This window comes from Dunckerocampus dactyliophorus, chromosome 2 (assembly GCF_027744805.1).
Source record: "Dunckerocampus dactyliophorus isolate RoL2022-P2 chromosome 2, RoL_Ddac_1.1, whole genome shotgun sequence".
Lineage (NCBI taxonomy): Eukaryota > Metazoa > Chordata > Actinopteri > Syngnathiformes > Syngnathidae > Dunckerocampus > Dunckerocampus dactyliophorus.
In genome coordinates, this window is record NC_072820.1 from 3,334,383 (window position 1) to 3,395,754 (window position 61,372).

The window sequence follows — 61,372 nt, forward strand, 5'->3', positions numbered from 1 at the left end:
TTCTGTTGACGGATAAATTACGCCCTTGGCACGCAATGACCACGCTCCCGCATGTCTTATTTACACCTTGTCAAGTACTGTTTACGTCTAGTGCATGACAATAGTACGCGCGATGCGCATTGTTCTCGCATGGGCATGCGTTGTCACCGCCACTGCCCGCATCCGTGAAGCAGCCGTGGCATTATCTGGTCCCGCTGTGTCCCGCGTGATGCCACGCAACAGCAGGCATCACCCTTAAAGCTTCATAAATTCCCCTATTTGTAAGATGTTGAACTCCAGAGAAAAAGCTCAGCAAAGAAATGTAAGTCTATATTTTGTCACAGCTGCAGGTAAAGAATGTGCAAAGAGCAGGAAGGAGGCAATAAACTTAAAAAAAAAGATACACAGACAGTGTGGGAGAGGGAATTTCTGACGAGAAGACGTGGCTTTGGGCATTATGATTAGTTATTAACCCAAAATGACAAAGAAGATCCAAGACACGACAGAAGAGCACCGATAGATTGCTCTAATGCACCACCAGGATGCAGAATACAATGTGCGTTCATATGCTGTAAAAAAAATATATACATTTTTATGGGTGTAACCTTGCTGAAAAGCGGCCATCTACTGGATATGTTTCTATAAAAGGTCAACTATCTGCAGAAAAATCTGTATTTTCAAGTACACATTAATGGAAGACGCTACCGATAAGAATCTGCATGTTAGCAGTTTCATTATGGCCCTTCTGGGGTCATCGGTTTCCTGAATGCAGCATCAAGATGAAGCAGCTGCTGCTACTATGTGCCCTTGACTTGCTTGAGTGATATGATCCATAATCATTGATGTGCCCTTGATGCAACATCCTCCTCAGAGGTAAAACTCCCCGAAAATACCTCAGACTGAATGTCACACGTACCTATTGTACACAGAGATGAAACTGTAAATATGAGTTTATGGCATGTTTTATGGTGATGACTTCTCGTGCTCAGGTGTCAACTGGAAATGGATGTTTACATTTAAGACGACATATTGTTCACTCCTGGTGTTTGCATCATGTCAATAATATGTGTATATTTTTGTGTAAATGTGGTGTACTGTACAGTATATGGAATTAAGATGTTATTACATACTGTACCTGTGCAAGACGAATAAAACCATGCGCACTTTGGGTGGACGCTTCCACGTCATCACTTAATGAAACATAACAACAGACGGGTGTATAAAGCAACTTTTTATCAAATATATTTGGCATTTTATTATTCATTTATGTCCCCGTTTAAACGAGGACATCATTGTTGCACTTTTGTTATAACTTGTTGAAGCGTAGAGTGTTGAGACGCACTGGAACAATGGTGGCTCCCTCTGCGTAGCTGATCTCACGTAGAATCCCGCTCCAACATTTCTTTGTCTCATCATACCTGTGGGAAGATTTTGTTTAATTGCAGTAAAGTATACCTGTGGTTCTCAGTTATTTCTTTGATGCCTCCTGTAGGGGACAGGATTTTTTTCAGCCCGCTTCAATACTCCCATCTTTGTGACGAAAAGCGTCACTCTCAGCTTCATCTCTTTGAACGACTGCACTCTTTGCGGATGACACTGACAGCAGTGCTCGTGTGTTTACGTTTGTTGTGACTGTGCATGAAAAAGGTTGACACCTCTGGGAGTTTTGATTTAAAAAACTGTTTTCTTCTCGCCTTCTCCTCTTCTGCACTCCACTTGGGTAACTCCGCTTTATTTTTCTCCAAACGGTGCCAACAGGTTTGTTTTTTCTACCGTCCTCCTGAATCAATCTGCACATGCAAAGTAACATGGAATAGTCCATTGCATGTGAAGGGAAGGGGTGCAGATGATAGTTTATGTATTTTGATGTCGTTTTAAGCACGCGAATTAAGACTAAAACAGTAGTATGTACTTTCAATTGAAGAAAAAAAAACAATAATCAGTTTTTATGAGATGTTTGGGGGCCCCTGAAAATCTTGGGGCCCTAGGCAATTGCCTGTGTTTGGCTAATGCAGTGGTTCTCAGTTATTTTCTGTCATGCCCCCACTGGGGTTTTATTCATAATTCATAATTCATCCACCTCACAGGTCGCAGGTCAAGATGCTGATAAGACAGCATGATTATGTGGCTGGCCACAATAAAAGGCCACTAGAAAATGTGAATTGTGACTATATGAGGCCCTTGATAGACACCCCTGCCTTAAAAACCGTGACCTCCTGCAGTGGGGCCTTCTTACCTCCAGATGTCAGTCATCTCTGTTGGGACTGGCTCCTCACTGCTTTCACCCAGCATCATTGCAAAGCCCCCCACGGCATACAGGAATCCCCCCATGGACATCAGACTAAGAGAACTACGCTCCTGGGGAAACTCTGTGAACTCAGACCACCTTGATAACACACACACACACACACACACGCTGGGGTTAAATCATGTGCTATATTATTATACGACACACTGAGCAGCAACCATGAGAGCTATTTTATGAGGTGATCTTCTGCTACTATTCCCACTTCATGAGTCATTTCACATGTGGGAGCAGATGCTTCACCTCTTAATGATGGCAGAGAGCAGTCATATAAAAGCTGTTGTCTTACTTGTTACCGGCTATGTCATAGACCTCCGCAGAACTGGTGAGACCTGTGTCCGTAACCCCCGTCATAACAAAGATCCGGTCCTGGTGGACAGCGATACCAAACAGGGAGCGGGCCGTCTTCAGGGGGGCCAAGTCCTTCCACTCAAATTTAGTGGGGTTGTAGACACAGACTCTCCTCATGCACTTCCTGCGTGAGAACAGGAAAGATGTAGAACTGGTCTTCCGCCATTGATACATGTGGGAATACTAGCACTCACTTGCTGTCCGATTTCCCTCCAATAACATAGACAAGGCCTTTGTGTGATACAGTTCCATGACCGTACACAACGTATGGCAGAGGGTCCGACTCGCCCCATTTGAATGAACTGAAAGAAGAGGTCAGAACACGACTTTAGGTGCTTTAGATCAGAACATACCTGTCAATCCTCCCAGGAAACTACCGTATTTTGCCTTTCTTTCCCGGCCACCCTCCTGTTTTCACAGTTTGCCGTATTTTAACTTCCTTGAAAAAAAAAAAATCCTCTCCGGTACTGCCGGAGCAACATTTGGGCAACGTCGGTGTAGCCAATAAAGCCTTTAAAATAAAAGCAGACCAGTGAACTAGCACGGGAGTTAGTCAGTTTTTCCCACCAGCACCCAGCACACACCCACCCAAGACTGAAAAATATCAATCTTCTCACGCTCGTATCGATCCAATACTGATACTATCAATGTTTGGATCGATGCGTCCAGAAAACTTGTTGCAAACTTCAGTAGAAAGACCACTGGTATCGTATTGATACCATACCTGTCAAGCCTCCCGTTTTCACCGGTAAACTTCCTGTATTTTGCCCTTCTTTTACGGTACCCTGACGCTATTACACTTTCCCGTAATTTTCACATATTTTAACTTTCATTTTAAAATATCCTCTCCAGTTTTCCCAGTCCGTGCAATACATCCTGTAGCCGGTTAATTTGGGGGGGTGTGATGGTGGAAAATCTGGCAGAAGAGCAGAATTTCCCATATTTTCTCCAATTTTCCTGATAAGGTCTCTCATTTTCAAATGCAAATGTTGACAGGTGTGATTTATACCAAAATTTGTTGTCAAGCAGGAACACACTTCTTGCAAAGTGTTTCTCAGCATACATTAGTGGCTGCTGTGTTGTTATTATATTGTAATATTATAGTAGGAGGCCTACTAACTAAATCAGGGGTGCCCAAAGTGCGGCAAGGAGGGCCATTTTTGGACCACATCTTGTTCTTTATTGGCCCCTAAAAACAGGATTCATTCAATATTACTGAGATATCCATCCGGCAGTCTCAATAAAGAGATCCAGACTTCCACATCTCTGGCCACCTCTTCCAGTTCCACCAGGGGGACACCAAGGCGTTCCCAGGCCAGCTGTGAGACATAAACCTTCCAGCATGGACTAGGTCTGCCCCGGGGCCTCCTCCCGGCTGGGAATGCCCGAAACACCTCACCAGGGAGGCGTCCAGGAGGCATCTGGACTAGATGCCCGAGCCACCTCAACTGGATCCTCTCGATGTGAAGGAGCAGCGGGTCTACTCTGAGCTCCTCTTGGATGACCGAACTCCTCACCCCAAATGTCTTCACCTTATATAGAGTATCTACAGTATATATTTCTTACCTTACTGAGATATATTACTAGATATTACACCAATTTGCTTTCTCACCTACTTTGGATGGATTTTAGGATCTTTAATGCACAAAATGTACGTCTATTTGACCATTGGTGGACACCCCAACCTAAATAGGAGGTAATTGCCATCATTTTTCAAAAATGAAAACATCACTGACTGTCTGCGATTGACTGGCGCCCAGTCCACAGTGTACCCCGCCTCTTGTCCAAAGACAGCTGGGGTAGGCTCAGCATACCCGCGAGCCTAGTGAGGACAAGTAGTATGGAAAACGGACGGATGGATCACTGTCTGTACTTACTGTCGGTCATAAATCATGACGGAGTCCAGGGCGTGCTCTCCTTCCTTCAGTTCCTTGCCTCCAACAACAAAGATGGAGTTCTCCACTTCGGTCAGCCCGAACAAGCAGCGAGGGTTGGGTTGTGAGGGCATCCCTAACCATTCTGAACTTACTGGGTCAAACTGGGAACGATATTAAAGACAGGTAAGTGGGGATGTATTATTCATTGGAAATCTGCACACAATCTTCAGACTTTAGGTCATAAAGAAATGTTACATCACCTTTGCTTAAATATGTCACATATTGTTTGTAATTATGTTCAACATTGTCCCATTTTTGAAAGCAAACGGTAAATTCACAAAAATAACATTTATAGTTGATGGCGCCAGCCATGACAAACTAGCTGTCGCTGTTCAGTCTCGGGGTGACACCTCCCAGCTAAAGCAGAGTAAACAAACGCTTCTCGAGGTAGATGGTCAGCTTGGTTCAGTATATTTTTCATCAAAATAGTAGTCATGCCAAAATGTTGTGTTGCTGCTGGATGTTAATAGTATCCGAGCGATATCGTATGTTTGTTTTATTTCCAAAAGAGGAAGGTTTAAGACAACAATGGACAAAGCAAGTGCAGAGAACGTGAGACAGATAGACGCCCACCTCGAGTTCTATTCTTTGCAGTGATCATTTCACTGTTAACTGCTATGAAGGAACATCTTTACAAGAAGCATTTGGCTTGAAAGTGCGGTATAAACACATTTTGAAAAAGTACAAGACAAGAAGAATGACATCACAGTTGCCACAGAACAAAGTAAGTCATGTCTTGTTTACATAATGTCTTCTGAACACTATTCCATGATAGCGACAAGGCTGTAAAGCATTATAAGCATTATACGGTTGCGACGAAATCCAAAATCAGGCTACAAAGACCCCTTTTATGCTCATTAAGAAGCCGATTTAAAACAATAATTGAAGGATAAGCAACTCCAGAGTCATTTACACTTACGTTTCTGTCTTTTGAAGGCGACCAATCTTCATCTCCACGTCTTAAGGGTTTAAGTCCATGTTCTATTTCGACTCCAAATGTTTCTCCCTTCTTTTATCCTCCAAAACTATCCACACTATACACATCGCTCAAATCTTGTCTATAATCACTATAAACATCCTCTGTCCATCCACTGCTATGTTTGTGTTCCTGAGTAATAGTACTCCAATGGCGTCACTTACAGAAATGAGACTGAACAGCGAGAGCTTGTTCGTCATGGGTGGCGACATCAACTACAAATGTCATTACGTTTGCTTTCAAAAATGGAACAATGTAGAACATAATTACAAACAAGATATAACATTTAAGCAAAGTTAATGAATCATGTCAGGGACCCTTAAATGGACTTCAGTTATAAATCCTACCTGTAAGAAGTAAGAACTGAAGGGTTCGTCTTGGTTTTCCTCGTTGTAGAGCATCCCGCCCACAACAAACACCTGGTTCTGTTTGGTCACCAAGCTACAGTGGTTCTTTGGTATTTCTGCCGAGTCTGACACCACAAAGCACTCATTTCCTACCGGTTCATAGGCCACAGTCCCTGTTTCACTGATCATCAGTATCAAGTCCTGCTCAAACATCCCAAAGCGGGGGTTGTTGTTGAGAATTCCTGGGAGATAACACTCCTCATCTTCCTCATCTTCCTCACTTCCTTCACCCTCCGAGGCCCTTTCTTTCCTGGGCTTTGGGAGGCGACCTCTGTGAGCATCCTTGACCAGATCCAGCTCTTTCTTGATGTCCTGGTTGAACCGGATGAACTGATGACATTCCACTTTTTCTTGAAAGTAGTCCAAAGGCATCAGCCTGAAGCGGATACAGTGCAGCAATTTTGGCAGTTCCTGTCCTCGAGTTTTCTCATCATGTCTCACCCAGTCCATCAGAGATTCAAAGACCACTTCTTCGCGCTCCACATTAAGGGCATCGGCGCTGATGATGAGGGCCAGTTCTGTTGCAACGAGCTGCAGGAAGTCCTGGTCTCTGATGACAACCTGGTAGCGTTCGCAGATGAACTCCTGAGCAGTCAAGGCGAGCCTGGGACAATCCAGCAGCAACCCCAGTCTGAAGATTGCCAAGCAGTTGCCCAGCACCAGCTTTTCTTGGAGGTAGGACACACAAACAGAGAAAATGGACGGGATCTGGTACATATTGGCCACCATGAAGATGTCCTGGACGTTCTGTTCTGTTAGACTGATGTCAGACGTGTAGAGATAGCGTAGGATCATCCCCATCGTGCCAGGCTCCACATCTTTGAGGACTATTTCTCGCTTTTTGCTCTCCTCCAGGTCAGACAGGAACATGGCCTTGAAGAAAGGACTGCTGGCTGCCAAAACCAAGCGGTGGCAGGGGAACTCCCTCCCCTGGATTTTGAGGATGCAATCCACAAACTTGTCATTCTCCAAGAGGTCGCACAGTCCGTCTTGAAGGAGGGTTTGCTGGTACATCCGAGGCTGCTCTGTCGGGTCTATAGCCAGAGCAGCCATTTTGTTCTGTCACCTTATCCTGGTTGTGCAGGAAGAGGGTCTGCTCACGCCCCACACCAGAGCAAGACTGCCACTGACGCGCGACCATCCCAGATCATTCTAGTAAGCGTCAACTGGTTGGCTGCAGCTGTCATTGGCTGTCAGCCCTCGTGGGTATTTATAGACAGGACACGCTCACGGCTGAGGAATCCATTTTTGTGGATCGGAAAGAGGACCACACCACCCTGCAAACAGCTGAATGACTCAACATGTTATATCCAGTAGGCAACTAAGATGGGAAATGACTTTGATGTTACATGACAGACTTTTTTACTTGATGCAATTCTACATTAAATATTAAAAGACACCGACTACACTGGCCATGGGGAAAGCAGTCATTATGGTACTTGTGAAAGTCGAGGTGCAGTGTGTACCGTCTACACTGCTCAATCTATTAAAATATTCAATCGTGATTAATCACATTTTGGTAGACATTTGCATTTGTTAGTTAGAAATCACACAGATTCTGCATGTTTAATGCAATGTTTTTGGCTCACTTTGTTTGACGGTCCTTGAACGAACCATCTGACTTTGTCCTACACTGCACAGATACACTACTATACTGTTTCTACCCTTTTTCTTTCATCCCATATTTTCTCCCAAATGCTGATACTACGTGGGAATGCATAAAGGTGAGATTTGATGACCTTATTGAGTGCTAATATGTATATTTGTGGTACACAACCTCTCTGAAAAACAAAGTTCAGGCTTGTACTGGTGGATGGTGGCTCTGTATTCATTTTGTGCTTTTAATTTGATGTTGTTCCTGTCATAGTTTTACACAATACATAATAAATAAGATCAATTAAATTGCTATAATGTACTGTAGGTTTTTTTTGCTGATGTGTTGAAAATCTTTCCCGGTGACTAGCTAATGTGCCGCTAATGCTAGCACTGCTAAAGCTATTTACATCCATTCTCATCTTCAGCCATGGTCACATTGACGCCAGCCCCCAAATAGCTGTCCTAGGCTCTGCCTGCCAGTAAATAGGCAGCTTGTATCCAAAATTTTAGCTCACAGTTCAAAGCAAAAAATCAGCCGAGAGACGTCTCTCATCTACAGGTATAAAGCACTTGTTAGTTGGGACACTCGTATGGCAAGGTACCACTGTATAAATGACAATAAAAAATACCGGCAGTGCTCCAGTAACTTGTTGCTTTTCTCTCTGGCAGACAACATAGTCCGTCACAACTCAGATCACAGCGACAGTAAATACTAATAACTTTGGTCTCGTTGCGAGAGCTATCTGCCAGGGCTTTCAAGCTAAATTTACCAGTGAATACCCTTTTCTTTCTCCATTTCCGCTCGATATTTGCTCTCGCTTTTAGCTCCACAGTCACCGCTGCGTTCCCTCAAACTACAATGTGGGTTGAGGGACAAACAGTCGCTGTGTGATGATCTGAAGATCAGTGTGTACACTGATCTGGAAGACCTGGGGTTAAAGGTCTGCTTGAGGTGGAGTTTGCATGTTCTACCCGTGCGTATGTGGGTTTTCTCTGGGTACTCCGGTTTCCCCCCACATTCCAAAAACATGCCTATCCATCCATCTATCCAAGAAAAAAACAATATATTGTAAATCAAACCACCAACTGATCTATAACCATATCAAATGACTAGTCCTACCCTAAAAGTATTGTGCACTCCAATTTTTTCAAATTTTATCTTTTATTGGATTTTATTTGAATTTTTAACATTAAAAAAATCGAACATTTTGTTTAATAGCTTCCAGGTCATGTGACCTTGACACTCCAAATCAGTTAATATTAGTACTATCACGCACACCTCTTTGTTTCAAACTTTAAGTTTAATATCATTTTATGTTCATTAATATTAAAAAATATAATATTAAAAAAATCAAGGATTTTGTTCTACAGCATAGCTTCCAGGTCATGTGGCCGAGGTAGTTGAAACCATTTTATATAACTACTGCTAGTCTAATAGTATACGACAGGGTATGATGGCCACATTGAAAAAAAAAACAATCGGAGATTTCGAGAATAAAGTTGTAAATTTACGGGAAAAAAATAACATTACCTTCGCCCAAGGCACCGTATTTTATGAACAAAAAGATGAACGACAGGACACAACTTTATATATTTGTATGCATCAACAGCTCCAAATGAAGTGAAAATTTAAATTAAGCAAAAACATAGCACATTTGTCTGAACATCGATTTGCCTCACTCTAGTCGCTTTAATCAAACTTTAACTGTGTTGTTATGAGCCATGCCGTGTTGCGTTCAAAGACACCAGATATTTCTTTAAATTGAATTTACTGTTTTGAGTGTAGACTGATTTTCTGAGATTTCCGAACATACTTTGCAGAAAACTGTACTTTCGCATAAAGAATTACGTTAGTGAGATAAGAATATCCATGTTACACATCCATGCATAATATAAATGTTTTGTAATCTTCGGAGTGCCCCTGAATGCATCTCGCTGTGTTCTCGCGACAATGAGGACGTGTGGTCCCGAGGAGGACTACAGACTTAACTGCCATTAGCAGCGTGCTAATTTATGGATTCTTCGTGTGGTTTTCTAGCTGCACTAAGGCTGATTAGCAGGCTGCCTGCTGTTTTCACCAGTTGCTGGAGTGCTGAGTGTTGTCCGAATAATTAGAGATGAGATGAAATATTATATCTTCTTCTGGTTCCGGTTAAAACTCGTGCGGCAGTATTTTTTTCTTAGGGCAGCCCGTTAACAGAGTTACAGTAATCCAACCTGGAGGTCACAAAAGCGTTATTGACTTAGTACAACTAATGGTGCCTTGTTCCTTTAATCATGACAGTGACGTACGGAGAGATTAATCGTTTCTCGTATTTTAACTGTCAAGAAACAAACAAACACTAACTGGAAAAGGAGGCAGGGAGGCAGAGGTCAACCAAGTTGAAAGTAAGGAGAACTGAGCAATAGATTCAATAAGCATCGGTTTGCCCTTTAAAGGTTTGGTTTAATGTCATTGTGCTAGTGGAACCGTGCTAAGCGAATCCGCCTCAACTACCCCATCTTGTGGTGATTTCGGATACCAACCTGGCAATTCAGCAACACTAATTGAAACAAATTAAACAGTTGGATGCTTCTAGGTTTCAGTTTAACTCCCCCATGATGAAATTAACAGGCCTTTTCTGGACGTAGGAAAATTTTATTTCTGTTTTGCTTGATTAAAAATCCTACATTGAGAAAAGGCAGCGCAGTTGGTGTAAACATGACAAACAGCAGGCTTTGAACGCAGGTAGGAAAAGCTTCTTGCAGATACAGTGGCTTCTTTTTCCACCTTCTACAAAATCCTGCACATTCAAGGTCAATAGTGAGTCCTAAGCATCATGGCCTGTTTTTTTTTTTTTGCTTTGAGTCTCTAGAATAGTAGATATACGTCAATAGGATTAGCTGCATGCAACGTGGAAGACTCCAGAGCACCTTTTAATATCTACTCTTTCACTTTTAGCCCTTTTAAAAATTGTCTGTATCAATATTGGCATTATAATAGAATTCACCTGATGTAACTCAGTTGTTCCTTTACAATACCATCATTACGATGTTGTTCCTGTCAAACAATGTCACACTTAGCAATGATTACAGTAGCAAATGCGCTGTGGGTGAGTCTTTGTGCCAAAGATTGTTGTGATCATCACCAGAAAGTGCAGCTGACGGAAAATTGTAAGTCACAAGCAGGCCGGTTCAGTTCTGAAGTGCTGCAGATGAAAATGTGACGTTTATTCTGCCTTTTCTTTGCCACCATCCAGCGGCTTGACTGCTTCCGCGTCCTCCTGCAGGGCCTGCTGACGCTCCCTCTCTTTGACCAGCTGGACACCACAGTAAGTCACCAGTAGCACAGAAAGGGTAGACAGAGGAAACCCTGTGCAGAAAGGAAAAACACCAGTGGGGGAAAAATGTCAGAAGAGACGAAATATGGTGGGCTTTTCTCCCTTACCTTTGAAAATCAGTCTTCTACCAACCAGTTTGGCAAAGTCCAGGCTGTTCAGGGAGAGAACATTGTAGAGGACGATAGCCCAGAAGTTGGCAGCGTTAAACAGACCTCGGATCCTGCGCGACATTGCTTCACCCATAACACCCTGCATGTAGAAAACATGTAGTCATGCTATTCTGACAGTAACGTCACTGAACGGCAGGTGCACAATCTAATTACATTTCCTAGACAAGTTGGACGCCTTTAAAAAAAAATGTCACGCAGGCCGTGAATCAGCATTCATGGGTGGCCATGTAATCCTTACTGAACCGTGCTACATAAAACAGTAGGAATGTTATTCAGGCAGAATTTTTTTTACCCATGTATACGCAATTCCGCATTCACATCCTCACAAATTTGCAGATTTTGAGTCCAAAAATATTTTTTTTCTCCAAAAATAGGCTTTTTTTTTGCAAAAAACACATCTCATTCACACTAAGTGGGTCATACTTTATAAGTATGTGGTAATCCAGGCAAAATGTGCAGCATACATCCTCACAGCTGTTTTTATTGGCCCGCAGCACATTCAAAAATATGAAGAAAAAAAGTAAAAAGTCAGCAGTCATTTTACAAGAATATTATTAATTATAAGAGAGAAATTATATTGTATTGTTGTTATTATAAGAATAATTATTAAGAAAGTAAGTTCCAATCTATTGAGAAAAAAAGTCCTAATTTCACGAGAATGAGGAGTAATGTCATAAAGTTGAAATACTTAAGAAAAAAATACTTTTTTTCTTTTAAAGATGCAATATTATGAGAAACTAACTAAACAAATAAAATCTGAATTTTTGGAAAATTAGGTTGGGGAAAAAGTTATATTGTTCCGAGAATAAAGTCAAAATATTAGGGAAATAAAGTCAGAATGACGAAAAGACAATTTACAAGATGAAAGTTGAAATATTTGTAAAATTATATAAAAAGCAACAGCAGAAATGGAAAAAATGCAGAAATTTTACAATAATAAAGTCAGAATATTAACAGAAAAAAAGTCGTATTCTAATGAAGGAAACAGTCACAATTTTATGTGAATAAACTCGTAATATTACAAGGAAAAATAATGTCAATTTAGCAGCATAAAGTTGAAATATTAAAGAAAAAAATACATTAAAAAATGAAATATGAGAAACTTAACAAATAAAATCAGAATTTTTGGAAAATTAGTTTGAGGAAAAAGTTACGTTACAAGAATAAAGTCAAAATATGATGGGAATAAAGCCATAATATTAGGAGAAGAACATTTCTAAGCACAAATTTAAAATATTTCTAAAATTGTTTTTAAAAAAGCAACAGCAGAAATGGAAAAAAAATGCAGAAATGTTATGATAATACGTTTTTTTAAAAGACATAATAGCATGTAAAACAAACAAAACAAATAAAGTTTTCATTTTTGGAAAATCAGATTGAGGAATAAGTTCTAATATTGCAAGAAGAAAATTTACAAGAAGAAAGTTTAATATTATTTAAAAAAGAAAGAAAGTAACAGCAGAAATTTTAAAAATTGCAGAAATTTTACGATAAAGTCAAAATGTTAAGAGGAAAAAATCACAATTTTACGAGAATATACTTGTAATATTATGAGGAAAAATAATGTCAATTTAGTAGCATAAAGTTGTAATATTAAAGAAAAAATACTTTTAAAAAGATGTAATATGAGAAACAAACTAAAGATATAATAAAGTTGTCATTTTTTTTAAATTAGGTTGGGTGAAAAGTCCTAGTATTGCGAGAAGAACATTTACAAGAAGAAAGTTTAATATTATTTAAAAAGAAAGCAACAACAGAAATTGAAAAAACTGCAGAAATTTTACGATAATAAAGTCAAAATATAAAGATGAAAGTCGCAATTTTATGAGAATATACTTTTAATATTACGAGGAAAAATGTCAATTTTGTAGCATACATTTTTAATATTAAAGAAAAATACTTTAAAAAAAAGATGTAATATTATGAGAAACAAACTAAAGAAATAATAAAGTTGTAATTTTTGGAAAATTAGGTTGGGCACGAAGTTATATTATTGCAAGAAGAACATTTCCAAGAAAAAAGTTGAAAAATTTGTGAAATAATCAGTGAGTGCGCGTCTGTTGTGGGTTTGATGTTTTAGTTTCTCACCTCTATGGTAGAAAATGGCGGAATGGAGAAGAACTTGGCCACCCAGAGCTCAAAGTTAAGGCCAAAGCAGTTAAAAAAGGACCAGATGTAGACCAGCTCACATGGGCCCAGCCACAGGGTGGTGATGGCGAAGGTGCACAAGGTGGCCAGGAGCTCCTTGAAGATTTGGTCATGATCTCCCCCGATGTAGTCGTAAACATACCTGGCAATAGAATGGACTCCATGACCCCATTTAGTGACCTCCAGTACGTGTAAATCCTAAAATGGAAGAGTCACCTGCACAGCCAGTCGTTGATGCCTCTGTCAAAGTGCCTACAAAGACAAAACACATCTCAACTCCGTATGCTCGTGTTGGAGGACGTGACATAGCGTAAGCGTGGTCGTACTCACGTCTCAGCGAAGACGTACAGCATGGTGATACACTTAGGAGGCTGAGGGGGGTCCAGGTGGTCCAGCGTTGCCACTGTGTTAATCACGGCAAACATCACGGCTGCTTTTAACCAATCATACACCAGGTTGGAATAGGCCAGACCAGCTGTCAAGGCAAACACAAACCTACTTTATTTTTCTAGTCATATACAGGTGAAACACATGACTTTTCACCATAATATGACGAGTTTATTCTTATTAAATTGCAACCTTTTTCTCATTCCATTGCAACTTGTTTCTCTTGAAATTTTGACTTTATTCTTATTCAATTACACCTGTTCTTTCCATTTCTGCTGTTGTTGGTATTTTTTTACACATTTTGTCTTTATTTGTTTTGTTTATTTCTCATCATATTACAAGTTTATTCTTGTTTTTTTCCCTTTACTGTATGCTGTTGCTTTTTAAAAAAAATAATCTTCCAACTATTTCAACTTTGTTCTCGTAAATTGTCTTCTCGTCATGATGACTTTATTCCCATCATATTTTGACTTTATTCTCATAGCATTACAACTTTTTCCCCCCACCTAATTTTCCAAAAATGACAACTTTATTTGTTCTGTTTGTTTCTGATAACATTACCAGTTTCTTCTTGTAAAATTGTGACTTTTGTTCTCGTTAGAATACAACTTTTTTCTCTTCATGTTTTGACTTTATTCTTGTAAAATCTCTGCTGTTTTTTTCCATTTATGCTGTTACTTTAAAAAAAAAATAATTTTCCAAGTATTTCAACTTTGTTCTTGTAAATTTTCTTCTCAGAAATTCTGATTTTATTTGTTGAGTTAGTTTCCCATAACATACAAAATTTTTCAATGTATTTTTTTCATTAATATTTCAACTTTATGCTACTAAATTGACATTATTTTTCCTCGTAATATTACGAGTTTATTCACACAGAATTGTGACTGTTTTTCTCATGAGAATACAACTTTTTTCTCTTCTAATTGTGACTTTATTACCGTAAAATGTCTGCATTTTTTCCCATTTCTGCTGTTTCTTATTTATATAATTTTACAAATATTTAAATTTTCATCTTGTAAATTGTCTTCTTGTCATGATGACTTTATTCCCGTAATATTTTGACTTTATTCACGTAGCATTATAACTTTTTCCCCAACCTAATATTCCAAAAATGACAATTTAATTACAGTATTTGTTTAGTTAGTTTATCATAGTAATACGTTTAAAAAAAAAGTTCTTTAATAATTCAACTTTATGCAACTAAATCGACATTATTTTTCCTCATAATATTACGAGTTTATTCACATAGAATTGTGACTTTTTTTTCTCCTTAGGAGACAACTTTTTTCTCTTAAGATTCTGACTTTATTACCCTAAAATTTCAGCATTTTTTTCCAGTTCTGCTGTTGCTTTTTTATATATAATTTTGCAAATATTTCAACTTTCTTCTTGTAATTTTTTTTCTCATAATTATAACTTTATTCCCATAATATTTTGACTTTATTCTCATAAAGTAACCTTTTCCGCATTCTAATTTTCCAAAAATGACAACTTTATCTGTTTTGTTTGTTCACGTGCGGTCACGTAACAACTCACCCAGACACCAGTCGGACAGCTTGGTGACCAGCTTCATGTCACTGGGGATTGTCAAGATGTAGAGGTAGTGGAAGAAGACGTCCACCATCACAATCAGTCCCAGGTGCAACAGGGCTTTGGTGGTGATGTTCCACATCTCCCTCTCCTTGCGGCTCAGCTTTGTGCTGTTCGCCTATGCAATCAGACAAACGCTTCACAATTCACGGCAGAAAACTACACGCCAGTCACTTATATTCCAAATGACCAATGAACGACGAAAAAACGCCAGTAACTGATACGTAAAAGATGTGTATTTTAAATGTATGTGTGCTCACCCCTAATGAAAGATCATGTAAGACGACGGATGACTGTTGACGCCGGTGTTTCCGTTGTCGAAAACAAACGTTTGCGTCTCGGTACGCAACTATGGTGCCTTGAAGGACCACCAAACAAAGTGCGAAATGTCAGCACTTGACGAAAAAACATTGTCAGCGAAGCATAAAACATGTAAAAGCTGTGGGCTTTGTAACAGTGGTACATGTGTGCTGTACACTTGACCGGTATTATCCCCCATTTATAAATTATTACTGGCTTATGGTGAAAGAGATGTGTTTTTTGTGGGGAAAATAGCCTCAAGATTTCATTCAGAAAATATTTTTTGACCAAGATCCGCAAATGTGTGGGGATCCTCTGTACAATAATTTGCTTTGTCAGCTAAAAAAGAAAGCTAAAATGTGGATGCTTAGAATATATTGACATACATTGGATCGAAAGAAAAAAGTAGTAATTTTACAAGAATAATGTCGTAATATCATGAAAGGGAACATAATGTCATTTTAATAGTCATAATAATAAAAGTTGCACTTTTCAAGAAAAAATATGCTTTTATTTTTGTAACTTGTAGTTTTATGACAAACAAAACAAAGTTGTCATTTGTGGAAAATTCGGTTGGGGAAAAAGTAAAAATATTATGGGAATAAAGTCATAATATTATGCAAAAGAAAAAAGAAAGTTGAAATATTTGGGGAAAAAAAACAGCAAAAATGGGGGGAAAAAAGAGCAAACTTTTCTCTATCCTACTAATAAAGGCTTTTTCACCCATATAACAAAGCTGAAATGCTGTTTTTTCTTGAAACATATATAAAACATCTTAACTAGGGATGCTCCGAGGGTTTTATGCTGTTGACACCGATCATCGATGAGTGAAATTAGCCGATACCGATCACATAGATGAAGTTTAAATGTACTATTGTCTATATCAGGGGATACCAATGTTTTTTCTTGTGAGATCTATTTTTCAAAATGAAAATGGCCAAGAGCTGAGGTGTCTGAGTTCGTCAAAACGCTCCCCAGTGGCATAACCCCGGGAGTGGATCGGTTTCACCCTGAATTCCTCAAGGCTCTGGATATTGAGGGGCTGTTTTGGCTGACACGGCTCTTCAACATTGCGTGGAAGTCGGGAACAGTACCTCTGGATTGGCGGGGTGGTGGTCTCCCTTTTCAAGAAGGGTGACCGGAGGGTGTGTTCCAACTATAGGGGGATCACACTCCTCAGCCTCCCCGGGAAAGTCTATTCCAGGGTGCTGGAGAGAAGGGTACAACCGTTAGTTGAACCTCGGCTACAGGAGGTCCAATGTGGTTTTCGTCCCAGTCACGAAACACTGGACCAGCTTACTAGAGGGTACTTGGGAGTTTGCCCAACCGCTCTACATGTGCTTTGTGGACTTGGAAAAGGCATTCCACCATGTCCCTCATGGTGTCCTGTGGGTGGTGCTCCGGGAGTATGGGATTGGTGGCGCGCTACTACGTGCCATTCGGTCCTTGTACAACCGGAGCAGGAGCCTGGTTCGCATTGCCAGTAGTAAGTCAAGCCTGTTTCCGGTGAACGTTGGCCTCCGCCAAGGCTGCCCTTTGTCACTGATTCTGTTCATAATTTTCATGAACAGAATTTCTAGGCACAGCCAAGGGGTCAAGGGAGTCCAGTTCGGGGGCCTGAGAATCTCATCTCTGCTATTTGCAGACGATGTGGTCCTGATGGCCTCATCGGGCTGTGACCTTCAGTGTTTACTGGGACGGTTTGCATCTTAGTGTGAAGCTTGTGGGATGAGACTCAGCACCTCCAAATCCGAGGCCATTGTTCTTAGTCTGAAAAGGGTGGATTGCTCCCTCCCCGTTGGGACTGAGGTCTTTCCCCATGTGGAGGAGTTGAAGTATCTTGGGGTCTTGTTTACAAGTGAGGGAAGGTTGGAGTGTGAGGTCAACAGGTGGATCAGCGCAGCATCTGCAATAATGCGGTCACTGTACCGGACCGTCGTGGTGAAGCGAGAGCTGAGGCGGAAGGCAAAGTAGAGCCGCTGCTCCTTCACATGGAGAGGAGCCAGTTGAGGTGGCTCGGGCATCTAGTCTGGATGCCTCCTGGGCGCCTCCCTGGTGAGGTGTTCCAGGCATGCCCAGCCGGGGCAGACTTGGACACGCTTGAGGGATTGTGTCTCACAGCTGGCCTGGGAAAGTCTTGGTGTCCTCCTGGTGGAACTGGAAGAGGTGGTCACTTCCCAACTGAGACTGCTGCCCCCACGAGCCGGACCCAGATAAACGGAAGAAAATGAATGGATGGATGGATTTCAAGCCAAACAAAGCGAATATGCTTTTTTTTACCAGAACATTAACAAAATGTTGGTACCCGCAACTCACATTTCGAATTGCAGAATGCCCCCCAAATGTCGCACCAAACTAAAGCTTTTTAAGACATTTTTCGTGGCATGTTTTGCAGGTGCAACGACAGGAAGTCCCACACAGAGACAGTCGCTATTGACTGGATGCTGCAGTGGGAGTGGAGGTGATGGCCGTTATGAATAGTATGCCGATACCGTTCTTTTTCATGGAAATCGTCCGATACCAATGGGTGGCTGATCGATCGGAGCACCCCTAATCTTAGCATATCCACGTGTGTTGCTTTACAAAATATCCAAGTGCCAACGTTGCATCCTTTCATTTTTACGACGTGGCCCTCTTAACTGCAACTAAATGTCAAGGTTGTTTTTTTTAGACATTCACTCAACAAAGAAAAGACAAATACCTGGGCATGATATTTGTCAAACGTCATGATAGGTCCAAAGAAGAAGAAAGGGAGGTAGAAGTTGTATTTCAGCAGGTCACAGAACGTGTAGCTGCCGTCTTTCTTCTCGCAGTTCTCCAAAGCAAAGCTCATACAGCGCATGATGCTGAAGCCACAGCCGCCATAAAAGAGGATGTCTTGCAGGTGAAAAGAGCCAGTCACCAAGGCCTCCTGCAGGAAAGGTCAGTCGCTGATTGATGTGAAGTCCTCTACTTCAATGAGTGATAATAATCCTCACCTGCCAGGAGTTATACGGCTCCAGCTTGATTGAGGCCAGGGTGGCCAGGCCTGCAGCGAAGCACATCCATTTCCTTTTGATCAGGGCAACGCTGTAGAGTATGATGCAGTGAGACACAACCAAAGCAACGAAGGTCCAGCCCATGGTGACCAGGACCGCCAAAGCCCCGTATACGCCAAAGACCAAAGATCTGTGCTGTGAGAAAAAGAGGAAGCCGCTGTCATTGTGATGCAATGATGATGCACGGTATGTTAACCAAAGTTAGAACCATAAAAATGTAACAGACGAGGTGTTAGAGTGTAAGAAAAAAACACAACTAAGTGAGTGAAATGAAACATGACAAGGGTTATGATAACATTGATAAGTTTATTAAGGTTACCTTACATCCATCTATACCAATCTTCATTGTAAGCATGGAACAAGACAGAGAACATGTTTAAAACATACAGAATTTGTTTGAAATATGCCACATTTCACATCTTCATACATTTCAAACAGAAGTGCCATGGAAAAGTGTGAGATACACTTCCCCTGTTATACAGAATTTATTTCACCTAGATGTTTTGTTGTTATGCAAATTTGGAGCAGCCGGACCGGAGCATGAGCGATAGAGAAGAAGTGAGAAGAAAACAGAGGAGGGAGTGCGGGGACAAGAGGGGTACAATAAGAGACAGACAAGGACAACAGCAACAACAACAATTGCGACAACAATGACAAAACAACAGAAACAAACAGGACTACATCAGCACTTGTCTGTGACGGCTATAAAGACCATGATGGGGAACTCGTTCTCATGCATCAAGTCAACATCTATCGCTCATCTTGGAGTGTGCATCATGCATGTGTAATGTCAAAGGCCTCCAATCAGCAATCACTTGTCCGTAAACTGATTTCTACGAGGGCCAAAAGCCACCATAGATTTCCTATTGATCTGCTTAAATACAGTGTTCCCACGCCCTATCACGGTTCACGTGTTTGTTTGTTTTTTATTACAGCAAATGCTGTTACAGGCCGAGCCTGTAAGAAGAATTGCATTGTGGGAAGTTGAATGTCTCTCGATTCCCGCTCTCGGCTGTCTGCACCGCCCATTGTTTTCTGCGTCCCGATTGGCTGTAGACCATTGTCAGTCAATCTCCTTTGTACTGCCGTGTCTCCCGTGTCATCGCTAGCTTGCTAGCTTGTGAATGAATCTTCGGTTCGAAGGAGGAGGACTGGAACAGGAGGAGCATTGCAGCAATATGTTTTAAAAACGCTGCAGTACAGCGGAATGTCGCCGGGACGAACACACGGTCACATGAGTGAAATACGCGTGAGTGATTTAGTAATTTCTTGTGGTTGATCAGTGAAATTCAAACGAAGGTTTGAACTTTTTTGAGAGTGTTTAAACAAGAGAGAAATGTGAGTGAATGTTATTGCCTGTCTGACAAAAGTGTATCAAGTGTATGGTGAGGGGTGTTACAGCCTTAAAACATATATAATCATCATATATAATCATCAAAAATTTAATTTCACTTATTGCGGGCTATTTTGGGAACTTATGCCCTGCGATAAACGAGGGAACACTGTATTTTATAATAAACCAGGGGTGTCCAAAGTGCGACCCTCGACACGTTTTAAAATTACGATTCAACAAGAAAAGTAACAAAAACAACAAAAAAAGTAAAAAAAAAGAGCAGTGATTTTACAAAAATATTCAAATAATGTCATAATACACTCAACAAAAATATAAACGCAACACTTTTGTTGCGTTTATATTTTTATATAAGATCTAAAACGTTTTTCCACATACACAATATCGCCATTTCTGTCAAATATTGTTCAGAAATGTGTCTAAATCTGTGATGGTGAGCACTTCTCCTTTCCTGAGATAATCCATCCCACCTCACAGGTGTGCCATATCAAGATGCTGATTAGACACCATGATTAGTGCACAGGTGTTCCTTAGACTGCCCACAATAAAAGGCCACTCTGAAATGTGCATGGTGTCTAATCAGCATTTTGATATGAAAAACACATGAAAAAAGTTCTCTCCCATCATGTATGAAAGTGGTAAGTTTTTGGCTTCGTAAGTTTAGAAGAAATACATTTGAGGCTAACTGGTTAGCTCGCTAGTTTGCCAGATTGCTCAAGTCCCTGCAGCACAAGAGCTTCCCCCGTATCTTTTGATTTTACCGTATGCGCTGGGAAAAGTTTGAACACCCATGGAATAAACGCATGAAGGGCAAAAGATATATTTACACTGAAAAATCAACACATTCATATTTCCAAATATACTTGCATGCAGCGCGCAGTGGCAATGCACATCTTCTCTCGCTATGGCACACGCACACAGTACGCACATGCATGCACCTTTGGGGCCAGCAAGGTGAAGATCTTGGCAAAGATCACATGACCGGTGAGAGCGAAAAGTATGTGATTGCGGAATGTCGAGAACCACATCATCCATTCGAAGTCTGCAACATCCTGCAAAAAAAAAAAAAGACGTGATTTAGCGAAGCTGCAAGCAAAAGCAGGACCAAGAACAGCATTCCCATGTAGAGAGAAAAACAAATATAGCAACTTACCATTTTTCTGCCAAAGTAATACCATCCTGGTTTCACACTTTCTCTGAATGCTTTTCTGTTTACATTCTCTGAATGGAAAAATACAAATGTGCTGGATGACTATTGAGCAGTAAAGCTTTTTTAGAAGACTTTCAATATGACAGTGAATAGTCTTTAAACCACTGAAAAACTGAAAAACTCTTTTCCAAACACCATGCTAAAGAACACGTACAGTATTTCATTGCTTATACAGTGGATGCCATGAAGCATTCAGGGCACATTGGTGGATTTTAGTCAAAAACATTTTTTTTTATTGTTCTTTATACAGTAGGTCGTTTCCACAGAAAATTGTATTAGGGCCACATTGAGAAAAAAAAATCTGAGATTTCTAGAATAAAGTCGGAATATTGCGAGAAAAAACTCGTAATGTTACGAGAATGAAGTCATAAATTTACAAGCATAAAGTGATGAATTTATGAGAATAAAGTCAAAAATTTACGCGATTACAGTTGTAAATGTACGAGTAAAAAATATTACGAGCATAAAGTTGTACATTTCGGAGAAAAAACTCGTAATATTACGAGAATAAAGTTGTAAATATAAGAGAAAAAACTCATAATACTACGTGCATAAAGTCATACATTTCAGAGAAGAAACGTAATTTACAAGAATAAAGTCGTAAATTTACGTGAATAAAGTTGTGAATTTACGAGCATAAAGTTGTAAATTTACAAGAAAAAAACTTGTAATATGACGAGAATAAAGTTGTAAATACAAGAGAATAAGGTTGTGAATGTAACAGAAAAAACTCACAATATTACGAGAATAAAGTCATAAATTTCAGAGAAAAAAATTTTAATATTACAAGAATAAAGTCGTAAATTTACGAGAATAAAGTTGTAAATTTAAAAGGAAAAACATGTAATATTCAGAGAATAAAATTGTAAATTCACGAGAATAAAGTCGTGAATTTACAAGCATCAAGTTGTAAATTTAGGAGAATAAAGTCGTACATTTCTGAGAAAAGACTCGCAATATTGGGATAATAAAGTTGTAAATTTACGAGCATAAAGTTGCACATTCACAAGAATAAAGTTAAATAAAAACATGTAATATTACGAGAATAAAGTTGTAAATTCATGAGAATAAAGTTGTAAATTTACGAGAATAAAGTTGTAAATATATAACGTAATATTACTGTTTTTTTTAAATAAATTTACGACTTTATTCTCGAAATCTCAGATGATTTTTTTCTTAATGCGGCCTTCATACTCAGTCATACAAACCACATCTCATTCATCCTAAGAATTTAATAAATACAGTCGTCCCTCACGACATCGCGATTTGAACATCGCTCCCTCACTCTATTGCGGTTTTCAAAGATGACTTAATTAATAAATGATCGCTGTTTTGTGGTTGAATAGTGCCTATTATTAGTATAACAAATATGCATGTTTAAGCAGATTGTACTTATTCTTGGCCTAAATGAAGCATTTTCAAGCATAAAAATGGCAAAATGAAGTAACTAAATGAACTAAGATACAACTACAAGGCAGAAGTAGCATTTTAATTGTGAGTGTAGTATTCTACATAGACCACTAGGTGTCAGTAATTGTTCGGTGAGACGAATACCAGATTCGATCACCATAAAAGACTTTTATTTTAGGTTTAAATGATCTCACAACAATAATAATAACATAATAATGATAATAACAACAAGGGCTACTGTTGGGGCCATAACCCACCACAAGCTAAAACTCAACTCGGAACCTTCGATGTCACTTCCTGTCCTCCACACATCTGTCCGCCTGCAACTAAGGTCCCCTGGCTTATGTATTGTGTAAAACCAAGGCAGGAACAACATTAAATTAAAAGCACAAAGTGAATACAGAGTCACCATCCACCAGTACCAGCCTGGACTTTGTTTTTCAGAGAGAAGATTGTAACGTCGCTGTTTGATGTGTGTGGTAAAAGGCAGTGTGCTAGCATGAATTAACTTGAGGCTGTGCACCAACAAATATGCTCATTAGCACTCAATAACGTAATCAGATCTTACCTTTATGCATTCCCACATAATATCAGCATTTGAGGGGAAAGAAAAAGGCTAAAAGTACAGTATAGTAGTCTAGCTGTGCAGCATGGGGCAAAGTTAGCGCAGCACAAATGGTGCGTTCAAGGACTGTCCAACAAATCGGGACGGGTCGCAGCTCGCAACAAACATGCAAAACTATGGGATGAGTAACTTTGTATTATTTTTTAAATAACATAATGACCCACATTTCCTAAATGAATATGCATTCACACTAAATTCAATGAAGTTATTTACAAACATATTTTTGTTCAATGTATTTTGTTCTGTATCATTGCACCTGAAAGCTTCCCACGGCCCGGTGGTTGGGAGCCCCCACCCTAGGGAACACATTTACTGTTTTATTGATGTCTTAAATGGCTTATTTACTCTTATTATGTCTACTATATTGGGCAATATGAATGTAAAGCTATTGAAAGCTGCCATTTCTGTCAGGATTTGTGGTGGAGCTGTTGAATGCTTGACAGACGCTGCTTGCAATTAAACCCCTTTTATTATGCATAAGGAGGTGCAGGTAATCACGGCTGTGCAGGATACAGACAACCAAAAACACAGAGTAGTCCTGGGCAGTAGCAACAAGTAAGGGTGACAGCACAGGCAGCAAAAACAGAGGCAATGAACCAACACCTTTCATGGAACAACGGTGGGCTTATGAATCCAACTCATTGCAATTGCTGTGCACAATTCCACTGGGGTAAAGCGGCTGCATCTTACCCCCAACAGGAAGTGCAGTATTCCAGAATAAGAGTAGAAAGTGAGCATGACAATTACAATACATTGATGTGACACTATAAAGCTATAAAACACTATAAATCAAATGCAAAAGAAAAATGCTGCAAATGCCAAAACCCTGGATGTTAGCCAGGCTATCAGAATGTTAGCCAGGCTACCAAGGGTGCCAGACCTGAGGCATATCTGTCTTAGACCTAAAGAATTAAGCGTAATATTTTACTGTACAGTGGAACCTTGTTTAACATTGAAGAATTTATGCCGAAATTTAGCCTCGTTTTGCGTACGTTTTTCTGTTTAGCGTACAATATGGCGCCCGTCATGAAGCGTTATTAACACATTGTGTGAGTCCACCTGTGTTTTAATATTTTTTTTTTCCACAAAACATCCTTGTTAGCATCCTGTTAGTTTGCTACATGGAAACAGGAAGCGGAAGTCAGCTCTGTTGCGTGTCTGTGGTGTCATCAGCGGCTGACTCTGTAGTTCTTTGCTGACTAACACAGTTACACCACAAGTCTCAAAAATGTAACAAAATTTACAGTTATAGTTTGACATCCATCCATCCATCCAACAGGGAAGCCCAGACTTCTCTCCCTCCAGCCACTTCGTCTAGCCCATAGTCTCTCCAACGTGTCCTGAGTCTTCCCAGAAGCCTCCTGCCGGTCGGACATGCCCTCAACACCTCCCCAGGGAGGCATTTGCGAGGCATCTTTACCAGATGCTTGAGCCACCTCATCTGGCTCCTCTCAATGCAAAGGAGTAGCGGTTCTACTCCGAGTTTCTCCAGGATGACAGTGCTTCTCACCTTATCTCTGAGGGAGAGCCCAGCCACAGAGAAAACTCAAAACCAGCGATCTCGTCCTTTCGATCGCTACCCAAAGCTCATGACCATGAGGTGAGGGAAGGAACGTAGATCGACCGGTAAATTGAGAGCTTTGCCTTTTGACTCAGCTCCCTCTTCACCACAACGGACCGATGCAGAGTCTGCATCACTGCAGACATCGCACCAATCCGCCTGTTGGTCTCGTGTTCCATCCTTCCCCCCTGAGGTACTTAAACTCCTCCACTTGGGGCAGGATCTCATCCCCAACCTGGAGATGGCACACCGCCCTTTTCCGGGCGAGAACCACGGACTTGGACTTGGAAGTGCTGATTCTCATCCCGGTCGTTTCACACTCGGTTGCGAACCCGATTCAGTGAGAGTTGAAGATCACGGCTCGATGAAGCCAGCAGGACCACATCATCTGCAAAAACCAGAGACCCAATCCCGTAGCCACCGACAGGAACACCTCAACGCCATGGTTGCGCCGAGAAATTCTGTCCATAAAAGTAAAGAACAGAATCGGGCAGAATCGTCTGACTTTGTGCGAGAGGCGGGGTACACCCTGGACTGGTCGATAGCACAGACAAACAACCATTCACACTCATATTCATACCTATGAACACTTTAGAGTCTCCGATTAACCGAACATGCATGTTTTTGGAATGTGGGAGGAAACCAAAGTAACCGAAGAAACAAAGTGAAAGTCAATACAAGACATGTCACGTATCTGGTCAGACATATGCAAGTGCCAGCAAGACAGATTCCGGTGCATGCTTATCAAAATAAAGCGCAGTGAAACATTTTTATGATATTTTAAATAGTTTTCAAACTGACTGTGGTCAATATGCGCATAAATAATAAGCTATGTATGTATACATATATAGCATATATATCCATTCTTACAATATATTACTTAAAACTGTTTTCAAGTTTTAAAAAACAACTCATTTTTAAGATGTGGCTGCTTTTATTTTGTAGTGGCGGGCCACCACGATCAATTACATGTAGCGGAAACCCTGTGACATCCACAAAACAATTGTAAATACATAAAAAAGGGTAATGAAAGGGATAAATGAACAATTAAGGTTAATTTTACCTTCATTGAAAATATGATGACGTGTAGACAAAGCCACAATGTGGCAGCAAGATAGAAGCAAATGCCACCTTCTTGTTTTGCCATGAGTTATTTCCTGAATTCAATAGTGTTTCACACCTTCTTTATCAAAATGTTGACACTTGCCCATTTATTTTGCCGCCGGGATCAGAAGAAAAGCAGAGACTTGAAGGTGAGAAACACTATTAACTCACGGCAAAACAGGAAGGTGGTGTCCGTGTTGATCTCACTGCCACATAGAGCTTTTGGATTAATTGGATTTCCATGATTTCTTCTGCAGATTGCAGCATTTCCCTGTTGCTTGTGTTTGACAGTGTTTTTGGTTTTGGAGCGTTTTGACGTCGCTGCCTGTCGGCCACCACGGTACACCGTGCAGGATTTAATGGCCGTGTGAAGAAGATCACGCAATCCCACACGGTTCTAACACAGGAAAAAACACAGCCATGACATTTATTATGCAATTGTTAGATTAATCACTTCACAAGCACTTCAATCAATGTGACAAAATTAGACATTACATAATAGACTCATGGTGATGTGCTCGCCTCTCCACTCAAATGTTATCCTCTGTGCAGGAGCCTGTTTGAAGTAACAACAGCTACAGTATTATTTAAAACTACCGTACAACCTAAATCTTGGCTATATATACAGTAATACACATAAACAGTACAGGTGTCCTTGGGTTACAAACGAGTTCTGTTCTTACACTGTGATGCAAGTCGAGTTTTAGGGTAAGTCGGACTATACGGTATACTCAGAGGAAAACTGTGCTTTTTGTGGGGAATTTTGCCTCGTTTTGCATCATCCACAATCCTTATGTGAAACATGAGCACATATTTCTTTCCCTTTTCTGTGCGTTGTAACGAGAGAAAACGAGTTAGTAACAACCATGACGTGCAATGTTAGCTGGCTCACACTAGCTTGTTTTCTCTCGTTAGAACGCACAGAAAAGGGAAAGAAATACGTGCTCGTGTTTCACATAAGGATTGTGGATGATGGGCACAATTCCAAAAAAAAAAGTGCAGATTTGCTTTAAATCAGGGGTGTCCAAAGTGCAGCCCATTTTTTAATTGGCCCGCGGCACATTCTAAACATGTAATTTCACAAGAAAACAAACAATACCGCTGAGGAAATGGAAAAAAAAATCAGCAATAATTTTAGAAGAATAAAGTTGAAATATTAAGAAAAAAAAGTTGTAATGTAACTAGAAAAAAAATACAAGAATAATGTTGTGAAAATAATGTTATTTTAGTTGCATAAAGTTAAAATATTAAAGAAAAAAATATTTTTTTAAAAGTTGAAATAGAAACAAAGCAATGAATAAAGTTGTCATTTCTGGAAAATTAGGTTGCAGATAAAGTTACAACGTGAGAATAAAGTCAAAATATGATGGGAATACAGAGTTCCATCGCTACATCGCGCTTCACACTTTGTGGACTAGCTCTTTCGTAGTATTTTTTTTTTGTGCATTTTTTTTTTGTTTTTACAGTTTATGAACATACATTGTGTTCTGTGTCCTGATTGGCTAAGGACTGTACACCATTGACAGTCAATCTCCTCTGTGCCTTCTTTTGCAGTAAAGAATGCGTTTGGCTTGCCAAATTTCCATAAATGTTCAATCGCTAGCAGCGTGACTCTGAAGTGCTGTATGTTTTCATGTTTTATCCCCAACAGCACCCACAATGTCGACCAAAGTGGACGTTAGCAGCTAGAGTTTTGATACAGTGGTGTAAGAAAGTGTTTGACCCCTCCTGATTCATTTTTTTTTGCATGTTTGTCACACTTAAATGTTTCAGATCATCAAACAAATTTAAAATATTAGTCAATGACAACACAACTGAACACAAAATGCAGTTTTTAAATGAAACTTGTCATTATTAAGGGAGAAAAAAATCCAAAGCTACAAGGCCCTGTGTGAAAAAGTGATTGCCCCCTAAAGCTAATAACTGGTTGGGTCCCCATTAGCAGCTCTTTTTTTTGGTAAATATATCTACGGTAACTTATACAGCATTCATGTCTACATGTGTTGGTTTCCTAGACAACAAAGTGGTCCTTGCGTCCTTTTATTTTGAAGAAGTTTGGACACCTCTGACTTCAATTCGACCTAAATAAATTCACTGATTGGACTAAAAGGGCTCTGAAACCGGGAGAGCCACTTACTTCTGGGCACAAAGCCCCGCACGTCTACTTCCAGGACACAGAGTAAAAGCAGCGCGAAGCCGTCAGCTTTTTGAAATTCCTCCCAGAAAGAGCAGCCGTAGATGAGCATTTTCAAGTTACGGTTGGAGGCAAACTGACAGGGTAGATAGAAGAATAATAAGGGCTTAACCCTGCTGCACACAGAGTGCACCATTCACCACATCACACTCAGCCCTTTCACATCTTTCTGATGACTTTTGGCATTATGCAGAAACAACTGGCATTGTGTCAGGCTCGACTGTGGATGTCAGGCTGATGGTAAATCGGGTCATTCTTAAATTGTGCTTGTATTAATAGAAAGTTGAGGTGTGGGGAGGGAGCTGGTGCATAAATGTGAGAACTGTTAAACAAAACAGGGGCAAAGAAAGTGCATGTCCTGCCACTCACCACTTGAAGCCTCAAATATCCAAGTGGTGGCCCATATCAAGGCCACAGAGAGCACAGCAGTGTAGAGATACAGCTCATATCTGGGGAGGGCAGCCTTGATCCCCATGATGTATCTGCGCTGAGGAGAGCATAGTTCAAACAGCAGTCAATATGAACAGTATGGAAAGGGCACGTACCATGTCTAACAAAGTGTTCCACAAATACTATGAAACATCTCAGAAATATGCATAGACGCTTTAAGCCTGGGGTGTCCAAACTTTTTCCAGCAAGGGCCACATACTGAAAAATGAAATGCTAACAAGTTATATACATTTCAAGAAAATACTGCATCTCCGCTTTGTGAAATAGGTGAAAAAGCCTATTAGTAGCATCAACTTTCCTCCCTTTTCCCCATATTTGCTGTTGTTGTTTTTTTTGGTTTTTTTCAACATTCTTCTTAAATAATCTTCATAAATTTTCTTCTCATTACTCTCTACCCATAATATTATAACTTTTTCCCCAACCTAATTTTCCAACAATGTCAACTTTATTTTGTTTTGTTTGTTCTCGTAAAAAATACCATATTTTTTCTTTAACATTTCAAACCATGCTACTGAAATGACAGTATTTTTCCTCATAGTATTCATAATATTACACGTTTATTCTTGTAAAATTTACAAAAATGTACTTTTCTCTCTTAATATTTGGACTTCATCCCTGTAAAATGACAACTGTTTTTTTTTTCCATTTCTGCTGGTGGTTTTTCCCAAATATTTCAACCTTCTTCTTTTACACTCTTTACACTCTTACTCTAAGTTTTCTTTTCAGAAATTAGAACTTTATTCCCATAACATTTTGACCTTATTCCCATAACAATGTAGAGCTCCCCCCCCCTTAACCTAATTCTCCGAAAATTACAACTTTATTTTGTTTTGTTTGTTTCTCATATGTATTACATAATATTTAAAAAATAACATATTTTTTCTGTAATATGTCAACTCTATGCTACTCAAATGACATTATTTTTTCTCATTCTATTTTGACTTTATTCTCATAAAATTGCAACGTTTTTCTTTTAGTATTTGGACTTTATTCAAAAAATTACAGCTGATTTTTTTTCGATTTCTGCTGTTCTGCTATTTCAACTTTCTTCTTGTAAATTTTCTGTTTGTAATATTATTACTTTATTCTGAAAATATTTTCACTTTATTCCCATAACATTATGTTTTGTTTGTTTTTCAGAATATTCCAACTTAAAAAAAAAACACACATTTTTTTCTTTAATATTTCTATGTTATGCTACTAAAATGACATTATTTCCCTTCATAATATTTTGACATTATTCTGGTAAAATTACATCTTTTTCTAATTGGATTACGACTTTTTTCTTTTCATATTTTGACTTTATTCTTGTAAAATGACTGCTGATTTTTCCATTATTTCCCTTCATAATATTTTGACATTATTCTGGTAAAATTACATCTTTTTCTCATTAGATTACAACTTTGTTCTTTTCATATTTTGACTTTATTTTTGTAAAATGATGGCTGATTTTTCAATTTCTGTTGCTGCTGTTGCTTTTTAAAAAAAATGTCTTGTTTAATTATACTTTTCGAATGTGCCATGGGCTGCAAGTGGCCCCCGGGCCACACTTTGGACACCACTGGTTTAAGGGTTGGCGTGCAGCACATTTTACAAGTTAACATGCACTAAATAAGCCTTTTAGGAGTGACAGGACACTGACTTAAATAGGATTGCAGAGCTGTGGCTCCTTGGAATCAGCATGGTCAGCTGCGCAACCCTACCTCTCTCTCCTATTATAGCCCTAGCAGTTGGTGTGCAGCTGCGGTGCTATGTGATCTGAGCTTGGGGCTTCTCTTCACTTAATAGTGAGAGCCCTGACCAAGAGCGGTGCATCTGTCTGCTGGATTTATTGTTCCCATGTTGCTGATACGTTCGTATACTTTGAGCACAAGTTCAAGTGAGATGGCTCAAGAAAGGGTCCTGTGTTGTGTAACCACGGTTAGGCGTGCAGCAAGTGTCCTGCATACAAGATGAAGTGTTTTACTGCTGCTGCATGCAGAGCTGAGCTTTCATTATTACTGTACAAGACTTCACTAACCTTGTGTCCGCTTCACACAGCCAATAGAGCTCGTCTCTTCGGGAATAGAAAAGAAATCAAAGAAAAGGGGGTGGCGGTGGGAGGTCAGATCATCCGTCTTGTGGAGGCTCGCTGCCTGCAATCGCCAGCCTCGGCGATGTTGCAGGCTCAACGGAAGCAGGGAGGGAGGGAGGGAGAGAGTGAGGGAGGTAGGTAGGTGGAGTGGAGGGGGGTTATATTTATCCTCCACTACTGCGCCGCAGTGAGGAGTGGTCCATGCTGTTGGCTCACCGGAGAGCAATCAAACATTCAGGGAAAGTCATTGTGGCGCCAGGTGCATCAGTCAGTAGCATCTACTCCAGGGGTGGGCAAACTACGGCCCTGGGCCCACATCTAACCCGCCGAGCGTTTGAATCCGGCCCGCCAGTTGCTTCCAAAGTATTTAATTGAAACTTTTAACATACAAGCTAGCAACATGACTCCCAAATAGTCATTCAATCTGAGGCAACCTTTGGATGGTTTAAGCAGCTTTCCACATGCAGCCATCCAGACAACCACTTCACCCACGGTGCCAAACAAACACAAGTCAACAAATATGTGACACGCAACATAACCTACCCACTGCACCGTCTGGGAAACCAAAAAGCAGGGACGTTCACATGCTTTTTCTTAGTGAATGTTTCATTGTTCATAGTTCATCCTTTATTCATGGACATTGCAGGTGTCTTATTCAGTAAAAAAAAATGCTGTAAAATTCAATTTCGTTATTTGATGTGGTCTGATGTTTAAAGTGCTCCTGAAAAAAAGGGATACAAGCACATATAGCAGATTGTATGACACTTTTACAGATAAAATACTTAATAAATACTTATTATAGATTAAAAAAAAAACTTTTTCATCTGCGATTAAATGTGAATAATTAGGAGTTAACTATGGACAAAATGCTACGAATGGGGATTCAATATTTTAATCGACTGGCAACCCTAATTGTATATGTTTTAAAGCTGTAAAAGCCCTCACCATACACTTTATACACTTTTCTCAGGCAGTCATTAACATTTTCTCACATTTCTCTCTTGTTTAAACACTCTTAAGGTCAAACCTCCGTTTGAATTTTAATGCTCAGCCTACGAGGTTGGACGCAGGAAATTATTAAATGACTCGCACGTATTTCCCTCCTCTGGCCTCCTGCCTCTTCGTCCTGGCGCTGCGTCGCTGAAGCGTTTTTGTATCCTTGTTAAAACATATTGTTGCTGTATCCTCGTCGTCTCCTCCTCCTCCAACCGAAGACTCGTTTATTCCGTAATGGTGCCCTACAGCCGCGTAACGTCTGCCTTCCTTCAGCATGTCCACAAGTCCAACTTTTTATGCGATGGTTATCTTCCTCTGCCTTTTAGGTGCAGAACGTTTTGTCGACATTGTGGGTTTTGTCGGGGAGAAAACATGCAAACATACAGAGTTCAGAGTCTCTGCAGGCTGTTCACTAGCGATCAGACAACAGGAAACATGGCAGTTTGGCAGGAAAGAGATTGATTGACAGTGGTCTGCAGCCAATCAGGACGCAGAACACAATGTACGTTCATATGCTGAAAAAAAAAAAAGCACTGAAATTGCGCTAAAAAAACCTGTGAAACAGCAAGTCCACGATGGAGCGAGGGAATACTGTATATTTATTGTAATCTAACACATTATCAGGGACAGTAAGTGTGTATGTACATATACTGCATTATACTGTATATGTGTGTACATCAATACAGTCTCATGCATTTTTTTCATATATATATATATATATATATATATATATAGTTTATATACTTATACTTACTACTTCAGTATGTATAAGCAGTATTGCCCAAAAGTTTGGACACACCGCTTTTGCTTTATTTTCATGACTATTTACATTGTAGATTCTCAAAACTATGAATGAACACATGTGGAATTATGTACTGAAAAAAAAGTGTGAAATAACTCTTAATATGTCTCTATTTATATTTTAGATTCCTCAAAGTAGCTTTTCTGATAGCCCTGCAAACCCTTGGCGTTCTCTCAATGAGCTAGTCACCTGAAATGGTTTTCACGAGTGCTGGAAATTTCGTCTTTTTTGAGAGAGCCGGCTCCTTTGAGTCGGCTCACTAAAAAGAGCCGCCGACTCTTTCGGGTCCCTAGTGGCTCCTCAAGATTTGTTTGGTGTCTTAAATTAATTTATTACCAAAGTATGTGTATTATGTAAAATTAATTACTCATGTAAAATATACATGATATCAAATATTTATTATTTAAATTGATTTATTGAAACCTCAATGAAAGCTACAAAATATAATATAATGTCCATCCATCCATTTTCTATGCCGCTTCTCCTCATTAGGGTCGTGGGGGCCTGCTGGAGCCTATCTCAGCTGACTTTGGGAGAGAGGCGGGGTACACCCTGGACTGGTCGCCAGCCAATCGCAGGGCACATATAGACAAACAACCATTCACACTCACATTCATACCTATGGACAATTTAGAGTCTCCAATGAACCTAACATGCATGTTTTTGGAATGTGGGAGGAAACCAGAGTACCCGGAGAAAACCCTCGCACACACGGGGAGAACATGCAAACTCCACACAGATATGCCCCAGGGGAGAATCTAACCCAGGTCTTCCCGATCTCCAGACTGTGACTGTGTGGCCAACGTGCTAACCAATAGACCACTATATGGCCCTTAATATATATAATAATATATATATCGGTCCATGGGATTTTATTGTGTGTGTCCGAACTTTTGCCCTGTACTGTGTACACACACACACACACACTGCATACTACAGTATATATAGTGGTAGTATACATGTATATTCTGTATACTTTATATACTTATTTACATAAAATTATATATAAACAAAGTAGTGGAGACCTGTTGTACACACAGTGTATACTTATCTTGAGAATTGTATCAAGGATGACCAATAAATAATTATAACATATAAATATATTATTATAATGTATAATAAGGAATAATCAGATGTACTGTGTTGTGATTATATAATAACAATAATATGTGATTTATTTATATTTCTCTATATATTTTGACATATTTTTCAATATCATAGTTATTTTAAATATATACAAAATATATTGTAGCTTTATATAAAGATATAATACACAAAGCAGTGGAGAGTTGTTGTATGTACATACTTTAAAAAAACAAACATAATAAATAATCGGATGCATCATGTCGCAATTGTATTACATTACATTTTTAAATATTTCTTGTCAATTGTATTTTATTGTATTTGACTACCTTCAAGCAGCACTGCGATACAGGCACAAGATGGCGCGCTTTGTCCTATAAATAGCCATTAAAGGGGGCCAAACAATAACATGCGCGCGCTGGAAATCATACAAACTATTCGCAATCCACAGTTCGAGATAGCACAGTTTATGTAAAACTTTGGCTTTGCCGTTCAACTCTAGGAAGTGTTATGTCAACAACGCAATGTTTCGGCAGTATAATGGTCTAATGTTGTACAATGCAGTGCCGTTTTAAACAGTGTAGTGTAATGCGGTGCAATGGTGAACAATGTAGTTAGTACAGGCTGCCTCAGAGACTCCATGACAGCAGCAAAGCGCCCCCTCCCACTCCGAACGCCCCCGCTTGAGATGCAACTAAAATACATAAAGCCTCCATGTTGCATGGGGGAATGTCGGGCCAGCACATAGCCTACAAGTGTTAGCGCGCTAACTTTAACGTCGTCAAGCCCAGCGTCTGCTCCATGTTTTGGACAAGAATAACCCTTCCACGGGCTTCCAAGTGTTTTTGCAATAGACAAGGTTGCACATTTTTTGCGGGCGATGATCGGCGAGCTTGACGGCTAACCCGCTAAACAAGGCTAGTTGTTAACTTCAGCTAGTGGGCGATTCAACGTCGTTTGTTTGGACTTTTGAAGGTGTAATCCACAAAAAGAAGTGATTGCAGCGAATGTGTTGTGCACGGAGCTCTAGATGACAGTCGTTAACTGGGTTTTATTCAGCACCGCGCTAGCTGGCTGGCTTCCCCCGCTGCCACAACGCTTCGCCTCGGACGCTCGTCTGGTCTTTGTGGGCTACCTGATCACCCTCATCTTAAACAGCTAGCTAACGATAGCTAGCATCCCCAGGCAAGCGCCCTAATATTGCGGGAGTCCACAGCGGAATAACCACCAGGCTAAATGGACCACATGTCTATAATAACGCAAGTTTCCAACCCTAAGGAGGAGGAAATAATATCCTTTAACCAGGAAAAAGGTAAGAATGTTGGATGGTCGCGTGGACTTAACGGTAGCTAGCTGAGCTAACTACTTCCCAGCTGCTAGTTGCGCTCGTCGCAACTCCGCGGTCGTCATATCATTCGAAAAAACAAGTCACATTAGGAGACAAACTCTTGCTGCATAAGCAACAGGTTTAAACACTTGTCAGAACAATGCCGGCATTGGTAGTCCATAGTCATTCTTCTGCATTGACATTCTTAGTTGATGAAGTTGATTAACTTGAAAAGGGTCACCGTCAAACATTGTTGAGGACAGTGGCGGCAACACACTGATTGGTGTCAACACACAGCCTCTAAATTACTTTGACACCGGTTAAAATTTTGAATAATATGATTATTTCTATTTCATTTATTATTTCACGCATTTTCCCCAATCTTTCTTCCTTCATAACGGCACAATCTATTGCTACACAAACACTTTAGGAAATGGCAACACCCAAACAGGAAGGGAACAAACCTTGTAATGACAAAATATAAACACCTAAATTCTGGTACGTGTCAACATGTTAATATAGTGTGTGTGTGTGTGTATGTGTATGTATGTATATATATATATATATATATATATATATATATATATATATATATATATATATATAAAATGCCAAACTTGTCTCGCATGACCAAAATGCATAAATCATACTATACCACACCAGAATATAAACCTAAATAATATCTGCATACCAACAACCATACCACACCAGGCCATAATTTGACAAGTCCATATCAGGACCAATGAAAAAGTTAACAGTTGTTGGTATGTGGAGGTTATTTGTAATGAAGAAATCAAAATTTATAAATTACAACTGCAGTATATGAATAATATAGTAACAATTTCATTTGGTTGACAATGGTGTAGTGTTGTGTTAAATAAATCATTTCTAATATTTTGGTTGTGATGCTAAAAAGATGAAGGCAGAATTTTACCAAATGTACCCATTAGTTGTTCATCACGTTTCCCTTGACTTCATACAACAGGATTTCTGTGTTATTAATAATAACAATGTGTTATCTGTGTCTGTGATAGCCGTCTTGTACTGCCATGGCTCACATTTCACCTGAAGTAAAGTTTTTATTAAGGGAGAAAAAAAATCCAAACCTACATGGCCCTGTGTGAAAAAGTGATTGCTCCCATGTTAAAACATAACCGAGATGAATTGAGATCTATGAGTGTGGAAAAGGTTATAAAGCCATTTCTGAAGCTTTGGGACTCCAGCGAACCACAGTGAGAGCCATTATCCACAAATGGCGAAAATTATAGAACAGTGGTGAACCTTCCCTGGAGTGGCCGGCCAACCAAAGTGAGCCCAAGAGCACAGCGACAACTCATCCAAGAGGTCACAAAAGACCCCACAACAACATCTAAAGAACCGCAGGCCTCACTTGTCTCAGTGTTCATGACTCCACCATAAGTAAGACATTGGGCAAAAACGGCCTGCATGGCAGAGTTCCAAGACCAAAACTACTGCTGAACAAAAAGAACATTAAGGCTCCTCTCAATTTTGCCAGGAAATATCTTGATGATCCTGAAGACCTTAAAAATACTGTGGTCTGATGAGACAAAAGTTGAACTTTAAGGAAGGTGTCTGTCCCATTACATCTGGCGTAAAAGTAACGGCGAATTTCAGAGGAAGAACATCATACCAACAGTAAAACATGGTGGTGGTAGTGTGATGGTCTGGGTCCTGCAGCAGGACAATTATCCAAACCACACCAGCAAGTCCACCTCTGAATGGCTGAAGAAAAACAAAATGAAGACTTTGGAGTGGCCTAGTCAAAGTCGTGACCTGAATCCTATTGAGATGCTGTGGCATGACCTTAAAAAGGCGCTTCGTGCTGGAAAACCCTCCAATGTGGCTGAATGGCAACAATTCTGCAAAGATGAGTGGGCCACAACTCCTTCACAGCACTGAAAGAGACTCATTGCAAGTTATCACAAACGCTTGATTGCAGTTGTTGCTGTTAAGGGGGGCCCAACCAGTTATTAGCTTTAGGGGGCAATCACTTTTTCACACAGGGGCCATGTAGGTTTGGATTTTTTTTTCTCCCTTAATAATAAAAGTTCCATTTAAAAACTGCATATTGTGTTCAGCTCTGTTGTCATTGACTAATATTTAAATTTATTTGATAATCTAAAACATTTAAGTGTGACAAACATGCGGAAAAAAAGAAAGAAATCAGGAAGGGGCAAACACTTTTTCACACTACTGTAAGTGCGTTAGCAATAGAGGTCAAAACTCTAGCTGCTAAAGTCCGCTTGTGCCCTTTCTTAGGCTACTGGGACAGTTTCCGGGTCACCCATACCCATTGGACGTATATCACTGTTACAGCTCAGCTGTCACGCTTTAACTCCATTTGTAATGTGAGAAGTTTTTTTTTCCCCAAGCACTACAATGCACCATCCCAGGGGTCGGCAACCTTTACCATCAAAAGAGCCATTGTTTGGATCCACAAAACATTACATGGCTTATAAACTTGTAAAAATGGTAATCTTTTTCAAATTTTACCTGTTACAACCACAAAAGTCAAGCGCCTACCTCCCCTTCCCTTGCTCAACCAATCAGCAGTCAGAACACAGTCTAGATACGTACACGGACTTGCGATGTGTTGGACATTTCACATTCTTTTTAAAAATCCGGAGCGATTGGTTGCTGACCCCCTGCACTATTCTGTGTAAATGTGTTAACGCTGGATGTGACTTGGACAGACGTGGGTGTCACGGGTGATTGTATCCTTACATATTAGTGGCAGGATGTTGCTTGAAGTTGGCTTCAATCGGCATTAAATATTTTCTTTCCTTTTAAAATATGACACAGGGACTGCGATGCACCTGTGGCAAGGGGCTAGCTTGCATTGTTTATTTTGCATAATTGGTAAGCGTGCACAAATGGTCTGATGTGAGGAATTAGGACATCATACCGATAAATCCGATAACAAAAAAAAAATAGCTCCAAGAACCGACTAAAAATGAGGCAAGATTACCCGCACTGTGCTGTAGGTGCTTTAGCATTTCAAGAAATGCTACAAACGTTAAGACAGTACAAATTGCCTATGAGAAAATAATGTCAAACGCCAATTCCACAACTTTTACAGCGTGAACGATGACATATTAAAGGCAGTATTGCATTATTATGATATATTGTTATTATTGTCGTATATCACCATTACATTAGTGGTTTATTTGGTCTCAACAAATGTAGGCTATCTCCTTTTAACATCAGTTTGTGGAATAGTAAGCCTTTTAAAACGCACCAAAAAAAATAATTTTGTGACTCAGATAAAACAAAGTTTGTTTGTCCAGTCATATTTTTTCGTTCTACTTTTCTTAAAATTAATGTTAAAATCTAGTCTTGTCTATTTCATCTCTTGGCATCCATACCTGAAACACCAACATTGCCATGACGCCCTGGGCTTGTTCCTGTTGCTGCAGCATTTTGAAAAGTGCAAAGACCAACTGGCTTTTGTCAGCTACGAAACCCCTAAGCCATGGTTCGTACTTCTGAGCCGCCGCTATTTTTTTAAATTATGTTTTGTTAATGGTGGTAATGTCATAATATTTGGTTAGGACAAATATACTGGTACAGTTTGTCAAATCCAACTTTGTTTGAGTCATTCTTACCTCCCAGGTGTGCACAAACATTGCAAAAATAATTTACAAAATCATTGGTCTTGAGAAGCAGTAAGTTATCGGTATCAGTATCTGTTTAAAAAAAATATCGTGTATCCCTAGTGACCAAAAGGACAAGCTTTCGGGTACAAGCGGCCGAAATGACTATGTCTCTCAACTGGCCTGGGAACGCCCCGGGATCCACCGGGAGGAGCTGGATGAAGTAGCTGGGCAGAGGGAAGTCTGGGTTTCCCTTCCCTTATGCTGCTGCCCCGTGACCTGACCTCTGATAAGCGGAAGAAGATGGATGGATATCGTGTATCCCTAAAATATAGCAACATAGTCGCTAAGTTGGCAACACTCTCACTACGCCGTCTTATTCTAAGAACGGACTCAGAAAGACAGTCACGTTTATCAGACAGGGTGAACAATGTAGTGCCGAATGTATTTGTAGCGGTCTGAATTTATTGGTGGCGGAATGAATGAATGAATGAATGGGAAACACGGCAAACTTCTTGGTTGCAGTTCATTCTGGAAGTGTTTGAGAAGGTTTTGAATGTCTTGTTTGTTGTCAGTAAACCATAAATAGATGCACCACTGATGGTGACCCTCCAAGGCCAGGATGTACTGTACTGTTCAGTGTGAAGTAACACTGGCCCTGTCACTTTAAGAGTTGGTCTTAAGGTGTGCACTTGACTAACTTAAGACAGTGATTATGTTTTCAGTGTGTTTGGAAGGGGGGTAATGTAGAGTTTGACTTGGGTGTATTTGAAAAGTCCATTGTCTGATCGGTCATACATTGTTACAGGAGGTGGCCCGGCTTTATGATGAGTTTATTACGCAGTCAGTCAATGATTTGTCTTTTGCTTGTCTGCTGCAAACCACTTGATTTGGGGCCCATCCCAGCAGTGGCTCCAGAGGAATTTAACAGGTAGTATTTGGACAAAAAAAACAAGCACCTTTTGCGCCCACTGTTCCTCTACTAAATGTTACAAGTATATGACATGTGGCTGCCTTTCACACCACTTTAGTTGCCCAACAGCAGCCTAAATATAGGCTCCCTGCCTTGTTGGCTAGGGAACCACACTGACCTCAGGGCCAAGCATAGCTACTCTCAAAGATGATCCTTTTCTTAGGAAAACAGCGGCTACACTGAACTTATGTAAATTGTTTTGATTAAAGATATTTGTCACTGCGGTTGTTTGTGCATCTTGTTTTGTCTTTGTTAAAACATTGAATGTGTAGATGAAATTGGAGGAGGGTCAGCTGTTTTAAAGTTGTGACTCAACTCTCATAGTGCTTCACGAGGCTTGAAATGTGTCTGAGGTGGAGTAGCGCCACTTACATCATGCCTTCCCTCTCATGATATACAGTACATGCCTCCTACGCACTTACAGGATCCTAGAAGACTGGGCGCTGTTGCTCTTTAGTGATTTCCGGGACACTGGCCAACTTATTTTCAGATTTTGAAAAAAAATTTCCTGCAGGAAATTTAAATTAAATAATGTCACTAAGGTCAGCTTGCCGAAAGATGCTAAAACTAAAAATATGCCAAAAAATATATGCTAAGCTATCTCAATGAAACATGAACAAGTTTGCTTTGTGTTATTGGTGACAAAGCAAATTAGTGCAATATGTCATTTATCTAGGGTCATTGGACACCCTTGATGAAGTGAATTAGTAATCCCTCGTTTGTCGTGTTTAATTGGTTCCATACCCAGACTGTGATAAGTGAATTTCCACAAAGGAGGATTCAGGGTTTATAAATGGATCATTTTTGTAGTTGGAGCGTAGACTTTCTAAATGTCATTTTAAACATTTTTAGAGCCCTCGAGACATGAAATAACACTCCTATTGTCACCTTTGCACTTGTATTACCCAATACAGTAGACAATCAGAGGGAAATAAGACATTAGCATTGGGAGGCCAGGCAAGGCAAGTTTATTCATAGAGCACAATTCATACACAAGGTAATTCAAAGTGGTTTACAGAAAAGAAGGGCAAGTCCATTATTACCCTTAGATTTCTAACGCGATGATTCGGTTTTTGAGAAAGAGTCTCAAGATGGCTAATAACACTTTGTCTTTGTTTCTGTGGCCCCGAGACAATGATTTCAGTTTTGTCTGAGTTTTAGCTGGACAAAGTTGTATTGCATCCTCACACTGATCTGTTTGATGCTGTGACAAAGGAAGTCTGCAGGACCATGTTGACCGAACGTCAGTGACACATAGATCTGAGTGTGGTCTGCAGAGTTGTGGTAGGACACATTGCAGCTGCGTATTAGCTGGTCTAAAGGCAGCATGTACAGATTGAACTATGAGGTCCCGGGATTGACCCCTGGGGAACCCCACAGGTCATAGCCATTAGGTGTGAGACACAGTTGTCAGTTCCAACAAAGTCCTTCCTGTCCTCCAGACTTGATAGAGCAGTACCAGATATTCACAACCAGTTTTCTAATCTCTGAAATAAGATCACATGGTCAGCTGTGTCAAAGGAGTTTCTTGTTGTCTCTGCAGTACTTCCTGCAGTGGCTATTGTCCCAACAGTGTAACATTACTGACACCAAGTGACCAATGTAGAATACTGCACATAACAATGTCTTTGAATGCGTCTTCTGAATGCCTTATATTTGTATTGTTGTTCATTTAGTTAGTTTTTATGCTTGACAATGCTTAATTTAGGCAACAAAAATATGTAAAATTTGCTTGAATATGTATATTTTCATTTTTTTTTTTAAATAATGTGTACCAAAGGTTTAATGCAACGGAAATTTAGTGTCAAAACAATTTAACCTGTGTAAAATGGTGTATTGTCTTCTTCCCGTCTAGTATTCTTAACATTCCTTCTGAGGCTGGACCTTCTTTTCGAATAACTGGACGAAAAAAAGGCTTTAAAAAAGACAAAGAAAAAACAAACTGCACATTCAGTGACTTTTTGCCCAGCATGCTGACATCTCGTATGACATCATGCATAACGTCGGCTATAGATAGGCTATATATATATATATATATATATATATATATATCTCTATATATATTTGTCCCCAAAGTTCACATCGTATGACCTTGGGGCAGTGAACTTTCAAGGTTCCACAGTGGATGTTAAACAGGTTTGGAACCACACCAAACTTCAAACAATTTAAATAGCTTAGATGTGTATGAACATATAACACTTTACATACAAGAGTGGAATTTTGAGAAATGCCTTCACAAACCTATTGCTCAGTTTTTGGGTGAAATTGGTGAGCTTAGTTATTTTATGTTTATTTTGAAGTAAGCTATTTGAAGAAAAGGAAACTTTAATCTCATGTTTCAAGTTGTAGTGGAGTATTTTTGTAGACAACAGTGCATGTCACTGACGTACACTTAATGAGTGAATTTGCAGAACTTATTGACGTTGGTGAGGAAAAAGTCCACTTGCAGATTTGTTGAGTTGTTCAGACAAGTCTCTTACCCAAATAGAATGCTTTACGACTGCCGTGCAGTGCTTGCAGATTTTGGACATGAAGTTGTATGACATCCCCATCAGCATTGTACTACATCAACAGTAAATTGGTCCCGTGAATCCGGTTCTGGTCGGAGATCTGTGATGAGGAACGTAGTTCCGCTTAGTTGCTGGGGCTATTTAAGTAGAGGATTTGGCTTCTCAAAGCGATGTGCGTTCAAAAGAGTAATACATTGCATCACAAAAATGCCTCCTCAAAAAAATCAAACCTCACAAATCGCTCGGCCTTATATTTGTAAGTTACTGTTGATGTACTACACTACTTGTGGGGGTGTCCTACAACTTCATGTCAAAAATCCCAACTATCCCTTTAATACATACAAATATATATATATAATCCCGTCCTGTCATTTATCTTTCTCTTCATTAAATACAGTAATAATGGGCATATTTCACACGTAGTTGCTAGTGGTGATTAATCATGATTAATTCATTGAAAAACTGTGATTAATCTGATTTAAAATTTGCTGTCATTTGACGGCCCTAGTTTGTATAAGGTGGTCCTGGAACAGATAACACTTGGCAGAATACTTCTATGTAGTAACCCCTAATTGAAGACTTGCGCATCCCTGCTGTGTTTATGACCGAGCCACTGTGCACTGTGCAGACCTCATCGTAGCGGTCAGCTGTAGTGATGAGTCACCGGAAGGGGACTACTTCCTCACCGTCCTACTTTTATTCTAATACGTACACCGCTCCAATGAGGCTTTATTTTACGAGAACACTGTGTTGCTAGAGCCCGTCTTGTGGTAGCGTGTATGGTCATTTCACAGGGTTGTTGTCAGCTGTTCTCTGTTGCAGTGTTTGTACAGAATTCAACAAGATAAACAATCACTGCAGTGTCATTAAAAGCATGTGAAAGTTACACTTGTTGTTGCATTAATTTGTGCTGTGTTCTTGGGAACATTTCCTCACACCGTTGTAGGGATCAAAAATTTGGTTGAAAGAGGGCATTTATGTACCCAATGTATTACAAAGCACTTGCATAGTATACTGTAGAAGAGTAATATACTGAAAGTAAGTAATTGATAAAAACTAAATGAAAGTCTAGAAGGAGGCATTAACGACATAATGAGTAGGGGTGTCCCAATTCGATATTGACGTGAGGTATCGGTCCGATATCAGCCAAAAAACACTATGGGATTCACATTGTTATGAGAGTCTAACTGATAACCTAGGGCAAAAATATCATAGTTTCACGGTATTATAATTACATCTCTAAAATGTGTAATTTTGAATTATCTTTATTGAAAAGAGGGGGAAAAAAATCAAGTCAAAACAGTCATTTTAAACCATACAATAGAACACAGTTAAAATGCAACATATCTCAAAGAAATAACAAAAAATAACTGAATTCTTTCTAAATAAATAACTAAAATGCACTTCTCAGTCTAGTCTATTGTGGCTAATCCTGCAACTCAAGTCACAACACAAATATTTTCTTAGTAAAAAAAAAAAAAAGGAAATGCAAATGAAAGCAATCAAATAGCTGAAGAAGGTCACAACATAAATAATGTTTTAAAAAGCTCGGAATTTTACGTTAGTGGTGAATGCGCAGGTCATACTTTTGCTCAAATTTCCGGTTCATGTTGGCAACTGAAACGTTTAGTGGTTGTTGCTTGTTGTTCAGTGGAGAGTAAATGGTTTATAACGCTTATCATCCACTCCTGTCTCCTGCTCAATCACATCTCCACATTTGGTGACCCTCCACATGCATAATATGTCCACGCACAACAGTGCGGCCATACCAATGCCGCTCAATGCTAACGAGGCAGCTAGGCCTGCCACTAACTATTATTTTAATATCAAATTAATTGTTAAATTTTTCAAAAAAAAAATTAAAAACATTTTTACTTTCCGCCTCTTTATTCAGAAATAGAAGATTTGAACTGACGGAGCAAATGTGTACACAAACACCAGGCTGCCTCTTGAGTGTTATGTTAAATAATACAAAATCTCATTTTTTGTCAAATAGCTTCCATAAAAGAATAAATGTACACAAAAATACAATCACGATCATTTTCTTAGTCGATTAATCTGAAGCTTGTTGTTTCAATGAATGTGAGTAATGGGTTAGGCCATAGGTGGACCAAATGAATATGAAGCAAACAATCACTGTTTTCCAAAGTCAAAGCTGGTATGTGTGAATATCTTGTTTTGGCCAAAACACAAACATAATAGGTCTGCTTTCATGGATGACAAAGGAAATTCAAAAATATTGACATTTGAGAGGTTGAAATCGGAGGATATTTACATATTTCAATCAAAAAACCATTAATCCATTTCCAAAACAGTTGTTGATTAATTGGGTAATCCATTAACTATTGATGAATCGATTAATTGTTGCAGCTCCAGAAACGGCTAATGCCTGTGTTATCGACATTTGGCAACACAGCAGACTCCTGTGGTTTCAACACATTGAAGCCCAGTTCCGATGTCAGCCATGTGGCTGTGTTTTTGTTAAAGTCCGACAAAGATGTTGCGGCTGAGTGCAAAACCGGTCATCCACAAGTTTCCCGTGGTTGCACAGAACCGGGGAAGTTTAATACAACCAATCTCTTCGCACATTTGAAGGAGTTTCGCAACACTGAAACTTACGCCACTGCCTGACACATTTGCAAAGCGTGAGAACCTCCCATAGGGCAGCAAAAAGTCATTGGCTGTAACAGAAAAGAGCCGACCCCTGCCAGTGGTGAGTAATGTTGGGTTTAAACGCTTCATTGAGCACATCGAGCCTCCCTACATTATACCTATTGTGGATAAAACTATACACTAGATGCATCAAGAAGTAAATGGGTCATCTTTTCTCATACGTACTGTTGCTGACTACTATTCTTTGTTTGACTAATATCACTTGATGAAGCCTTTTCTATCATTCCACGCTACTAAACAAGTAAAAGTATGTATGATCTGTGCTGCTATCGGCCAATGGCTGAGGTATCTGAGGTAGTGAAAACGCTCCCCAGTGGCAGAGCTCCGGGGGTGGAAGAGTTTTGCCCCGAATTCCTCAAGGCTCTGGACGTTGAGGGACTGTCTTGACTGACACATCTCTTCAACATTGCGTGGAAGTTGGGAACAGTACCTCTGGATTGGCAGACAGTGGTGGTGGTCCCCCTTTTCGTGAAGGGTGACCCGAGGGTGTGTTCCACCTATAGGCGGATCACACTCCTCAGCCTCTCTGGGAAAGTCTGTTCCAGGGTGCTGGAGAGAAGAGGGGTACGACCATTAGTTGAAGCTACAGCAGGTGCAATGTGGTTTTGGTCCCGGTCGCGGAACACTGGATCAGCTCTACAACCTTGCAAGGGTACAAGAGGGTACTTGGGAGTTTGCTCAACCGGTCTACATGTGCTTTGTGGACTTGGAAAAGGCATTCGACCGTGTCCCTCATGGTGTCCTGTGGGGGGTGCTCCGGGACTACAGGATTGGTGGCGTGCTACTACGTGCCATTCGGTCCTTGTTAAATCGGAGCACGAGCCTGGTTTGCATTGCCAGCAGTAATTCCAGCCTGTTTCCGGTGAACGTTGGCTTCCGCGAAGGCTGCCCTTTGTCACTGATTCTGTTCATAATTTTCATAGACAGAATTCCTGTGTGCAGTCAAGTCGTCGAGGGAGTCCACTTTGGTGGCCTTAGGATCTTGTCTGGTGGTCTGTGGTCCTGATGGCCTCATCGGGCTGTGACCTTCAGCGTTTACTGGGGCGGTTTGCATCTGAGTGTGAAGCTGCTGGGATGAGACTCAGCCATGGTTCTCAGTTGGAAAAGGGTGGCTTGCTCCCTTGTGGGTTGGAAATGAGGTCCTGCCCCAGGTGGAGAAGTTAAAGTATCTTGGGCTCTTGTTCACAAGTGAGGGAAGGTTAGAACGTGAGGTCGATAGGCGGATCGGCGCAATCGGTCATTGTACCGGACCGTCGTGGTGAAGAGACAGCTGAGCCGAAAGGCAAAGCTCTCAGTTTACTATCTATGTTCCCACCCTCACCTATGGTCATGAGCTTTGGGTCGTGACCGAAATAACGAGATTGCTGATACAAGTGGCTGAAATGAGTTTCCTTTGTAGGGTGGCTGGACTCACCCTAAGAGAGGGTGAGGAGCTCTGTCATCCTGGAGGGGTTCAGAGTGGAGCCGCTGCTCCTTCACATCGAGAGGAGCCAGTTGAGGTGGCTCGGGCATGCCCAGCCAGGAGAAGGTCCCGGGTCAGATCTAGGATACGCTGGAGGGATTATGTCTCACAGCTGGCCTGGGAACGCCTTGGTGTCCTCCCGGTGGAGCTGGAGGAGGTGGCCGGGGACAGGGAAGTCTGGGCTTCCCTACTGAGACTGCTGCCCACGCGACCTGGATAAGTGGAGGAAAATGGATGGACTCCTTTTGGCTTTTATAGCGTGGAGGAGAAAACGCTGACTTTGCACTATGGAAGAAGTGTCTGACGAAAATAGGACACACGGGCACGACAGACATGAACAGCAACCTCATTTGTCACCACTCTCAAAACTGCCCAGTAAGAGAAATGTTTATTTTTGTCTAAAAAGGCAAAATGTTGTGTTATTCAATCAAGAGACGTGTGTTTCGTGCATGTTGTTTATTGTCAAAAGTGTGGTGCTGCCCAGTCTTATTTGGATCATTCTGTCTCTTTCTGGTGAATACGTCACTATTGCCATCCTACACTAAATATTTATTTGTGTTATGCTTCTGCTTTATAGAGTTGATCTACTTGAGATACATGAGATTATGTGTTTTCTGAATGAGTTGAAAATAGCTTTACTGTTTGTCAATCCTGTTTACATGTATGTTGCATGAAAACGCTCATTCTTTTTGTATTCTGGTTCAAATATGCTGTAAAAATTCCATCCATTTTCTATACCACTTGTCCTCAGGGTCACGGGTAAGCTGGAGCCTATCCCAGCTGAATGCAGCAAACTACAAACTGTGATTATTTTTTTTGCGTCACCGTGTCACTGTATGAAGATATTGTTATCGTGAGCCATTTATCGCAAATCATATCGTATCATGAGATACCCTGAGATTCCCAGCCCCTACTCCCAATACTTGATGCGGCCCAGACTCAACCGCCAGTGGTCCCGTCAAATTGAGCTTGAGACCGCTGCTATAAATGGTTATTCAGGTATATATGTATGTCTTTTCCTCTACTGTAGCCGGTGCACTTACTTAGGAAAATATGTCAGGTTTGTGTTTGAGCACAAACGACAGACAGCATAAAGTGGCACAATTCAAGTTGCAGAAAGAAAGACCACAGTCCTCTTCCCTCCCAATATCATTGTAGGTGTGTGAGTAAAGGGGCAAGGCAGTGGGAATAATGGGTGGCGTGGAATGCAGCCTTATATAGACTACGTGGTCTGGGCCTCTTGCCTCCAAACCCCCCACACCCGCATCCCCCGCATGCATGTTCAGGCTTTTTTCAGTAACTCACCTGCCAGCTGAAACATGGGAGTCAAAACCATACTCAAGCTTTCCCAAAATGGACTTGGGACATGGAAGGAAGGAAGGAGTACACTCTTTTATTTAGACCTCATGTCTTGTATTGGGTGTGGATTTACGATCAGAACTGTGTCAGTGTGTGACTGATTGTCATCCAGCTAACTCATTAGCGGATGAGTCAGGCTTGATCACCAAACGTAAGATTTCATACCTTTTTCACATTAAAATATTAAGTCATTTGTTGTAGCTCTTAGTCCAAACTATGATGGAAATAAACAGTTTTGTCACTTTTGTTTAAATTGCTTCACGACTTGATCATAAAGTTAACACCTCAGTGTTTCCCATGCATTCATTTGGACCACCACAAAGAGATTTGGCCCTCCCTGCTTGTCCTCTCTCATAAACACATTATAATGGGACTGAATGTAGCTTCTTGTTCCAACTCTCCACAGTGGATGGCACCATAACTCTGCTTCTTAACACCATATACTCACCTGGTCTGCCAGAGAATGAGAAGACCCCATATATCAGCAACAATATACAAATCTAGCAACCTTTTCTGGTTTCAATGGACACTTTAGGAGATTCTAACATGAAAGCATGTATTGCTCTTCTCAACGAGCAGTGGGTGCTGCTGTGTCTCCATCTAAAAGCACTCACAGGGCTCCATCTTGCTTGTGACATTTAAAAAAAAATAATAATAATAACAGCTCCAAAACACGGACACAGAAGAAAGTTCATTGGCAGTCTTCATTAGGAATCCATCCATGTAAGCCCAAACTTTGTTCTCCCCAGCTATTTTGTCCAGCTCTTCCCGGCAGATCTCAAGGCCTTCCCAGGCCAGTTGAGTAACTTAGTCTCTCCAACATATCCTGGGTCTTCCCTGAGGCCTCCTACGAGTTAGACATGCCCTGAACACCCCTCAAGGGAGATGTCAGGGAGGCATCCTGACCAGATGGCCAAGCCACCTCATCTGGCTCGTCGCAATGCGGAGGAGCAGCGGTTCTAGTCTGAGTTTCTGCCGGATGACAGTGCTTCTCATCTTATCTCTAAGGGAGAGCCCAGCCACCCTACAGAGAAAACTAATTTCAGCTGCTTGTACCCACGATCTTTTGTTCACTACCCAAAGCTCATGACCATAGGTGAGGGTAGGAACTGTGGACCAGCTCTACACTGTTAGCTGGGTCCTTGAGGGTGCATGGGAGTTTGCCCATCCAATCCACATGTGTTTTGTGGACTTGGATAAGGCATGCGACCATGTTCCTTAAGGAATCCTATTGTAGTATGGCGTACTGGACCACCTAAGTCAGGCGGTTTGTTCCCTGTATGACCGGTATCAGAGCGTGGTCCACATTACCGGCAATAAGTCGGACTCGTTTCCAGTGAGGGCTGGACTCTGCCAGGGCTTCCCTTTGTCACAGATTCTGTTCATTACTTTTATGGACAGAATTTCCAGGCGCAGCCAGGGCGTTGACGGGTTCTGGTTTCTTTGAGGATGGATGATTTTTTTTATTTATTTTTTTTTCAAGCCAATACCGATAAATTCCTTCTTCTCAAGACCAATACTGACACCGATTAACTTTCTGTATCTATTGTTTTTTTGTTTTGTTTTGTTTTGGGTATTTTTGCACTTGCTGTGGCGATAGGAAGAAGCCCTCAGGTGTTGTCGCGATGCTGGTGTTTGAGGAGGCTGATAAGGTTTGATGCGTTGAAGCTGGATGTTTTTATCCCTCATCAATGGTTGCAGAGCATTTGGCAAAATGTAATTTTCTGAAATAGAAGTCCCACACAATCGATACCACGTTTGTTTACAAGTGAGCTCAGATGTTACGACAGGCTGATTGCAGTAGAGCTGCAACAATTAATCGATTCATCAATGGTTAATGGATTACGACAACTGCTTTGGTAATGGATTCATGTTTTTCGTATTTAAATATCAAGAGTTTCAAGAGAGTTTTATTGTCATGTGCATAGTACAACAGCAGTTATACCATGCAATGAAAATCTTATTCTGTTCATTCTCCCAAGAAAAGAAAGAAAACAAATGAAAGAATAAGAACATAAGAAACATAAACACATAAACATATATACCAATAAATTAAGCAACAACAACAGACGAGACATTAATACAAGTAAATAATACAAATAAATAAATAAATAAAGTGCTATGAGTGTGTGCGTGTGTTGCGTGCGGCGTGTGCGAGTGCTTCGTTGAGGAGCCTGATGGCCTGTGGGTAAAAGCTGTTTGCCAGCCTTGTGGTCCTGGACTTCAAACTCCTGTAGCGTCTGCCTGACGGTAGGAGTGTGAATAATGAGTGTTGTGGATGTGTGCTGTCCTTGATGAGGTTGTGTGTTCTTCGTAGGACTCTAGATTTATAAATATCTTGCAGTGAGGGGAGGGCTGCCCCAACAATGTTCTGTGAGGTCTTGATCACCCGCTGGAGTGCCTTCCTATCACGTGTTGTACAGTTACCGTACCAAACAGTGATGGAGGCGGTAAGGACACTTTCGATAGTGCATCTGTAGAAGCAACTCAGGATTGTGGTGGACATGCCAAATTTCCTCAGTCTTCTCAGGAAGTACAGTCTCCTTTGGGACTTCTTCAGAATTTGTTGGGTGTTGTGAGACCAGGTGAGGTCCTCGCTGATGTGTGTGCCAAGGAACTTGAAGGTTTTCACCCTCTCCACCTCAGTCTCATCAATAAACAGGGGTCTATGCGGCTCCTTTTCCCTTGTTCTTGGGTCGATGATCATCTCTTTAGTCTTATCTGTATTGAGAAGGAGATTGTTATCACGACACCAAGCTATGAGGTCCGCCACCTCTCTTCTGTATGATGTTTCAACACCACCAGTGATCAGTCCGATGACTGTAGTGTCATCTGCAAATTTAATGATGCTGGTGTTGTTCTGGGAGGCCACGCAATCGTAGGTGAACCCTGTGGGGTCCCAGTGCTCACAATTCGTGAGCTGGATGTGCGGTTGTGGACTCTGACTGACTGGGGCCTGCCTGTGAGAAAGTTAAACACCCAGTTACAGAGGGAGGGAGACAGGCCAAGTGTGAGGAGCTTATTTGTGAGTTTGTGGGGGCAGACTGTATTAAAAGCAGAGCTATAGTCTATAAATAGCATTCTGACGTATGTGTCCTGGCCCTGTAGGTGAGAAAGGGCTGTGTGGATGGCAGTGTTGACTGCATCATCCGTGGACCGGTTCTGGCGATATGCAAACTGTAGAGGGTCCACGGTTGCCGCCGGGATGGTCTTTTTGATGTGGGTCATGACTATCCTTTCAAAGCACTTCATAACAATAGGAGTGAGTGCTATAGGGCGATAGTCATTCAAGCAGGTCACGTTGCTCTTCTTGGGCACTATGGTGGTGGACTTAAAGCAGCAAATATGTAAGCATCCTCTGATTTTAGCTTCTCAAATGTGAATATTTTTGATTTTCCTTAGTCATCCATGAAAGCAGACCTATTTTCTTTTGTGTTTTAGCCAAGACAAGATATTCTCACACATCAGCTTTGACTTTGGAAAACAGTGATGGGCATTTTTGCCTCTTTTCTGATATGTTGCGGACCCAACCGCTAACTGTGGGTGTTTGCTTCATATTCATTTGGGCCATCTATGGCCTAACCCATTACTCCATTCATTGAGACAGCAAGCTTCAGATTAAAAGAAAATGATCATGATTGTATTTTTGTGTGCATTTATTCTGTTACTGAAGCTATTTATTATTTAACATTATTTTTACAGAACGTTCAAGAGGCAACCTGGTGTTTGTGCACATATTTGCTCTGTCAGTTCAAATCTTCTATTTCTGAATAAAGAGGAGAAAATAAAACAAGTGTTTTTTGTAAATCCGATTCATCACTTAATTGAAAAAATAATCGAGCGATTAATCAGGTATTAAAATAATCGTTAGTTGCAGCACGTCACACAAAGGGAGTATTTTATTTGCTCATGCTAACCCACCTACCGCACAGTACGGGTAATCTCGCCTCATCGGTGCGCTATCTGAGTTATTTTTCAATCTTATCAGATTTATTGGTATGATGTCATAATTCCTCCTCAACTATCGTGCCCCCCCTACTTCTCACTTTTGGTCTCCCACAACGTCCCTAAAAGTGACATGCACATGCGTTATGGCCTAATAATGCAAACTAGACGACGATGTCATCAAGCCCCTCCCTCCCCCGTCCTGTCCAGTGGGAAACGCTGCACCTTGAACAGTTTGATTTCCATATTGACAGTGCTCGACTCTCTCGTCCTGTCTGACAGCGTCCCAGTCCAACAGCAGCCTGAAGAAGCAGAGGAGCCGGAGCATCTTCAGCACATTCTTCTGCTGCTTCCGCAGCTACAATGTGGAACCGCCAGCCACCAATAGCAACAGCGCTCCCCTGCCTCCACCTGTGGAGGAGAATGGATCACCACCCAAGGTAAGTCACTATTGGTGTCTACAAATGCTTATCAAGTTTTATTCTGTTGCAATGTGTCTGTTGTGTGACTCTATTTGTCTTTCTTTTCTTCATCTTTTATGGACCTTTTTTTGTGTGTGTCCTTTTACGCCCCACCCCCCACCCCTCTTTACATACATTTGTCTGTCTCCTTTGCTGTAGTGCGACCAGGTCGAGGTCCTCCCTGTCCCTAGTGTATGTATTGGCTTTTTTTTCTTTTCCTTTGCATGCAGCCCTGTGTGGGCCGGTGCTGGCAAGTTCTGCCTGTGTGGGCTCCACTGCTCCTCGGAGAGCTTCAGCTCTGCTGCCACGTTGCGGCTCATTTTCAGCCGATCAAAGCTGCAGCTGTGCTTTGGCACATGTGGCTTTTATCCTTGGCGCCTTGGTTGCCTGATTTGCACAAACTTTTGAAAGCAAACCTGTTGCTTTTGTCCGGTTTCGAAGGCAGCCAATGTATGCTTTTGCTACAGAGGGTCATCAGTTTAGATTCATCATTGTACCAATAAATGTACGTACACGCATACGCATAGCCTCTTGTTCAGGATTGTTTTCACAGTAGCACTCTTTAAAGTAGTAAACTATTCCTCAACATCAGCTCACCTCTGCATGGGCTTTTTTCCCTTCCAAACATGATCACAGAATGTTTGAGGTTCATTCAATCTCAGCCAGTTATCTCCTCCGAGTCGCTGCCTGTAATAGGATGATATTCAATAACACGTGGCATTGCTGCTCATGGGTGCTTACTAAATTGTTGATGCAAAGGTATATACAGTATTTCTTCTGCCTACCTTGCCTCTGCTGGGTTCCCCTCTCTGGGCCGCTCCCCAGCTCTGCCACTCTGCATACATCTTACATCGTGTCTCTCTTGTCTTCCACACAGCCACCAGCCAAGTACCTCCTACCGGAGATGAAAATATCAGACTACGGGAAAAAGTGTGTTGTGATTGACTTGGACGAAACACTCGTCCACAGCTCATTCAAGGTAAGGTCAAAAGTCAAAGTGAACTTTAGCGCTGATGTTTGGTGCAGGTGTAGCAATTTATGGGGCTATACAATGGTGTGTGTGAGTGAGTGAGCTGATACAAGTCATTTCTGGTCAGGTTTCTTTATTAATACCAGAAGGTAAATTAGTGTGCTGTGCAAGAGAGGCATCTATCAGCAACACACATACAACAACACAACATTCCACTTGAGGAAGAGTCCAGATTACATTACTGGAGAGGCACTACAGGGAACTTATTTGGCATGGAAAAGAAAATTACAATCATTTCAGAGTTATGGTATTCATTGCGGGACCTCTGCTGGTCATCTGTGGTACTTATACACTCCTGATCACAACGTTAAGACCAGTTGACAAATTGCAAGAATGTACATTTTGCACTGTTGAATCTTAAGGAGATTATAAGTACAGCTTCAAAATGCAAAAGAAAAAATAGGAGTGAGTTTAAAAAAAAATTAAAAATTGGAGTAAGCAACAAACAAGCATTAAACTGAAATATGTTCATCAGCTGATCAAACGTTTAAAAAAGGAGTGAGTAATGAGTAGCTGCACCATTCTTGTTAATGAGGTGAAATGAGTTTAGGCATGCTTGATGCCAGTGTTTCCAGGAGGCTCGTGGGAATGTTGCTCCAGGTGGTGAAGATGGCTTCACGGAGGGCATCCACTGTCTGGAACTGATGTCCATTTTTGTAAATCCACCCCCACGTGTAAGCTTATTCTGGAAGAAGTCCATCGTGAAGTGCAGCATTGTCCTGTTGAAAAAGCCAGTCATTACCACACAGACGAAGGTCTTCAGTCATGAGGGATGCCCCCTGCAACATCTCCACATGGCCGGCTGACTTTTGACGCCCCTGCACAACCTGAAGCTCCATTGTTCCATTGAAGGATCATGATGGCGCCCCTCCAATGTGCCGTGTGGAAAACATCTCAGGTGGGATCTCCTTGTCATGCCGGTAACGTTGGAAGCCATCAGGACCGTCAAGGGAGAATAAAACTTTCTTCCACCTTTCAATGTCCCGTGTTTGGTGCTCTCCTACTTAAAAGCCTTTTTTGGCAGATTGTGTCTGATGGTTATTGGACTGCACTCGGCACAAGTAACAGCCTTCATTTGGGCTGAGGATGGTCAATGGGATCTTCTGGCTCATATTTTGGGTCTACCGCTTGACTTTTGTTCCATGAGCCTCAGGATGTTTGAAGAAGTTTGAGTTGTCTTACAGCGGCCAACCTTAGCAGCAATGGCGCGCTGCGAGAGGCCTTGCTAATGCAGCTCAACAATCCAACCGTGTTCAAAGAGAGAAAGCTTTTTTGCCTTTGCCATCAAGAGATCATGACAGTGTAAATACGAGAAAATGACAATGAATCCATATTTTTGCAAAGTGTTTGGCTTTAAAAGGCTGTGGTCTTAAACTTTTGCTCATCCTATTTCAGTTTTTGCATACTCAAAATTTTTTGTCTCACTCCCATGTCCTCTTTTTGCATTTTGAAGCTCTACTTAGAACCTCCTCAAGATCCAACAGTGCAAAATGTACATTCTTGACGTTATTCAACTGGTCTTACCATTTTGATAAGGCTTGTACAGTTGGTTGGAGACTCATGTGCTGCTGTTTTGTTGTCACAGCCAATCAGCAATGCAGATTTTATTGTTCCAGTGGAGATTGATGGCACAGTTCATCAGGTAATACACACACACACACACACACACACACACACACACACACAATCTTTACAGACTGTGAGGCAAGAGTGCCTTATTTATGCGTATGAGAAGATCCAGAAGAAATGGTTGTTATCTGGTTCAAGTAATCCAGGATAGGCTGTGTTTATCCTGGTTGGCCTATTCATGATTACTTGCACTGGGTGGCAGCCTCAACTTCAGAATGGACGACCTCTCGACTGTAAGTTCTGTAAGGACCTTCTCTCAAGAGGGCATAACCTCATATTGCCGCCTTGGTTGAATGCTCCACATGTGATGCTAATGCTGCCCCCATGTGCCGTGCAGGTGTATGTGCTGAAACGCCCCCACGTGGATGAGTTTCTTCAAAAGATGGGCGAGCTGTTTGAGTGTGTGCTCTTCACAGCCAGCCTTGCAAAGGTGACGCGTTGTGGCCTTGGCTTTTACCTTTCACATTCTGCTTTTGTTCTCTTGTACTCTCAGCTGCTCACACTTACTCTGCCGATCTGCCTTTTTGTCAATGATACGTGGGTAAGTATGCGTGAGGCAGTGAAAAACATGAAAGTGAGAATGTAGATGTAGATTGTTGCATATATCCCAAGACCTCTCCTTTTTAGAGTAGAACAAAATCATCTATCTCAGTGATTCCCAACTGTCCAATTTCACTTAATTGGTACAAAAATGATTTATTTACCTTTTTTAAATGATGTATCTTTGTTCATCTGTCTATCCCAGGGGTGTGCAAACTTCTTCCACCAAGGGCGGCATACTGAAAAATCAAAGGATTTGGGCCACCTGAATTTTTTTCAAACCAACCCGTGTAGCTATTCTGAAACGTTTTTTAAATTTAAAGAAAAAACAGCCAGCATCTCAGCTGTGTGTTATCGGTGACAAAGCATATTAGTATGACACATTTTTGCTGGTTTTTTTTTCTTGTACATTTTTTTCTCTTACGTCTTTATTCTCATAATATTTTGACTTTATTATTGCAATATTATAATTTGTACCCAACCCACATTTCCTAAAATTCCCTTCTTAAACACAAGTCAAGTTTTAGTGTATTCGGAACTTCTACCTAACAATGTTGCCGTAGCTTGGTTAATATACAGGTTACGTTATGTAAATGGGATGTAATTGGCGCTTTTTGGAAGGTTTTTTAGAGGGCTTTATAGGCGAAATAGGTAAATCCCCATTACCTGCATTGTTAGCTGCCGTGTGTTGACACTTTTTCTCTATTTAGAAGGAACAGAATTCTGAAAGACGTGTGTTTATGTCCCACAGGGATTGTGGATGATGGGCAACATTCCAAAAAAAAATGCACTTTTCCTTTAATGGTGGTTGCGACAGTCGAAAGTGAATTACTAGTATCAGCGGGTGTTTCTGCTCGGAGCTTTTTTTCTGATGTTAATTATTTTCACTTTCATGGTGATGGCTTTCCTTTTTTTTTGGCACACACTGCTGCTTAGAGCCCTGTAGACATGAAATAACACCCCGATACTCCTATTATTTGTTGTTTTACATCACATGGGCAGGCTACGATATCACTGCAGGGACATAAGACGGCTGCTGCTAGAATAGCAAGCGACCGAGCTAACTAGTGAGCTCTAGTAACTAGTTAACACTTTCAAACGGAGTGGGGCAGAAGGACAAAGAAGCCAAAAACTTACCACTTCCACACGGAATGAGAGGAGAACCTCCCCCACTACATGGCAGAAGGTTGATAATGAACGTGTGTACCCACCTGTTGCCATTCCTACAAGAGAATAATGGCATGCTTGGTGGTGTGCTGTGAGATTTTTCTAACATAAAACGTGTGCCGTGGCCCATTAAAGGTTGGGAAACACTGCTCTAGCTCTTAGCTGGAATATAAGTAGTAAATCATCTCGTGTTTGAGGCATAGGACTAGCAGAACGCTTGTATTGTTTTAGGCCAGTGATGTGGTTGAAAGACATAGCTAATATTTGTCCCTCCCCTCCCAGCATACTAACAGCATGTTTTCCTGTGGCTTGGATAGTACGCAGACCCCGTGGCAGACCTGCTGGACCAGTGGGGCGTGTTCCGAGCGCGACTCTTCAGAGAGTCCTGCGTGTTCCACAGAGGGAACTACGTGAAGGACTTGAGCCGGCTGGGACGAGAGCTCAGCAACGTCATCATTGTGGACAACTCGCCCGCCTCTTACATTTTTCACCCAGAAAACGCTGTGAGTTGCTTTGCTGTTGGTCATCGGCCATGATTTCAAGTTGCGTGTTTTGTTTGAGCTATGACTTCATAGTTTGAGCTAAAAATATATATATTTAAAAATACATCTGCAAGCAGCAATTTGTGGTTGGAAGCATTTCCCGCTCAGAATGGCAGTCAGCTAGGCTGTACTTAAAGCCACGGCACAGTGAGACCAACCAAACAGCTGTGTAATAAATCTACACAAGAACGACACTTCCAGGTTTGAAACATCTTTGAACGTTTGAGGTTGGATCTCTGGTCCAGACCAAAGCACATGCTGCCTCTAAACGCATCCTGGTTCACTTTCTCTGCGGGAAAAAGCCACTTAGCGGATTCAGATTTCACGCCTTCACTCTATCACGGTTTTTGAAAGTCAACTCTGAACCCCCAACGTCACTTCCTGGCACCGGAACACATTTAAAGTACAGCAACACACACGAACACAAGTCCCATTGATGTCTTTATCGCTGGTTTTCTCTTATTGTGTCTACGACGGGGGTGTCCAAACTTTTTCCAGCAAGGCCCACACACTGAAAACTGAAAGAATGCAACTTTGCCAAATATTTCAACTTTTTCCCTTTAAATATTTTATTTTCTCATAAGATTATGACTTTATTCTCATGTCTTAACTTTTCCCCCAATCTAATTTTCCAAAAATGACAACTTTATTTTGTTTTGTCTCTCATATTACGACTTAAAAATGTGTTTTTTCCTTTTATTATTACTATTTTAATATTTCAACTCTATCAAACTCTACAAAAATGACTATTTTTCCTTGCCTCATAGTATGACTTTATAATTTTATTTATTTTTATTATTTATCATCTCTCCAGGGTTGCCTCAAGGATTTTTTTGAAGCTGTGGTGGTGGGCTGCATGGGAGGGCGGACTGCCGCCGCTATGCTGTGACGCTTTTTTATGACTTATTTATTAACTTATTTGACTTTTTTCAACAACCAGCAGAACATGAACAGAGAACATTGCAATACGAGGGATGACTGATCCCTCCTGCATTCCCTGGCAGATCATATGACGTGTGTTAGGAAGCGGAATCACGACACCATCGACATTCACAGACATAATTCCCGTGATGTGTTTTATGAGAAAGGGTCGACCTTTTCACACACAAATTTACCAAGAGTTTCTCATTCCCGTCAGGTCCCAGTCCAGTCCTGGTTTGACGACATGAATGACACCGAGCTCCTGGACCTGCTGCCTTTCTTTGAGGGACTCAGCAAAGAGGAGGAGGTTTACGGCGTCCTGCAGAATCTGAGAGGCAGGTAGCAGGACCCAGAGCAGCTCTGCCCTCGGCGCTTCTCTTTCCACCTCCGCCGTTTCTGTCGCTGTCCCAACACGTCTCTCAGACCGAGGCCCGTCCGGAGGAGGCGCTATGGAGTCCCAAGGATGCAAAGCCCTCCTGTACCCACGACACGACTCTCCTTTCCTGGCGACCGGCTGCCAAATAGGAAAGACTGAATAACTCAGCAGCCGCCGAGTTGAACTGAAACGTTGACACTCACGGGGACAGAATGCTAAGAGGAATGAACTCTGGTCTTTATTTTCAAACCCAACAAAGTTTTACTATTTGGTTAAGTGCTTCAAACCAAAAAAAAAAACAAAAAAAACCTTTTTTGTCTGAAACGTCTTTTTGTGGTACGTCGCAAAAGTCTGAAGAGATTTTTGTCAGGTGTTGTCGCTATGCAGGCGGTTTGTGGTGGCGGAAAGGACTCTTCTTACTGAATGAAGTGCCTTGCGTGAGTGATGTTTCTACAGGGAGATGTTTTCTACATAGTCCCTCAGTGCTCCATCAAGTGGACACAGAAGAACTTTATATTTTTAATCATCAAGCGTCTCTTTAGTGTACGATGTAGACTTTCTTACTGCGTTCCTTGTACTACATAGACATAGTTGATTTGTCAGGCAAAGGAGTTGACCTTATAGCCCAGCTGCACGTCTTTTTTTGTTGTTGTTTTGCTTTGTTTTTTTTGTGGTTTTCATCTTAAAGCTCCGCTAAAATGTGCCATTTATTGTTTTGGTAGCCCCTCCTGTTAGTTGCCAAGCTACTTTAACGTCTGTCTTCAACAGGTGTTCACTAAATAGTATTGCATTATAGCTTTTATTGAAATGTTCTGCTTTTAATATTTGATGTTTCCTTATCGTTTCATGCTTTGCAATGTCGGCATTTAGCCCCCCCCCCCACTCCCGCCTTGTTTCTTTTGTGTTCTTGTATTGCACGTCACCAGTGGAGTCACCCCCACGGGGGCGAGAACTGTGCACGCTTGCAAAGGTATCCCTGAATGGGTCGAGTGCCATGCTCTTTTTTTTTTTTCCCCCATGAGGTTAGCATCTTTCCGGGCGGGTTCTAGGAGAGGGGCGAGTCTGGACCTGATCACACCTTGTTCGTCCTGGTCGGCTTACAGTGAAGGCGTGGCCTCACGTGTCACCAGTGGAGGTGTGTGTGTGTGTGTGTGTGTGTGTGTGTTTACCTTCCAAGACTCTTTAACTGCTGTTCACCTCAGTGCCTGTTTGAGAGGAGCCCTTTGCTGCCATGGCAATAAGATTCCTTTGATTTTTGACCATCCCACTTATTTGGTTCACGTGTGTGGAGCACTTCACATCGCATACCTTCAAAATCTGTTCCATTCCATCAGTGTAGAAACCGTCATCGGTTCTCGGGCTGCAGAACCTGCCTTACTGCCTGTAGAGAAAGCAACGTTTCACCAGTTTGAAGTGTTCATTTCCGTATTTTCATACAGTACAATGTATGTACAGTTGACCCCCCGCATAGCCGCGCCGCTGTGCCGTTTGTCCGTAGAAAACCCATCTCACTTGCCCTATATTGGTGAAGTTGCACAGGAAGTAGAAATATATATGCTAAACAATGCTATTTTATACTAATGTGTGACCCGCAAGGCATGCTGGAAAGTTACCAGCATGCCTTGCGGGTCTCATTTGCCCTATATTGGTGAAGTTGCAGGCAAGTTACCCAGCATGCCTTGCGGGTCTCACTTGCCCTATATTGGTGAAGTTGCAGGCAAGTTACCCAGCATGCCTTGCGGGTCACACATTAGCGTGAAATAATTGTACACGTGTAAGCATTTATTTCAACACCCACACAGTGCGTGTTGCGCGGCTACATTGTGTGTTCCACGCATTGCTTATTTTTTTCTTGCACTGTGTGTGTCAAAATAGACATTTTTAGGGGCGTCTGAGTTACTCGCCCTGCTTGTTCGCCATTCACGTGTGGTCTGAGAACGCAGCTTCCACCAACAGCGGGGGGGTCTACCGTACTATACATGATCAGGGCTGTCCGTGTGTGCACCAAAACATTACATTTACGTTCAAGTTTGTTGGAAAAATTGACATTGTTTTCCAGAAACTTTTCCCCAATTTTTTTTTTTTTTTAAGTGTGCTGCTCCTTCAGGAATTTTCTCTCTTCTGGCAACAGCGTTGGGACTGACTTGTGATGGCAGTTGAGTGTTGTGTTTCAGTGCAATGTCCTTTTTATAAGAAGACTCGCAATGATTGACTTGCTCAGAAAAATGTTTTATCATTGCGATATTTTTCTACCTACCTTTTTATGGTTAGTATTTGCTTTGAGAAGTTACACAGTACCTGTACTCGTTTTGTTCCCAAGCATCGTCACCCCTGCATCGCCCTGGGATCTCTCTTGCCTGTGGTGAGAACTCTGTCAGGTTTCGTCTTTCCTATTCAGGGGACGGGCGCGTGTGCGTGTGCGTGTGTGTGCTCTCTTCCTGGTTTTCTTTGTGCATCACCTCACTTCTTCATCATGAGTTGTTAAAAGGATTTAACACCAAAGTTGTAAAACACTTAGATTTCTCTGTGCTTTTCCCCCCTTTGGTTGGTTTGTTTTACCGGGGGTGATGAAATTGACACTTTGTTGAGACACTTTTCAGTTATTGGATTTGAGTGTGTGTTTTCACCCTCAGCATCTTCTTTTTTGTCTTTTTCTTTCCATATTAAAAGGCTTCATTGAAACAGGTTTTTGTGCTTGTCTACGGCTTGCCTTTAAAAACTGTTTATCTTGCCTCGGTTGGTTTTCTTTTCCGTACAACCTATCACTGTTGCCAGCTTTTCAGTAAGAAAAGGAGCTGTCGGCTGTCGTCTAGTTTTCATATTGTGTGAATTACCAGCATTCACACAATGCACACAAATCTGCACCATTTGTCATCTATTTATTATTATAGGTTTTTATTCCACTCTTTTTTGGCCGCTAACATGCTAACAGTTAGCATGCTAGCTGCAGCATTGCAGTCCGGCATCAGCTCGTCAGGGATAGGTCACTGATCTGTATTATATATCTGGATAGCTCATACGTCGCACCTGTGCAAGCCGCTGAAGCCACAGTGAGGCCATCTTACTACTCACATCTCGACTACATTGGCACAGCGTACATAGTGTACAAAGCAGATGAAGAGGCTGGCAGAACATGTATATTTTACATTAAAAAGCGGGGATATTCTCCCATTCCTTCAAATAACGCAACCTTCGTCCCTTAAAGAAATACATATATCATGATATAACAAAAAAGTACGTAAATTTCCTCTTAGCTATTATAGAGCTATATAAACGTATCAGTTCTGGACATACATTTAATCTGAGGAATTTTACACGATCGAAAATATCTGAGAGACCGACAGTGCAAAACCCTTAAATGATCAATCATAAATCTACATTTCAATCATACTTACACGTGAAATGTTCGTCCACAGCCTTTCAACTGGCGATTTGTGCAGTTAATAGCTGCAGGCATCTTAGGGCAAAATTTGTGTCCA

The 61,372-nt window shown here is 41.0% G+C and overlaps 4 protein-coding genes across 9 annotated transcripts in view; 2 read left to right on the forward strand and 2 right to left on the reverse strand.

The window, feature by feature from the left end:
• LOC129177233 (vasoactive intestinal polypeptide receptor-like) overlaps nt 1-1,264 on the forward strand; it is a 37,985-nt gene extending 36,721 nt beyond the window's left edge. The window contains exon 13 of the mRNA XM_054768127.1: nt 1-1,264. This exon is cut by the window's left edge and continues 1,109 nt beyond it. The gene's annotated coding sequence lies outside the window, so the exon portion shown is untranslated.
• LOC129177232 (kelch-like protein 40a) lies at nt 1,198-7,194 on the reverse strand. Its single transcript, XM_054768126.1, has 6 exons — nt 5,896-7,194; nt 4,513-4,673; nt 2,830-2,937; nt 2,574-2,759; nt 2,216-2,365; nt 1,198-1,397 (listed from the first exon to the last, which is right to left on the reverse strand). Exons 1-6 carry the CDS (start codon nt 7,006-7,008, stop codon nt 1,286-1,288), a joined length of 1,830 nt encoding a protein of 609 aa, XP_054624101.1. The 5' UTR covers nt 7,009-7,194; the 3' UTR covers nt 1,198-1,285.
• Nucleotides 7,195-10,013: 2,819 nt separating this feature from the next.
• Nucleotides 10,014-30,574, reverse strand: hhatla (hedgehog acyltransferase like, a). 5 transcript variants are annotated; one of them, XM_054769078.1, is made up of 13 exons: nt 30,430-30,574; nt 28,329-28,446; nt 21,009-21,076; nt 20,794-20,907; nt 18,824-18,844; nt 18,445-18,639; nt 18,168-18,377; nt 15,113-15,284; nt 13,520-13,664; nt 13,406-13,441; nt 13,130-13,331; nt 10,979-11,120; nt 10,014-10,903 (listed from the first exon to the last, which is right to left on the reverse strand). In XM_054769078.1, exons 2-13 carry the CDS (start codon nt 28,432-28,434, stop codon nt 10,761-10,763), a joined length of 1,554 nt encoding a protein of 517 aa, XP_054625053.1. In that variant the 5' UTR covers nt 28,435-28,446; nt 30,430-30,574; the 3' UTR covers nt 10,014-10,760. The 5 variants fall into 5 exon arrangements, with proteins under 5 accessions (XP_054625053.1, XP_054625054.1, XP_054625056.1 ...); XM_054769079.1 differs by having other exon boundaries at nt 28,329-28,441; nt 30,430-30,557; XM_054769081.1 differs by lacking the exon at nt 30,430-30,574 and adding an exon at nt 25,725-26,162 and having other exon boundaries at nt 28,329-28,432.
• A 3,317-nt stretch (nt 30,575-33,891) lies between these two features.
• On the forward strand, nt 33,892-60,575 carry ctdsplb (CTD (carboxy-terminal domain, RNA polymerase II, polypeptide A) small phosphatase-like b). Of its 2 annotated transcripts, XM_054769532.1 has the most exons (8): nt 33,892-34,676; nt 51,510-51,667; nt 51,848-51,880; nt 52,566-52,667; nt 54,304-54,360; nt 54,685-54,777; nt 56,372-56,557; nt 57,735-60,575. In XM_054769532.1, exons 1-8 carry the CDS (start codon nt 34,601-34,603, stop codon nt 57,858-57,860), a joined length of 831 nt encoding a protein of 276 aa, XP_054625507.1. In that variant the 5' UTR covers nt 33,892-34,600; the 3' UTR covers nt 57,861-60,575. The 2 variants fall into 2 exon arrangements, with proteins under 2 accessions (XP_054625507.1, XP_054625508.1); XM_054769533.1 differs by lacking the exon at nt 51,848-51,880 and having other exon boundaries at nt 33,928-34,676.
• The last annotated feature ends 797 nt before the right edge of the window (nt 60,576-61,372 follow it).

Excerpts from the sequence above, each read along its gene's own strand:
- ctdsplb (XM_054769532.1), top strand. The coding sequence starts at position 34,601 with ATGGACCACATGTCTATAATAACGCAAGTTTCCAACCCTAAGGAGGAG. Across the intron at positions 34,677-51,509 it reads ATCCTTTAACCAGGAAAAAG|CGTCCCAGTCCAACAGCAGC; the intron begins GTAAGAATGTTG and ends CCTGTCTGACAG. Across the intron at positions 52,668-54,303 it reads TCGTCCACAGCTCATTCAAG|CCAATCAGCAATGCAGATTT; the intron begins GTAAGGTCAAAA and ends TTGTTGTCACAG.
- hhatla (XM_054769078.1), bottom strand. The coding sequence starts at position 28,434 with ATGGGGATCAAGGCTGCCCTCCCCAGATATGAGCTGTATCTCTACACT. Across the intron at positions 18,845-20,793 it reads TCACCTTGCTGGCCCCAAAG|ATTGGTATAGATGGATGTAA; the intron begins GTGCATGCATGT and ends CTTACAATGAAG. Across the intron at positions 18,640-18,823 it reads TTGGTATAGATGGATGTAAG|CACAGATCTTTGGTCTTTGG; the intron begins GTAACCTTAATA and ends TTTTTCTCACAG.
- LOC129177232 (XM_054768126.1), bottom strand. The coding sequence starts at position 7,008 with ATGGCTGCTCTGGCTATAGACCCGACAGAGCAGCCTCGGATGTACCAG. Across the intron at positions 2,760-2,829 it reads GGAGGGAAATCGGACAGCAA|GAAGTGCATGAGGAGAGTCT; the intron begins GTGAGTGCTAGT and ends GTTCTCACGCAG. Across the intron at positions 1,398-2,215 it reads GAGATGACTGACATCTGGAG|GTATGATGAGACAAAGAAAT; the intron begins GTAAGAAGGCCC and ends ATCTTCCCACAG.